General features: G+C 42.2%; 1 protein-coding gene across 1 annotated transcript; it reads left to right on the top strand.

Annotated features, from left to right (window-relative positions):
* The first annotated feature begins 15,126 nt into the window (after positions 1-15,126).
* Positions 15,127-53,202, top strand: PHR1 (photolyase 1). The gene is made up of 9 exons (XM_086816298.1): positions 15,127-15,677; positions 36,013-36,356; positions 36,446-36,686; positions 51,506-51,663; positions 51,760-51,796; positions 51,894-51,952; positions 52,208-52,289; positions 52,395-52,466; positions 52,547-53,202. The coding sequence occupies exons 1-9, from the start codon at positions 15,207-15,209 to the stop codon at positions 52,730-52,732; spliced, it is 1,650 nt and encodes a 549-aa protein (XP_086672424.1). The 5' UTR covers positions 15,127-15,206; the 3' UTR covers positions 52,733-53,202.
* Positions 53,203-72,089: the final 18,887 nt, after the last annotated feature.

The following is a 72,089-nucleotide window of genomic DNA, read 5'->3' as shown; positions in this document are numbered from 1 at the left end:
CAATGAAGAGAGAGAGAGAGAGAGAGAGAGAGAGAGAGAGAGAGAGAGAGAGAGAGAGAGAGAGAGAGAGAGAGAGCAAGTTGGAGAGAGAAACATGACATAATTATTTGAGAGGGAGAGTGTGCGATAGTGAGCCAGAGGGAGTGAACACAGAAAAACACGTCAACAACACATACTCTACATTGAGGTTATTGGTTCAAACTGAAAATAAAACCAAATTCATTCACATACAACTTCCAAATACAAAAACGTGAAAACCCCCTCCATGAAGAGAGAGAGGGACAAAGCAAGTTGGAGAGAGCAACATGACATAATTACTTGAGAGGGAGACGACGATAGTGAGCCAGGGGGAGTGAACACAGAAAAACATGTCAACATCACATCCCCTACATTGAGGTTATTGGTTCAAACTAAAAATAAAACCAAGTTCATTCACGTACAACTTCCAAATACAGAAATGTGAAAGCCCCCTCCATGAAGAGAGAGAGCGGTGAAGCAATTTGGAGAGAGCAACATAACATAATTACTTGAGAGGGAGATGATGATAGTGAGCCAAGGCGAGTGAACACAGAAAAACATGTCTCCCCTACATTGAGGTTGTTGGTTCAAACTGAAAATAAAACCAAGTTCATTCACGTACAACTTCCAAATACAGAAATGTGAAAGCCCCCTCCATGAAGAGAGAGAGGGGTGAAGCAAGTTGGAGAGAGCAACATGACATAATTACTTGAGAGGGAGACGATGATAGTGAGCCAGGGGGAGTGAACACAGAAAAACATGTCAACATCACATCCCCTACATTGAGGTTGTTGGTTCAAAATTGAAAATAAAACCAAGTTCATTCATGTACACCTTCTAAATACAGAAATGTGAAAACCATCATCTTTACTACTATGGGCCTCTCTTGTTCTTCGGGGTATAGGCACAAAGTAAGCGAACGATGTTCATACCCTTTCGTACTTCCTTTAGCAAGACATGCTCATACAATTAAATAATAAAACCATGGGCTTGCCATATTGCAATTAAGCCCAGCAGTTTGTCATATGTTACCATTACGATTCCTTTGGCCACACACATTTGTACCTTCCTTTTGCCCCAGCATTGCGATCCACCCCTAGCACCCTGGACACCATTTGCCTTGTCCTATTAATTAGTGCCTTTGATGTTCCTGCATGTACATTATGTTAATGGAGGCCGATGTGTATCATTAATCTACTTATCATCACGTCAGAGGGCATCAGATAATAGATGTAGCAATTGCATGTAGCAATGCACATCGCCGGAACTGAGCAATAATGTCAAAGGAGATTTCTAGACACATTGTTGCACTCCTCTCCAGTGGTTGGTACCTTTAGCATGCTTCCAATAAATGTGATGTATTTGACACCCCGTGGTTCTTTAAACGCGGGCAAAGTTCATTAACACACTTCAAACTACCTAGGCAATGGCTTCTCTGACATACTCCAGGGAAGGCAATGTTATAGGTTTGTGGCTTTGACCACCAGTAAACGATCATACTTACGCTCCATGGAGTCCATTCCTAAGCGTGTTCCCATGGTCGGTGGAAAATCAAATGCAATATCACCATTATATTGTCTAGGAATCTCCACGGCCTTAATAACCTCTTTGACATTCAATAAAATCTTTGTTAATGTGTTTCCCTTCTTCATGCTCCAAAGGTATTCCAAAATGCTCTTACCATCTCCTCTTTCAACAATGGATGACCCTAATGCATCAGTTTTATTGTTATCTTGAAAGGGGCTGCATAAATCTATCGCATTCTTCTGAGTTGGAAGACCTCTGGGCGACGGGCTATCTAAGATGGCTATCAGTTGTGGGTTTGAGTTCAATGAAGAATCAAATATTTGCCAAGTAATTTGTTGAAAGAGAGTCCTCACCTATATAGAACTTCATGAGATTAGAGGGGTTGCCTCGAGAGGAATATGTAACTCTTGGGACCCAATATTTACTATGACTTGCAATCCATAAAATGAGTGGGGAGCTACTTGTTCATGTAAAAACTATACACTCACCACAACTCGTCCATTGTTGAAACTTAGATTCTTCTTAAAAGATGGGAATGTGATTGTACAACTCATTGTAAAGAGAAACAAAAATGAAGTACACAACAAGAACAAGAAAGAATGGCACAACAGGTAGGGAGTACACAAGTATTGAATGGTGATTAACACCCTTAAAAAAGTTGGCCATTTTTAATTCAAACATTTTAAATTAATTATAATTTTTAAAAATTTTATTTAAAAAATTAATTCCAAAAAAGTAATTATATATATACATACATACATACATACATACATACATACATATATATATATGTATATATATATATATATATATATATATATATATATATATATATATATATATATATATATATATATATTAGAATCCCTACATTCTCTCCTCTCTTCTCTCTCCATCACTCCTCTATCTCTCTCCCTCATCTCTCTCCTCTCTCTCCTTCATCATGGTTTACAAGATGAACATCAAAAAACGTAATCATCATTAAGCTATAAAAACAAATACATTAAAGAAATTGGCACTATGAAGTAATGCCAACATTATTACTACATCAAAGAAGTTAGCATTATGAAGTAGTGCCAGCATTATTACTGAGCCCACACTCATTAGGCTCTACGACGCGCAACCGTTAATTGGACTCAATTCCTAATTAGCTGCTCATTCTCATGATTTTGATGACTATGTATGTACTCTAGTAAGCAATTGCGCTTGATATTCTAAGCTTAAACATATCTATCGTTGCAAGGTCGTTCTCCTTTGCTTCGATTATTTGCTTTAATTCCCATAATAAACTCCATGAAATCTCTCTAGCTTTGTACAAGTCTGGATTGTTTGAGTCCTTGTACATCTCATCAAGTACCATGTATCCTTGCAAGATGATGTTAAGGCTCACCCTAACCCTCCTTGAAACACATCCAAAAAGAGATTACCTGGTGAACCGCAATTGTTGTGAGGGTCTTTTCAATGGCCGAGCTTGTAACCCCCTTGAGGTCTCCAAGCTCTACAACTCCTTGAGAAACAATTCCACCGTGCCTCCTATGAGCACCGCATTGCACTATGGGTACTCATCCCTCATCTCACCTCACTTTACTCATACACACTCACTAGCATGCATTAGGGAGAGAGATTAGCAAGAGCAAGACTCAATTGCACAATGGGAGAGTATGTTGTATTATGAGGGAAATTCACTTATATACATGGCCATAACTGTTCACACTCACTTAAACTGTGGCCGACCGAGCACTTTTAGGCTTATAAGAGGCCTAATGCTATTACAATGACTACTTTCATAATATATTCATGAAGTATATCACTTAGGACTTCATCCTAACTTGCTACCACATGCTCTTGAAGCGAGAATCGTCATAAATACTCCGTCACACCATTATGAGCGCCCATCCAAGTTGTAGCTTTGGATACTATTGCTTCATATCTTGAATGTATGACCCTTTGGTGTATCTATCGTGACTCCTTGATGTCAGATAATGGTGGTAGCTCTTTTTAACCCTAGAATTGGGTTTACATCCCCCCCTTCCTGATGGCGATCGCGTTGAAGACCTTTGTGTGGGGAGAATGGACAAATGTTGTCGATGGCTTTGATGTTGATTGATGCTCAATGGTCTTTGTCCCTCCGGAAGGAATAAGAAAAGCTAGTTAATGAATGAAGGGGTTAGTGGTTTATTGAGAATTCTAAACGGGGTGGGGTTTTTTGCGGAATGATTGCATTTTTATATTTGTGTGAGCATGTTTTTTTTGGGTTGTTTGCTCACTTTGTTTTTGGCAATCATAAGCAATGTTACATTGGATTTGTGTTAGTGGGGTTACTAAGAGATGTTAATAATGGGAGAGAAGAGAGGCAAGGATCTGGAGGAACGTAGACTTAATCATCAAAACGAGATGGTGATTCTCAGTTTCTCATTTGATTCATTGAAGTGACATTCATCATTTGAGGAAATTGGCCTTCGATGATGTCCCTTTGTGTGGCAGGATTCTTGTCAAATGTTGTTAAGTAGGACCTGTTCCTGCTTTCTTCTACCTATGTGCTTTTTATTTTCTATGTATATTTAAGTGCTCTTATGAAGCACATATACATGGAGTACAAGAATTGAGTCATATAGACTCTTATTGAACTGCTCTGTGTTGAAGTAGCCACTTGTTGGTGAAGATTGAAAGAATTACGTCAACTTGCGAGGCTAATAAAGATATCTTCACTAAGGATTGAAGATCATTGATTTGTGAAGATGGTGGCGTCGTTTGGAGAGGTTTGTAATTTGAAGAAAAATTCCAAGCGATGGATTGTACCATTAACTAGGCTTTTGCCCACCATGGCCCCCCATCCAGAGATATACCTGGAAGTTGTCGATGGTGAGGCTTTGGTGCAAATGTTCTCCGATGCATGAGTATGGATATATACTCATGGAGCAGCTGCTACATTAATTTAGCCAAAAGAATAGTAAGCAATAAGCTTAACAAATGTACAATGGCTATTGAAGATCGTTGGAAAAAGGTTAATGCATGAGATGGCTTAATCCATGAGTGATGAGGCTTAAATTGTGAGAGTGCAGGTTCTTAAGCTGTGAGACTATAATTCGTGAGAAACTTGAACTCGTGACATTGGAGGTTTTTTGGCCGTGAAGGGATATTCCATGAGATGGCCTAATCCCGTGAAAGTGCAGGCCGTGAGATGGAATTCCGTGAAGTGTAATTCCCTGAGATGGAATTCCATGAAAGTGCAAGCCGTGAGCTGGAATTCCGTGAAATGTAATTCCGTAAGATGGAATTCTGTGAAAGTGTAGGCCATAAATTGGAATTCCGTGAAAGGGAATTCCAATGAGATTGTAGGTTTTGACCCCGTGAAGTTGCAGGTTTTTACCTCGATAGTTTTTTTATTTTAATTGATTTTATGGGTCAGCTAGGTCATGACTTGCGACAGAGCAACAGCTTCTTGTGCACTTATTTCTCACATCCAAAGGGGTGACAAAGAGCATTGTTATTTTGTCCTTGATGCGCTCATAAGTCTCCGTTTGTAGACGTGGGTATTGATTCTTGAATTTGTTGCTCAAATGTTGTCGAGGTAGTAGGTAAGACTGTTGATTGTTTGCTTGAACGTACAAGCTCTTGTGTTAGTGTGCAGAATGCACAAGAGTGGTTGAATGATTTGCTTGTTGTTTCTTGGGCCTCCATTCTTGTCTGAAGCTGTTGGAGTTGAAGTCAGTGGTGGTGAGGCTTTCTTTACATTGTTTGATTTTGGCAACCATATGATGGAATTACCATCATAGTATCCTTGTTGTTGAAGCAGATGCACAGGCACCCATATTTGATAAACATTATAAACTGGTGGCCGATGTGCTTGGTGCTGAGACTTCTTTCTTTGTGCAAGCTTAGGGGATTTTATGATGCGCTTGGGGACCTAAGCTTTAATATTTCTTTGGTAGTATCCTTGTGCCTACAGTAGTGTTTTTGGTGGACTGTGTTGTGGAGTACTTTTCTTTTTCCTTGGCCTATGAGTGTTGCATTGGGGAAGAGGCTTTGACTGTCGAGGCACCCAAATTTGATTGCACCTTCATGATAGCCTTGAGCTGCAAGTAGCTGCTTCTTCACCCACATCTTGATACTATTAAGATACCTTCATTGTGGTTGTCTTGGTGGAATTTTCTTGTGGGTTGATGTGGAAGGTTTGGCGCCCTCCTTGACTTTGGTTGGCACTGAGGCTACATGTTTGAGACGCATGGGCATTTTTTACGATGATAAGGCTACAATCTCTTGTGGAGTGGATGTCGATGATGAGGCTTTCAAGCATGTGGTTGTCTCTTTTGGTGAGGTTTGTTGATGAAGATGCATATGCTCCGGGGCTTTTCCTTTAAGTTCCTTGTTAGAGATAGAAGGTTGAGCAACACACACGGTGCACGCACATATATACACTCTCTTAAAAAACAAACAAACACACACACACACACACACACACGGCCTGCATACATTTAAAAATTTATTTAAAAACAAACACACACATAGGGCCTGTGCACGCATATACACTCTCTGTAATATTAAAAAACAAAAACACTTACCCGTACACACACACACACACATGGCCAACATACATTTTAAAAAATATTTAAAAACAAACAAACACGCACACACACACACACGACTCGTGCACACATATACACTCTTTAATATTAAAAAACAAAAACAAACACACACACACACACGCCCCCGCGCACATAAAAAATAAAAACTCTTTCAAGCTTGAAGCGACGATGGAAAAGGAGGCTGATTTTAGGAGACGACAATGATCGGAAGATGACAAAGGGGACCCCAGAGAGAAATAGCCAGAGACACCGCATATACACAGAGTGTTAAGGAGAGAGAGAGAGAGAGAGAGAGAGAGAGAGAGAGAGAGAGAGAGAGAGAGAGAGAGCGAACCTCAAACGCAAGTATCGGAGAGCAAACCTAGTGGAGCAAACGGCGATGACTAAAAGATGACGAAGGTGACCCCAGATAGAAACAGTCGGAGACACCTGCACATACACAGCGTCAAGGAGAGAGAGAGAGAGAGAGAGAGAGAGAGAGAGAGAGAGAGAGAGAGAGAGAACCTCAAACGCAGGTATCGGAGAGAAAATGCAACGAAGAGGAAGAAAACAGGAACGCGGAGAGGAAGCAAACAGGAACGCGGAGAGGAAGCAAACAGGGTGGCCTGCATGGTTAAATGTCGGCAGTGGGTGCACGGCATCCTACACCGGTTGCATGCTAAATGTTGGTGGCTAGAAGATGGCGCAGCACCAAGCGGGATGGTAAATTGCAGCGGGTGAATAGTAGAAGAGTCAGTGGGCAAGCCTTATAGCTATGATTGCCAAACTACATTGTCGATTACTAGTTCTACTCATCATCATCAGCTAGTCTCTAACACCAACAATTGACAAATGTACAAAGCTCTGGAACGCCTTCAAACCTTCAGTAGTAGTGTGCTCGTCCACCTAAGTTGTGCTCTTGGTAAAATATGTTATTAGCTCATCCTACAAATAGTGGGTTGTTGCAATTACTTGGATCATGAAGGCTAGTGTGTAAATTATGCAAAACCCCAAAAAAACAAAAAAAAAACATTTTTTTCTTCAATCGGTATGTTGCTCTAGGTATTCCTACATGAATGCCAATGCATGACAATCCACAAGGGGAACACTTGAAACCACTAAGGTAGGCATAGAGAGAGCCCATGTTAGAGAACTCTACTAGTTTTAGGGTTAGGGTTCTCCCTATAGATATGAAGTTGTACGCTCACATCCCTTTCTTAGCAAAGCAGGTAAGTAAGCTCTTCATAAAGGGAGGACATGAGCTCCTCTCGATGGTAGTTTCAAGGCCATAGTAAGAAAAAAGATTATGTCTCGAGGGACTCACTCATGGCCTCATATCACAATGTCCTAGCAGTTGGCTATCCTGTTAGGTCCTCTCACTTTAAAAAGGACCACAGTTCAGGCAAGAATTGTACCAACCAAATCAACTAATGGCTTTGGATAACTAAGCAACATACGAGTCCTACCCAAGGGAGGGCAAAACCCAACCCTAGCATAATGAAGAGGGAGGAGATTTAGAACCAGCCCTCATCTCTTTCCCACAACCTCAGAGGTATATACAAGAGAACCTTCAACAAAGCAGATATTGAGGGTAGAAGAACTATTAACTATTGGGAGGACAAGAAGGAGAAGGTAGAATCGACAAGCTTCTTTTTGTTGCTCTACCTAACTCTTTGGTTATGGAATGGAAATCAGCTTACCAAGCTAAGGACTTGGTAGAATTATTAAGAGCTCAAAGTACTTAACTTGATCGTTTTATCGTGCATTTGCCCGAGTGGCTCAGCTCATCACAACCCACCCAACCAAGAGGTCATGGGTTTGAGCCTTGACATTGTAGGGTTGTGTGTGTGAGAGGCGTAGCTTCTAGCTTGGCTACATCCCTCAAAAGAGGGCTTTAAAAAAAAGTACTTAGCTTTATTTAATATTTCTTAGACTAAACATGTAGTTCTTTTTTTTTTAAGTTTTTCTTATCCAATTTGACAAGGCCAATGCTTGACATCTTTAGTGGTTTGTCTAAGTATTTATCTATAAGTAAATGTTATGTCTGTGAACTTTACTTAATTCATTTTTAAGAGAAATGCTCTTGATTACAAGGGATATATATTAATGAAATTGAATTCATGCATTTCTCTCTGTAATGGTAAGGAAAGAAAGAAGCTAGTTGTGCATTGCTCTATGTATTTATAAGGAAAGAACTATGCGTTTTAGAAATCTATAATATGTATTTCAATTTTCTTCCATACATTTCTAATGCACTTTGCATCTAGAAATGTATTGTGTACTTTTCTTAGTCTTCTTCCATATACATTGTTGAATATTTTTTTTGAAGAAGTGCCATTATTGATATATCTTTTTTATAATATGAGATGTGTTGTTTTTTATAATATGAGAGGTATGATAATATGTTGTTGCATAGGAATCCTTTATGTATTAGATATCCATATGGCATGCCATAAGCAACTCATTTTGGGTTGAAATTGTTTGTAAATATATATAATCAAATTAAACATTCCCAAAGTTTTCAAGAGCAAGAAAGACAAAGAAACATGGTTGACACATCATTGCAAACACATTTCTAGTTTGTAATTTGGAGATGGTAAATTTTTTATCTTGAAAATATTTATATTTTTCATTAGAATTCAATATGTTTTTCAAATTAAGTATCAATTACAACAGATATGCAGCACACCTTTTCATTAGAATTCAATATGTTTTTCAAATTAAGTATCAATTACAACAGATATGCAGCACACCTTTTCATAATCTAGCCCATATTGAGTCGCCTATTTCCCATCATGGGTTATCCATTTTTCATATCGTGGTTCTCTATAAAATAGCATGGGAAATTGCATTTCCTCATTATGCAAGTGTTGAAAAAAGCTTAATGGATTGTTAAGGAGCCACTATTATACATTATATTTTCATAGTCATAAACAGCTTGTTAACAAATGACAAACTATGCACAAATGTATATGTTCGTAGATACCCTTTATCACTTGGCTCTTCTATTTGATTTTTTGATTTGCCTCTTCATTTTGATTTTTTTGCAAGTGTTTTTCTCACTTTAAATTTATTACTACCCCTATAGCTCTATATATTTTAGTTGAGAGTAAATCTTGAAGAATAGCCATAGCTAATGTTGGTCTCACATGTCCAAGAATATATGTGGTTATATTCTAGTTCCCTTTTTATCCCAACTAGTAAAGTTGAAAATTTTAAAACTACGTTGAACTTTAGATGTATCTCCCATGACATTATTAACGAAGCCATGTATACCATACTCTCTAGCAGAGTTCAACTCTTGTAATTTCACAAACTGAATCCTTGAAGAAATTAGACGCTCTTCTAAGTTGTTTGAAATTTGAACTTATTGAGATACCTAGCACAAAAATTACATATTTTAAATGCATTAATAGAGTTATTGAGATCCCTAGCACAAAACTTACATATTTTAGATGCATTAATAGAGTTATACATTTTTTGTGGATCTATTATTGTGAGATGATTTAATATTTTTTCATTAAGCTTTTGAATTTGATAAAAAAAAAGCCATATCACATGAAGTGCATGGGTTAGTTGGAGTATCACCACTTACTTTTTTAATTGTAGGTTTAGTGAGCGAAAACAAATTTTGTTTTGGACTTCATTGTTATCGTTTTTCACAAAGCATCATTTTGTTTGCTTTCTTGTTTTTTAAATCGATTTCAATTGATTATAATTGATTGCTTTATTTAATTATTTTTTTAATTAATGATATAAGACATACTATAATCACATTATATATTATTTTGAATTTGTTGCAAGGCAGTTCTTTGATTATTTATAATACGAGCCATGTTATAATTACAATTTAGATTGAATTTAAAGTAAGGTAACCATATTCTTTTCTTTGATTAGATTTAATATTATAAGCTTTACTTTTTCCATCTATTGAATTTATATTCTATAATAATTGTAATACTGAAATCTTTATATTTATTTTTAATCAAATTCTTATGGTCATTATGTGAATGTAATTATACCTAAATAAAAACTATATGAATGATATTTTTAATCAAATTCTTATGGTCATTATGTGAATGTAATTATACCTAAATAAAAACTATATGAATGATATTTTTCAATCACTCAATTACTTTCACGCTTATGTGTGAATGTAACTACACCTAAATAAAAGCTATATGAATGATATTCTTCAATCACTCAATTACTTTAACACTTATATTAGAAGATAAATTAAAATAATACAAATGAAGACAGTGAAAGTACAATATTTTTTTATTTCTCAGTGTATAATTTTAGCAGGTTTTGTTAATGTGTAATGTGTTTGAATGGACAACTTGTAGGTTGGTGAGATTGACGAGCCATCATCCTTTCTTTTGTTATCCCTCAAACTTTCATGCAAATTTTTTAGATCCATGCATGTGTGCACACATTCAGTTAATGGAGTTTAATTGACCACACACACATGTGCACACATACAAATAAATGCCACTTCAACAATGTTTACATAAAATCGACATGAGAATCAATTATGTTTTTACTTATATTTTTTATTTTCACAAATTTGGTGGTATAATAATTAAGGCATCTTAATTATATTTTGGCTAAAAAATCTACAAATTTTCAATAAAAGCCTACAAATATTTAAGGCTTTAAGTTTATATATATAAAAAAAACAGATCCTTGGAGGAGTTTTAAAACCTTGGGTTAGAGTATTGAACTTGTACGTCCCACTTCAGAAACCACGAGTCATCCAGACCCACCTACGGGCGCGGGTCGAATATCGAATGGTCTAAATCATTGTTCACATGTGTTAGTGTCTATGACACATGCACATGCACATAAGACATGGGTCTGGCCTGGGAAATGTATGAATATAATTATTTTCTCCATTTTCATCACATCATGTTATATAAACACAATAACACAATTGTCATAATTCATCACACCAAACTCTCTCTATCGTCGTCAAACTTTATTTATGTCATAGTATGTATGCATGTTAAACCCATATGCATGCTTAACCTTCTACGACGAGCTTCAAGGTTTCTTTTTCTCTTGTGGTATGTCAACCTATTTGAAAACTTGAAAAAAATAAACAAAGAAAAAAGTACTATTTTTCTCCACTGATTAGTCTCGACCTACTCTTGGAGGTGCCGAGCCTTTATATATATATAACATACATACATACGCACACACGCACATACATTCTTTTTGTATTTTTTATATAATAAATATAAATGTACATATTTATGATATGTTTATAGTATAAATTTATATTTACTATATAAATATTCATATATTTATATAATAAACACGTATATTAATTCTCTCTCTCTCTCTCTCTCTCTCACACACACACACACACACACACACACACATATTAGATTTATTGTAATTTAAACGCATTATGCTCCTTCTATGCTATATATATATATATATATATATATATATATATATATATATATATATATTTATTTATTTATTTATTTATTTATTTATTAATTAATTATATAATAACTATATAAACATATACATATTTATTATATAATACACACACACACTCCTTATTAAATACCTCTCTTATTTCATGAATAAATATTTTTTTTAAAAGTACCACCCTAAAAATCAAACAGCATATATTTAATAGCTTGGCCCCTCTTTAATGCTTTATTAATTGCAAGGGCTTGAGGCCCCTCTTTAATGCTTTATTAATTGCAAGGGCTTGAGGCCCCTTTGCCCTAAGGTTAATAACGTAGCTTCGCTTATTGTACCTTTTCAATCCAAACACATTATACATTTTTTTTTAATGCTTGGTCATTTTGTCTCCCTCTCCTCGCACAAGAGGGTGGTAGGAGGCCTGATTAGGCTATGTCGGCTGGCTGGGCTAGTCGCTCAAGCCCAAAGAGAAAGAGAAAGAGAGAGAAGTTAAGACGGACTCTGCATGCGAGAGAGAGAGAGAGAGAGAGAGAGAGAGAGAGAGAGAGAGAGAGAGAGAGAGAGAGGAGTTGTACGCTATATTTGTTGTATGCGTGTGTGTGTGAGAGAGATAGAAAGAGAGAGAGGAGTTAGACTGACTTGCATTTTCTTTGAGCACATGAGGAGTACTCTTTCCTTTGAGGAAAGAGTGAACTTGGCTTTAGAGTTTGAGTGTTGCTTTTTTCAAATTCCAAGCAGGTTTGGGCCATGGGTGGTTCATGCTGTTGGATGGAACGATGTTTTTAAAATTATTATACGTTTAGATTTAGAAAAATTAGATGAAAATATTACCCTAATGAATATTAAAGAAAGTCTAGGTTTGCTTGATCTTTTTGAAATAGACTATAATGTCATTGGCCCAAGAGATCAAGTACGTCAAGTATTTGACAAAGTTATTAAACGTATCCCAAAGCATAAGTTCATTGAATGCAGTTGAGTACTTGAATGGTTTGAGTCTAGGTGGTGGTTACCCTCCTCACTGCTTGCTTTTAAAGATGAATGCTCCTCCGTGATTTGGATCCTCCGACGAACGGGGACTTTGTAACGGTACCAGATTGATATGTAAGCAATTTCACTCAAAGGTGATAGAAGGAGAAATTATTACAGGTACAGGGTCTTTACTATGAGGATAACATTCATTCCATCAATGCCTTTTGACATGAGAAGGAGATAATTTCCTGTGAGGCTAGCTTTTGGTATGTCAATAAATAAGTCCCAAGGTCAAACATTGAGTGTGATGGGACTTTATTTGGCCATACAAGTATTCACGCATGGACAATTGTATGTTGCTATATCACGTGTTAGATCATCAAATGCAGTGAAAGTGCGTGTAAAAGATATCGTGGACCATGAAAGCAGCAATGAAGGTACAAATGAAGTCTACACAACTAATGTTGTCTACAAAGAGGTACTGCAAATGGCATCTAGAAGAATGTAAATGTAATGTATGCCCATAAGGCAGCTTACAAATGAAGTCTACACAGCTAATGTTGTCTATAAAGGGGTACTACAAAGGGCATCTAGAAGAATGTAAATGTAATGTATGTCCATAAGGTAGCTTACAAATGCTAGAGCCTACATTCGTAGCTATCGTTGTATTAATCAAGCAAACATTTGGAAGGAGAATGTTCGCAAAGATGTGGCATGTGCAATCTATGTTGTCTTTCAGTAAGTGTGCATGCTTTCAAGTTAATTGATGTTTCTTTTAGATTGACATTTTTATTTTTGTCATGCGAAGACATGAAGATAAATAGGAGTTGGATGGTAAAATTCCTACAATTTCTCTCCCACACAAATATACTTACATTGTCATAATAAATGGTTGACATTGAGGTAAAGCCACCATGCAGATCTAGAGTATGAAGTACCCTATTTATTTGCTGAAGGGGTGGTTCAAAATTTTGAGATGGCTATAGGGGCATGGTGAGTTCTTCTTTGTTTTTATAACATTTGAAGAAAATGTTTTGCTTTTGACTTGCTTTCCTTTACTGTGGCATTATTAATTTTTCTTGCTTAGTTTGAAATACTCAACGTCCATAGAGAGAGAGAGAGAGAGAGAGAGAGAGAGAGAGAGAGAGAGAGACCTCATAATCATGCATAAATGATTAGTGAAGGTATTATTTTGATATGACAGGTAATACTTCATAGGATGGATTTAGTAATGAGATCATTTTCATTTATTTATGGCGATGGACAAGATATTGAAGGTATATAACCCGATGTTTGCTATAACATAGTCATCATTGTTTATTATAATCTATTTAATTTTCATGGCTTAATTGTAGACCCTCCGTCTTGGGAAGGATAAGCTACAACATCTCTAATGATTAAACTATTAGAGTGTACATGTGTATTACGGTATAAAAATCTGATTTTTTTTTTGGCATATAAAAAATGGTATTGATACATTTTCTTGAAACAGGGAATATCTTTATATTTTAGAACCTAGATTATTGCTAGGTTTATATGGTCCAAACGCTTATAAATGAGAGCTTTGGGCTGCTTGGAATTTACAATCTAAGATTGCAAAAGATTGTGGATCAGCTTCATGTATATGTAATGTTTGTAGGCTATGAAAAGCCTAACAGGATATATTTTTGGTGCATAGATACTGGAGAGTACATAATTTTCCGATTTGGCATTTACAATCTTGTTCAAACGCCATTCGGTTGAAATGGTGATCCACTGAATGAGTTTTGTAAGGTTATATCTTTCAGATTTATTTTTCTTTAAAATTATATCTTGCCATAGCCAATGTTATTGTCTTATATATATAGTTTTTGGATAGATGGCGGTGAGAAGCATAGGCTTCCAAGGAGAGATAATCCAATCGCTCGAAGATTATTTTAATGGTTTACATACGTGTGTTTGGTTGTCATCACTTCCTTGGGTTGGAATGCTAGATACGAATGTATACCAATTTTGGTGCTTATTCAAAGAAAACTAAGTGTTTTGGGAGCTTTGATATTGTGGCAAGCATGGTGTGGATATATATATGTAGGTTATTAAGTCAATGACCATGAGACCCAAATTGGGCTTTAAATACAAGGCTAGAATACTCTTACCTGTCGGAGACGGGTCATGCCACTAGTTATGTGAAGGGCTCTCCTCCTCTTGCCAAGTGGGGCTCTCCTTTGCTATTTATAGAATATAGATATAGAAGGAGGTTTTCTAAAATTAAATTTTGGCGAGAAACACTGATTTATATGCACTACTCACACACCCAACTCCGGTTACAAGGACGTGCAACACCGTAGAGAGCACGGATCGAACCCACACCACTGGCTGGGACTTTGTCCGCTTTAACCACTCCACTATAGCCGTGTTTGAGGCTAGAATACTCTTGCCCACTAGTTATGTGAAGGGCTCTCCTCCTCTTGCCAAGTGGGACTCTCCTTTGTTTGCCAAGTGAAAGGTTACTAATAAATAATATATAGATATAGATATAGATATAGATATAGACATAGATATATAGAAGGAGGTTTTAAAACCTTGGGTTGTTAAACGTATGAACCTAAGGTTGGTTGAGAAAAATGTTTTGTGTGAACACTGGCACTGCTACGTCTCGCAACTACGTGGGTGCTACGTTCTAGGTTTAAGACAACATCTAAGAAAATGCATGACGCTGTTACGTTCGGTAACTCTTTTGCCTCTGTTCCCGCCATGGCTCCGACAGTGAAGCTTTCTTCGAAACGCCCCAAAGACAGCGCTTCCTCTGCAGCCTCCAAGAAAGCCAAGTCCTCCTCCGCCGAGAAAGACAATGGGGCTTTCCTGGAAGGCGAGGTTGGGGTCAGCACAGAGACGAATACAGGCAGGGTGCGGCTGGTGAAGCAGGCCACGACAGAAGCAGAAGAAGGGGGCCCGGTGGTGTATTGGATGTCGAGGGACCAGCGCTCGCGGGATAACTGGGCGCTGCTTTACGCAGCCGAGCAGGCCAAGAAGAGGGGCGCCCCGCTCGCCGTGGCCTTCAACCTGGTGGACAACTTCCTCAACGCCCAGGCCCGCCACTTCGCCTTCATGCTCAGAGGCCTCCGAGTCGTGGAGCGCAACCTCGCCACGCTCCGCATCCCTTTTTTCCTCCTCAAGGTTAAGTACATTGCTTCCTTACTGCGAGCTTGAAAACCTAGGCATGTCGTTGGACTTGCACTTACCTGCATTTTGTAGTCCATGTAGAAGCTAAGAAGCCCACTCTCACCACGTTTGCTTTCCTATGCTCCACGGTGAATCACTTCAATTAGCAAGAAGAGTCTCTTTCTTATATCCTGTCTTGAGGCACAATGTTTGAAGTGCCGTCTTGACACCCCTTTTATCCCATGCTTTTATAATAATCAATCTGTGAAGGCTTCCTCTTTTGCCATCTTTTTTGATGGTAAACAGAAGTTGTTTCTCTGCAGTTTCTAACACCTTTTCCCATTTAAATGTTTTTTTGGGTATGGCGTCATCATATCTAGAACGTCAGTCACCCAATATAAAAGTCTCACCTTACCTCTCTCCTTTTGCATCTCTTTCTAGCTGACCAGCAAAAGGGGACAGAATGTAGAACACTCCTGCCTGTGTGCCAGAAGAGATAGAGAATTGCGCAGCGGAATTAAACACACAACACACACACGAGTCCTAACCTACTGATCCATGTACAAGAAAGAGGTGTTGCGGTTGAAATTCAAGTACAAATGATGGTTGAGAATGAAGACATTAGTTCTTAGCCCACACATTGCTGTAAATCTCCTTGACCAGTTGTACAGTAGAGAGATGCTATATAGGCTCTAATCGTTTAGAGTTCACAGATGAAAATGACAAATTTGCTAGGTAGGTACATTTATGCACTATTAGTGTCGTTTGGCCAGTTAATTTTGTCAGCCTATTGTCCAATGAGCGACTGCCATGAGGCACGTGTGCTGGTGGACTCCTACCAGGTGTGCATATTGCTTGAATGCCATCCAAGGCTGGCCGACCGCTCCACAGGCTGTCCACCTGTACCATTGGTGAGAGGTGTCACATTCTCCCCCACTTGCATTGTAGCTGTTCTCAGCTGCATGGTGTCCAAGCCTCCTCCTTGGATTGCTTCTCCAATTGTAGAATACTCTCCTGTCCAAGATCTGGTAAGCTCTCCTATATAGAACACTCGATATTAACTCCAGCCACCTGTGAAACTCTGTATATGGACCACCATATTTGGCTTCGAAAAGCCCCACATATGCTTGCCGATGAAGGAATCAAATGGGAACCCAAAGCTTCCAAGAATTGCTTCATTAACACTGTAACTGCCAGTACCTCCGTGCACTAGTACGGGTAGACCAACTTTTTCCTGCTTGTTGAGCATCGATGCTTGTTCCTCCCTTTGGACGCCCCCTTGTGGTGGAACATACTCTAGGTAACACACCTTGCGATACAATGAAGGAAACACTCTGTCCTGTGTTTGACGAGCCATTGACAAAGCTGATTCCGAGAAAACCTCAACTTTTGGCACGACCTCCAGTGGTGAGGCACATCCATTCGTGTCCTCGTGTGTGCCACTTGTGTAGAAATCACCTGTCCCTAAAGAAAGGGAAGACTCTTTGGTGAACTCTCCGGAAAGAATCCTCTGGATGTGCTCGTTGTTGTATGTTGGGATAACACTCGTGGGTAACCATGGTTGTCATACTAGAAAGTACTTCCATAAGTGCTTGTGAATCCATGGTGCAGATGCTGAACTAGCAACGAGAGATGGCGAGGGCTGACACTCTTACACCGAGGAGGGATGTGGAGAAGAATGCGGGGAAGTGGATCCATGGTGAAGAGCCTGGAGACGGTGAGGGCTGCCGCCCTTGCATTGAGGAGAGGTGGGTGAGAAGAATGCAGGAAAGTGGGTGAGCTCGAGCTCCTTGCAAGCTTTCTTCTTCACACACAAGAATAGACAGGCACACAGGAGAGATGGATGGCTGAATTTTATCTTCTTCACTTCTCTATAACCATAACATCATAACTTAAGTAACGAGAGTGGTTATCATATACCATAGCGTGAACCTTACTATACAAGTTGGTGCTATAACTATGTCATAACTCTAGTAACGAGAGTGGCTGTCATATACATCGTATAAATCCACACTAGTTGAACTGGATATCTCAACACTCCTCGAGCTCAACTCCATACCTTGCACTTTAGGTAAGCTTCTAAACTTGCGAAGCTTTTCTATACCCAATGCCTTCATGAAGATGTTAGCCATTTGATTTTCTGTGTAGACATAAACCAAATCCACTTTTTTTGCTAGAACCTTCTCCCTCCCAAGATGATAATGCATGTCAATGTGCTTCGTCCTAGCATGATATAGTAGGTTACTGTCCAATTGTATGCTGCTCATGTTGTGACAATAAATGACAACTGTCCTATCCATGGGCTTACCTATATTTGCAAGTAGCTTCAGCAACCAAGCTACCTCATATGTCGCTATGGCAATGTTCTTGTACTTAACCTTTGTACTTGACAAAGCATCTGTCGGCTCCTTCTTGTTACTCCTGGTAGCACTTCCAAAAGCGAATATAAAGCCGCTAGTAGATCTCTTGTTGGAGACATTAGCAACTACGCTGAATATACTGAAGCAATACAGTCCCAAGCAAGAGACACAAGCAGTCTCATAAGTGAGGGAGCAAAAGATATACAGGGCAAGATGAAAAAGTGAGAGGCCAGCCCACCTATTTATAGGTGGGGAGTGCTGGCCAACTTGAGCTACATATGCTGGCCGACTGGACATCAGTAGCTGGCCGACTAGGAAAAAACCATATGGGTTGGGAAAAATCCCAGAAAAATATGTAAAATAGGGGTGGCCAGTCCACAATCAAGGGCCATGCAAAAGGGACCAAAAGGACACTAGAAATGGGCAGAAACTGGGGATGAATGTGCTAACAAAGAAGGGACTGCAACTAATATGCAAGGTGGCTGTCCAACGATGATGGCCGCCTTCTACCCAATCTCCAAGTTCCAAGCAACCCACAAGATCTCTAATTAGCACCAAAAAACCAGCAGTCTCGCAAGCTCTCCAGGGTCTTCAAGAAACAATCCTGCAAGCTCTCCAATGTCTCCAACCTTCAAGCCACTTGGGGCTCTGATACCATGTCAGAATACGCAGTGGATATGAGACAAACAACTGAGAGCACATGCAACAAGACTCCACGATGAAGATGAGCAAACGTAAAAGAGAACCACCAACCTGAAAATGCAGACCTGAGTGTGGAAGAGCAAATGCAGAAGAGAGAGAGAGAGAGAGAGAGAGAGAGAGAGAGAGAGAGAGAGAGAGAGAGAAGTTGTATAAACTCTGCTATATACAATAGATTTGGTACACAATACTGAAGTGGGAGTAGGGGTGGTATTTATACCCACCCCCTATGCTGGTCGGTCAACCATAAGACAGTCGATTGGCTGTTGGGGATCTCCATGACTGCATACAGGCAGTCAACCAGGTACAAAATAGGTGGCTTGAACTGATAGCCCCCCACGACCAGTAAAATAAGAAAAATATATGGAAAAATGGAAAAAATTGAGTAAAGCTCATGGGCGGGCACACCCACAACAAAGGCTCTTTGTGAGCACTATGGTACAGCCAGGAGATGACTGCTAACATAGAGCTAGGAGTCAAGCAAGTTTCCGGATGACCTACTCCACCTTGGATCACATTTTTACATTGGGAGCCGTCATTGAGGAGGGATGATTGAAGAGGCCGAAGATCTATTGCTGCTTTGTGACTTCTGCAAGGCCTTTGATGATGTACCCTAAGTGTATCTTCTTAGACACCTTGAAGAGTTGGCACAAGTGGCACTGCCATGTGGCAACGGAAATGTGGCATTGGTGATGAGGCAATCGGGTGCAGGTGGTTGATAGCGATACTATTGGCTGACTAGGAGCATTGGTGCAATATACATACATACATACATACATACATACATACATACATACATATATATATATATATATATATATATATATATATATATATATATATATATATATATATATATATATATATGGGTAGCCAAATCATCATATTCATCTACTTTCCTTAATGTTGGACCCCACAAAGCGTTTCTTTGAAGGTGAGTGCTAGCCACAAGTATACAGTAGGTCACACGACTCTGATTTGACATCTCCATTCTCAGCCACATCTTATACTTGAATTTTAGTTGTATTACTTCTTTCTTGTACATAATACAGTGCAGCAGTTTAGGACTTGTGTGTTGTATGTGTGATTCTGCCACACTTCTTTCTAACTCTGGAAAACCCTAGCACATAGGCACAAGTATTCTACAAATACTAAGATACATAAAGTCCATAGTACATTACAGAATTCTCTATGAGACTGGGATACAAGCATATATACATGAGCACAAATGCAGATTGAGCTCGTCCATATCTCTCTCTCTCTTGCACTCTCTATTCAGCACACTCTAGTGCTCTATTGCTTCAGTATATTCAGCATAGTTGCTCCATATCTCTCTCTCTCTCTCTCTCTCTTCCACTCTCTATTTAGCACACTCTAGTGCTCTATTGCTTCCGCTTTGTGCACTCTTTCATGGTATCATCGCTCCCGGTTCAGCGATTCCCTCTGCTGCCCCAGATTTAGCCCTATTTACAGCCCCTTATCCTCTGCGTTTTTCTCAGATCTACAGCCCTCTAGTTGCTGCGTTTTCTAGACAGCTTTTGGTGATTGTTTTCCCTTCAGTTTGGCTTCATCGCTTGCAGCCAGAAGGTAATATTCTCATCAGCGTTTTACTTCTACTTGGAATTTGGATCTAGGCTGCCTGTTTTTTCAGGCCAGCAGCCCCTCTTTGGCTGCCTTTTGCAGAGGGGGATTGTGGTGGTTCGGGCTTTGGTGGCACCCTTGGTACCTGTGGAGGACACTTCTTCTTCTGAGATTGTGCATATTTTTGAGATTGAGCCCAAGCTTTTGTGATGCTGCTCCGACTACTCTTCATATGTTCTCTGAGTCTGCAAAGTTGGACGGTTTCAACTACACCTTGTGGAAGGTGAAGGTGAAATCAACCTTGCGTGGCGTGGATCTTTGGGATTGGCTTGTTACACCTGCCAATGCCACCCCTCCCACCCTTGCTTCTGGTGGTGTGACTCAGGCACAGATTGATATTTGGCAGGCAAGTGATCGTCGTGTTTTCTCCTTTCTGATGTTGAACTGTCAGGATTCTGTTCTCTCTCATGTGCGTACAGCAGATGCTGCACATGAAGTTTGGAAGGCTTTTGTAGATCTCTACGAGATTAAGTGTCCGGGTTGGATTTTGGCGTTGGAAAAGCAGCTTATGAACTTATCAGTTTCCGCCTTTCCATCTTTATCTGCTTTCATCTCGAAGATGAAAGATCTCTGGGACGAGCTTGTTGTTTGTGGCAAGGACATCTCTACAGAGGATAGGGCTATTCGGCTTCTCTCCAAGCTTCCAGAGAGGTTTGATGCTTATTTTCAGTCTCTTGTTTCTTCTCCTCGTCCTGTTCCAGTTACTTGGGAGGAGGTTCTCCCCTCCATTATGCAGATTGAGTCTCGCTTTGAGGAGCGGACTGGCACCTTTGGTGGTCCTGATGAAGCTTTGGTTGCGCGAGATAAAGGGAAGAATCAACAAAAGAAAGGGAAAGGGGGTTCTGACAAGAACTTCAAGGATAACGACAAGGATAAAGACAAAAGCAAATCTTCTAAAAACAAGGACATTGAATGTCATTATTGTGGCAAGAAGGGTCATAAGTCGCCCCAATGTCACAAGAAGAAACGGGATGAAGAAGCAAAGAACTCTTCCTCTACAGCGGTGTCTCAGACCAAGAAGGATGATGGCATTCTTCTATTAGCAAGTACTCGTCGTATACTTGCTCTTGTGACTTCTCAGTTGCGGTCGTGGATTGTGGATAGCGGTGCTACTGCTCACATGACACCCCATCGAGATTGGTTCGAGGACTTCACTGCCAGGTCAGGCGAGATCACTTTGGGTGATTCTTCTTCCGTGCTAGTGCATGGACATGGCACCATCCCAATCTTCCGCTCTTCCGAGGACAAGAGGTACTTCTCTGATGTTCTGTACATTCTAGATTTGGCTTTTAATCTTTTGTCAGTGAGTGCTCTTATAGCTCAGGGTACGGAGGTGATCTTCTCTCGTTATGAGATTACCATTCGTGATAAGGAGACTGGTAGCATCTTGGCTTAGGGAGTCCAAGATAGTGGTCTGTACAAGTTTTCCTCTTTGGCATGCTCGGTTTGGCCATTTGAGCTATCAGCTTCTATAGCGAGTTTCGAAGGATGGGTTGGTTGAGGGTTTATCGACCATCCTGGCTCCATCTTCTGCTTGTTCCTCTTGTTTACAAGGGAAGCAACACCGAGCCGCCTTTCCGAAGGAGGCGACACATAGATCTTCGACATCACTTACTCTTGTTCATGCAGACTTATATGGTCCTATGAGTACCGCGTCTTTGAGTAAGGCGTTGTACATGCTCGTGAGATGGTGGATGACTTCTCCAGATATACTTGGGTTTTCTTTCTGAAGACCAAGGATGAGACTTTTCAGCACTTTTGTGATTGGAGAGTTGAGGTGGAAAAAGAGACCGGTCGCTCGGTCAAGGCTCTCAGGACCGACGGAGGGGGTGAGTTTACATCCCAGGAGTTTCAGCAATATTGCAAGACCCATGGCATTCGGAGATAGCTTACTACAGTATATACTCCATCGGAGAATGGAGTTGTAGAGAGGAAGAATAGGACCATTATGGAGATGGCCCGTGCTATGCTTGAGCATTCTTCATTACCTCGACGTTTTTGGGCTGAGGCGGCTTCCACTGCTGTCTACATTCAAAACAGGTCTCCTATTGCTGCTCTTCCAGATAAAACTCCATATGAGGCTTTCCATGGTGAGAAGCCCTCTGTTGTTCATTTCCAGATATTTGGTTGTTCGGCGTATGTTTATGTGCCTAAGGAGCATCGCTCCAAGTTGGGCTCGAAGTCTCAACGCATGACTTTTCTCGGATACAGCACATGTCCAAGGCATATCGTCTTTATGATCCTCAGGCCGGCAAAGTTGTGAGCCGTGATGTGGTGTTCGACAAGACTCCTACATCTTTAGAGGGGGGTGGTGAGCTTCTTCTTCACCTCTGTCTCCGCCGCCGCCGCCTCCTCCCTCTACTTCTGTTACACCTCCAACTGTGGATTCTCAGTCAGATGATGATGACTCTGCTGCACCTCCAACGAGTTCGAGCGGATTTGTGCCTGGGTGGTACTATCAGACAATTCGTGATTTTGGGTTACGTGAGCTTCCTTCTGCTCCTCCACCTGGTTCTCTCCGGCGATCTTCCAGAGTTACAGGGAAACAAAGTCATGAGGGCAACATGTTTGTTAACTATGCTCTTATGTCCTCTATCATTCATGGTCCTTCTGATCCCACTTCTGTGGACGAGGCTCTTTCACATGAGCCTTGGCGTCGTGCTATGCAGGCAGAGCTGGATGCTATCGAATGGAATGGCACTTGGATTTTGGTGCCTTGGCCACTGCAGCGTAAGGTGATTGGTGTGCGCTGGATCTTCAAATCGAAGTTTCTAGCTGATGGCAACTTGGACAAGCACAAGGCGAGGTTGGTTGCCAAGGGTTATGCTCAGCGCTTTGGAGTCGACTTCGATGAGACCTTCGCTGCAACGGCCCGGATGACTACCATTCGCACCGTTCTTGCTCTTGCAGGTCATCATAGATGGCCCATTTTCCATATGGACGTCAAGTCGGCTTTCCTGAATGGAGAGCTTACACAGAGGAGGTTTATGTTGATTAGCTGCCGGGATTCGTTGTTCCAGCAGGCAAACAGGATCAGGTGTACCGGGCTGAAGAAGGCTTTATATGGTCTGAAGGGGCTTGGTACTAGTGGATTGATGAGCTCTTTCAGAAGCTCGGCCTGCGCAGTTCTCATGCAGATTCGAACCTTTATATCCTCCTTGAGAGGGGGTTGATTGTTATCATTGTGGTCTATGTTGATGACCTCATCTTTACAGCTTCTTATTCTATGAGGATCCGTCCAGTCATGGATGCTTTGGAGACAGAGTTTGAGATGACGGATCTTGGCCTTTTGCATTATTTTCTTGGCTTTGAGATTTGGCAGACCTCGAAGGGCATTTTCTTCTCTCGACAGAAGTACACACGATAGATTCTTGACAGATTTCAGATGACTAGATCCAGACTAGTATCTTCTCCTATGGATACTAGTGAGAAGCTTTCTCTACTTGATGCTTCTCTAGGGATCGATCAGGGACAGGATCGGGTTCTCGTCGGTTGTTTGGTTTGGTTGACCTACTCCCGATTGGACATATGTTTCGCAGTCAGTTTATTGAGTTCTTTCTCATCCAAACCCTGTCAGCAGCATTGGCGGTGTGCTCTCAGAGTTCTTCGGTACTTGCGTGGTACTATGGACTTTGGCATCTTCTATGGCCAAGGATGCACTCTTGTCGGATGGTCTGATTTAGATTGGGCTGGAGATCCAGATACTCTACGTTCGACCATTGGTTGTGTTTTTTCACTCGGGTCTGGAGCCATTTCATGGAGCAGTAAAAAGCAACCTACTATGGCGCTTTCCTCTACAGAGGCGGAGTATCGTGCGGTTTGTTATGCTGCATGTGAGGTGATTTGGTTGCGGAGATTATTGGAGGAGCTTGGCTGTCCTCCTACCGGATCTACTCTTCTTTGGTGTGACAATCAGAGTTGCATCGCCATTGCCAAGAACCCTGTGTTTCATGCTCGTACGAAACACATTGAGATACAGTATCACTATATTCGTGATTGGGTTCTTGCTGGAGATTTCCGTTTGGAGTATTGTCCTTTAGCGGAGAATGCTGCAGATTTGTTCACCAAGCCGGTTTCTGAGGCTTCCTTGGTTCCTCATCTTCGGCTTCTCGGAGTTTGTTTAGCATTTGGTGCTGAGAGGGGGTGTTAGCACATTCATCCCTAGTTTTTGCCCATTTCTGGTGTCCTTTTGGTCCCTTTTGCATGGCCCTTGATTGTGGGATGGCCACCCCTATTTTATATATTTTTCTAGGATTTTTCCCAACCCGTATGGTTTTTTCCCAGTTAGCCAGCTACTGATGTCCAGTCGGCCAGCACTCCCCACCTATAAATAGGTGGGCTGGCCTCTCACTTTTTCATCTTGCCTTGTATATCTTTTGCTCCCTCACTTATGAGACTGCTTGTGTCTCTTGCTTGGGACTGTATTGATCAGTATATTCAGCATAGTTGCTCCATATCTCTCTCTCTCTTGCACTCTCTATTCAGCACACTCTAGTGCTCTATTGCTTCTGCTCTGTGCACTCTTTCATTCTTCACTTTTTTTCCCACCCAGCCTCCCTTCACAAGACCAAAGTAACCCCCCCGAGATGGTAGGCTTGCTTGAGATGGCTGAGAAGCACGTGAAGATCCCTACTCTCCCCATGTTCCTGGTGGATTGACAGTCGGACAGGACCAACTATGACATCTGGAAGGTTATGATGGAGTTTGTATTGGAGTCTTATGACTTGGCTAATTTCATTATTGTTGGTGTTCCACAACCAAAGTTGGAGGATGGGGAGCTTTTATCCTCTACTCGGAAAGAACGGGAGGCACAGACACAGTTGTGGGATCGTGTCAATGCCCGTGTGCGTTCTTTCATCTTCTTTAATGGCACACCACATGTGATTAATCATATAAAACATATGATGCTGGCTAGAGGGATTTGGCAGCATTTGGCTTTTCTGTATAACAGGGTATCACCCATGAAGTGGATCTTCTTGGAAGTGCAGATGCGGGTGATGGATTCTGCAGAGTCTTCGACGATGCACATCAACAAGTTGCAGGCTCTTCAGCGGGAGGTTCTTCAAGCTAGGAAGGAGATATCTTCAGAGGACATGGCCATCACTTTGCTGTCTCATCTGACCTCTCAATACTGAGCTTTCTACTTCTCTTTGATCAGTAGTGGCAGGCTCAACACCATCATGTGGGAGGAGCTTGTGCCTATAGTCTTGGACCAAGAAGAGCATTTTACGAACCCTCCACAGGGCGGAGGTTCTGAGGCCTTGACTGGTTAGCGGTCGCAAGGCCACAGTAAGGGCAAAGGGAAGTCTTCACAGGAGAAGTCTTTCGAGCAGGAGCCGACTTCGATTGTGACGCCTTGAAGGCAAAGAGGACCTGTAACAATTGTGGCGAGAAAGGCCATTATTGGAGAAAATGTCCTAAGCGGAGCATTGAGCAGGGTGCAGAGTCCTTAGTAGTAATTGTGAAGACTCCAGCTTTTGTGTACTTGGAGATTATGGACATAGGCGTTTCATCTTCTTCGAGCAGGGAGGCGGTTGGACTCACCGCTAGGGACACTCGGGAGTGGATTCTTGATAGTCGTGCTTCCAGGCACATGACTCCTTCCCGAGAGTTATTACAAGATCTTCGAAGGCACGCAGGTCACATCTTGATTGGTGAGGAGTCCACTATACCTATTCATAGTGAGGGCAGGTTAGAGATCGTTCCCAATGGCAGAGGGGGGAAGCATTCCTCCCAAGTTCTTTTTGTTCCATCTCTTGGTTTTCATCTGTAGTCAGTGCATGAGGTTTGCAAGACTGGCGTACGGGTGGAGTTTGATGAGAATTTTGTTGCTCTCCGGGACAAAGCGACAGGCCAGGTTGTATGGGAAGGCGGAGTGGACAATGGGATTTACAAACTCTGAGTACTCTCTCTTACAGGTTCTCAGTTAGGTGATGTGTGGCAGTTTCGTCATGACCACTTGAATGTGGATAAATGTGGATACGTTGCGGCGGCAGGCTTTCCGGGACCAGATGGTGGATGGCTTGCCAGATGATGGCAACAGGTAGGAACATTCCAGTTCTTGCGTTCGTCAGTTAGAGGAGCCTTTACAGGTAAACTATGCTTTGATGTCTCGTTATCATTCGGGACGAAGACCCTCTTGCAATTGAGGAAGCTCTTTCCAGGAGGACTTGTAGGAAAGCCATGTAAGTGGCAGACGGTGACTTGCAGCAGGAGGTGGATGTCGAGCAGCCTCGAGGCTTTGAGGTTCCGGGTTCAGAGGGAGTGGTTTATAGGTTCGAGAAGGCCTTGTATGGTCTTCAACAGGTTCCAGGACTTGGCATGCCAAAGTTACAATTGATGATCCTTGTGAGCAGGTTGATGCCTCTATGTATCGGGAGCGGTTTGGTTCATTGATTTGGTTGTTGAACATCAGATTGGACTTGAGCTTCTCGGTGGGACTGTTGAGCTCATTCATGTAGACGCCTTTGAAGACTCATTGGGACGCAGGATTGCAGATCTTGCGGTATCTGCAGGGTACGAAGGATCTTGGATTCTTCTATGACACTAAGGGGGAACGATGGATGGAGTCAGACTCCACGGTTGGAGTGACTCAGATTGGGGAGGAGATCCAGAGACGAGGAGATCTACATCAGGCTACAGTTTTACCCTTGGCTCAGGAGCGGTTTCATGGAGCAGCAAGAGGCAACCAACTATTGCCTTGTCGTCTACAGAGGTAGAGTACCGGGCTGCTTGTGCTGCTGCTTGCGAGGTGATGCGGTTGCAGAGGTTACTTGGTGAGATTGGGTTTCCACTGGTAGAACCCACGGTCATCGAGAGTCATTTTGTTCGTGAGAAGTTTTTTGCTGATGACATCTTTCTAGAGTTTTGTTCGACGGAGGACAATGCGGCAGACCTCTTCACGAAGTCTCTACCTTAGGCTATGCTCCGACAGCACTCCAGCTCACTAGGGTTGGTTTCACATCCAAGAGCTGTGTCATGTGCATCCCGCACTTGGATGCCACGTAGACATATCTGAACAGGAAGGTGCAGGACCTGGGGTGGAAAACTGGTCCCATGTGAGCCCAGTCCGGGACGAGTCAGCCAGGGTTCCACTCCATTCGTCCGAGGTCAGGTGTGTATTGTCCTGCACATGAAGCAGTGCCAGTCCGCGCTGTGTATCTCCCTTTGGAATGATGTTAGTTGCTCTGTATGGTTGGTCTGCGACCAGATGTCAAACGACTATGTAGATGTAGGAATGCATAAGGTATGGGCACGGGGAAGGCTATGGGCCACCCTAAGGGGGCTAGGAAGGCCCTAGGCCTTGCCCACCAGCCCTAGTGTGGGCTGGGCAGGCTGTCGGCCAGCCTAAGGGGCCTGGCCAGGCAGCCGACAAGGCCTTTGGGCCAGCCCAGTCAAGCGGCCAGGCCAAAGGGCTGCCCAGCAGCCAGTCGGCCATTGCCCAGGGGCTGTCCAGCAGCCTGCGCAGGCCTGGACAGCAGCCCACAAGGCGGCCAGGCCATTACAGCAGGTGCAGTGTGAACACGTGGGCTTAATTAGCATTAAATGCTATTTTTTGCAAGCCATGGAGGGAAAAAGAAGCCAGCCGACCAGGTCTAGGAAGGGGGTATAAATACCCAAGGCATAATTCAGTCCCACCCATCTCATAATTCACAAGGTGCTGAAGCTAACTCAAGGGCCAGGACAGCCAAGGGAGAAGCCAATGCAAGGGTGAAGGATTGAAGGTCAAGGGCAGGGATCTATCTCAGCTAAGAAGGTTCAGGATTCAGTCTTTTATTTCAGATTTTGCATCATTCTAATAAAAGAAAATACACCATCCGTGGTGGGGGCCCTATAGAGGGTATTCGGGACCCAATACTGTGTCCTCTTCTCCCTCTCCCTCGCTATTTTTTTGCACATCTATATTCAGTTTTGTGCATTATTTTCGTCGCGAAACGTGTGCTGATTTCTGAGCATTGAAGTTACCGATCTCCCCCGAAGCTTCTGCATGTTACAGTGGTAGTATCAGAGCCTACTTCAAGTGTAAAGATTCAGCAAGAAACCAGATTTTTTTTTTCGCTCGTGTGGTTGGTTTTCAAACTCTGGTCCACCCCTTTCGGAGTGACTCCTATCCCTCGAAGGACGGTTGGTTTTTAGCCTCCGGAAGTCTCCCACACATAGTGGATGGTCAGATTGCGCTCCGGAAAGGAGGTGCATCTTCCTGCTATGGCGAGCTGCGACGGCGAGAAAGACCAAGAACCTTGGGACCAAAGTGCACAAGGTAGTCCAGCTAGGGCATCAGGCATGAGTGTAAAAGAGATGTTCCAACAGATGATGCGAGCAATCACAGACCGAATTACCAAGTTGGAAGAGCAGAAGGCGCAGATAGATATTGGCTCTGGAAGTGCGCACCCGTTCTCTAGCTCCCGGTTTTCCGTCTCCTCCCTCTCCCTCTATATCCTAGATTCCAAATCCTCTACAGAGGGATCCTTTCGAAGGGTCACGATTCGATGCTTAAGTTGTAGATGCGTGCATTGGAGATCCGACAACGTGAAGACATCGCCATGCAACACGTGGAACATGAGCGATACCTTGTGGCTTTGGACGCAAGACTGATACCAACGGCTTCCTCAAATCATTTTCCCGAGAGATTGAATTTCAATAAGTATAATGGTAAACTCGACTCCACAACTCTTTATTCATGGTTGCATCAATTTGAAGCTTGCTTTGCCGCAGTTAGAAAAAATGATTTTGACAGGGTGATTTTAGCCCGTTGGTACTTGGAAGGTGAGGCCATTCCTTGGTGGACCCAATGGGCTCATGCCCACACCAGATTAGGTATGGCAGCTTATGTTTAGGACGAGTTTGTCTGCGACCTTAAGTAGTGGTTTCTAGTGTCCCATTACCTTGAGTGACTCGAAGACGAGTTTAGGAGAGCGCTTCAGAACGCGCAACCAATCCTTCAGTTTGGCAATAAAATTTCAAACTTATGTTTGTAGTTAGGCTTATCTGATACGGACAAGAAAGGGCAATTCCTGTATGGCCTTGACACGCAAATCCAGTGGGAGGTGCGTATGTTTAGGCCAGCCACCTTTGAAGACGCACTCTCGCCTGCGCAGAGTGTGGAAATGAAGCACAATGGCGGAAAGTTCCAAGACTTTCCAGTCGGCTACTCGCAAGGCTACCACCTCGGGGAGAAAAGGCCAGAACCAGACGGGATCTTCCCCAGGATAGAGCACGGGAGCCTCTGGCTCCAAGAACTTGACCAATGCGTCCAAGCTTACTCCAGACCAGAAAGTAGAGGCAGGCAAGACCGGTGGCAAGTTGAGTGTTGAGGAGATTGCTCAGTACAAGAAGGAGGGTAGGTGTTTCTTTTGTTATACAAAAGGACACACTTCTCGGGAGTGTCCTAAGAAGACTACTGCTCCAAAGACCGTCGCCTCAGTCTCCAGAGCTTCAATGGTGATCCCAGCTCCCAGACAGACCCTAGTGGCTGTTCCTAGTTCTTCGAATCCCAATGCTTCGGTTGGAGCAATCATTAGTCGGGAGCTTGAAGATAAGCAGAAGGGCGCCCATGACCAAGAGTATGAGCGCAACAAATTGGCGCAATGAATTGCTTAAGACCTTCGGCTACATTGGTGGCTAGAGAATCGTCTTGTTTGAGAGCGGTAGCATGGAGGACGTGGTCACGGAACAGGCCGCTCGGCGTGCCCGTTTCGTCCCGACTTCGGTGGACAAGCAAGTTGAGGGTTTTAGCACAGGCATGACAACGAGCGTCAAGTATGAAGCTCTTGGTGCTAAGTTAGTTATTCAGGGCATAGAGTTTGTGCATGATTTTATGGTTGCCCCTCTTGTAGGAGCAGACATAATATTGGTAGAAGCTCCTTCCTGATGGCAAGTGGGACAAGCACACTTTCCAGATCAGTCGGAATGTGTCCAATGTCCCAGTGACCATTAAGTGTGAGCCAGGAATGCCGAACTTTCCGCTCATCAGTCACTTGCAGGCTAAAAGAGCGATCAGGAAAGGCGCACATTGTGGGATGATTTACATCCAGACTGCCTAGACGGTAGCCAATGCTTTCGAGAAGTATTTGGCTCTCCATGAAAAGTTCCAGAAGATTTTTCTTCAGGATAATCTCACTCCCCAGCTCCCCCCGTCCAGACTGGAGAACTACAAGATCGATCTTCTCCTAGGCTCGGAACCCTCGAGCAAGTTTCCATATTGCCTTTCCAAGGCAATGGAATCGGAGTTGGATCACCAACTCCAAGAATTGTTGCAATCTGGCTTCATCCGCCCTAGCGTGTCACCATTTGCAGCATCGATCTTGTTTGTCAAGAAGAAAGATGGGTCTTCTCGTTTGTGTCGATTATCGTGCACCCAATAAGCTGACTGTCAAGAGTAGATTCCTGATGCCTCGAATAGATTATATTCTCGAGAGGCTGAATAGGGCTAAGGTGTTCTTGAAACTCGATTTGAAGAGTGGGTACCACCAAGTGAGGATTGTGGAGAAGATAGCCTTCCGTACAGAACGGGCCCACTATGAATTTGTGGTTATGGCTTTTGGCTTGACGAACGTCCCAGCCACATTCAACCGCATGATGATGCTGGTGTTTCGAGAATTGATTGGAAAGTGTGTGTTCATATTTCTGGACGACATACTGGTATTTTCAACTACGGTTGAGCAACATGACATTAATGTGGAGAAAGTCTTGAAGTTGCTGGAACGCAACGAGCTCTACGTCAATGAGAAGAAGTTGGAATTTTATTTGTTCGAGGTTCATTACCTTGGATATATAATTAGTGCAGAAGGCATTCGACTTGATCTGGCGGCCAAGGTGGCCAAGATTGTCAAATGGGAAGTACCTCGCATTGCTTATGACATCAGATCCTTTGTGAGTATATGCTAGGCATACTCCACCCACAGACAAGTTTTCTGACCTCTCGGCGGATCTCACCGATCTGCTAAAGGGTGCCAAGACTATGAGGCAACGGATTCGAATGACTCCACAAGCATTGGAGGCATTCAAGAACCTCAAGGTGGCTTTATTAGAAGCGCCTTGTTTAGCTCTTGCCTCGTGGGATGAGCCGTTTGAGGTAATCACCGATGCGAGTAACATCGCAATTGGAGATGTATAAAGTCTAGGAAGGGGGTATAAATACCCAAGGCATAATTCAGTCCCACCCATCTCATAATTCACAAGGTGCTGAAGCTAACTCAAGGGCCAGGACAACCAAGGGAGAAGCTAACGCAAGGGTGAAGGATTGAAGGTTAAGGGCAGGGATCTATCTCAGCCAAGAAGGTTCAGGTTCAGTCTTTTATTTCAGATTTTGCATCATTCTAATAAAAGCAAATAGCCCTACAGAGGGTATTCGGGACCCAAGACTGGGTCCTCTTCTCTCTCTCTCTCTCTCTCTCTCTCTCTCTCTCTCTATTTTTCCGCACATCTATATTTAGTTTTGTGCGTTATTTTCATTGTGAAACGTGTGCTGATTTCTGAGCATTGAAGTTATTGATCTCCCCCAAAGCTTCTGCATGTTACAAGCTGAGAGGGGGTGTTAGTAGTCATCTCCTGTCTGTACCGTAGTGCTCATAGAGGGCCTTTGTTGTGGGTGTGCCCATCCAGGAGTTTTGCTCAGTTTTCCCCATTTTTCCATATATTTTTCCTATTTTATTGGTCGGGGGGGGGTATAAATACCACCCTACCCCCACTTCAGTATTGTGTACCGTATCTATTGTATATAGCAGAGTTTATACAACTTCTCTCTCTCTCTCTCTCTCTCTCTCTCTTTTCTTCGTTTGCTCTTCCATACTCAGTTCTGCGTTTTCAGGCTGGTGGTTCTCTCTTGCGTTTGCTCATCTTCATCGTGGAGTCTTGCTGCGTGTGCTCTCAGTTGTTTGTCTCATATCCGCTGCATATTCTGACACTCTACGCCCATGTCTCTCTGCAAATGCATTGACCTCGAACTCCAACACTGACTTGTAAAGTTTGCCTGTCATGATGGTGTGGTAGTTATTTGGCTCTAATGGGTCCCCGGCTTGGATCAACACAATGGTCTTACTAGACCACAAGGGTGGAAAACCTTGGTAAAGGGCTATGTTGAACATATCAACTAGGAAGGGGGTTAGAGTGTCACATGCATAAGCAATATGCTGAGTTAGTAAGTCCTCGTGGTGCTTGGCCTTCGCATGCTGCAGTTTATTTATGGCTTTAGTAACATTATGTATGGAAAAGAGGGTGGTGGAAGTGGGTCAGGGGAGGTGTGTGTATCGTGATAGATTTGTGGGTGTGTGGTTAGGAATGTGGTAGAGCTTTTGTGCGTAGGTGTGCCAAACGACGAATCTGTGATGGGGGTGGGTGGGCTGTGCTCAAGAAGTTTCTGCCAAGCCTCACTACTATTGTCACTTGAAAAGGATTGGTAACAGTCACCCTCGCTCCTTACCAAAAACGCCGTGTGTTCTTACGACAAATGAGGCGTTCAAGCATCATTTTGTCACATGCTCGGAAGTTCTGTGTGCCTTCTTTCAGCCCTAAGTAGCTGAATAGGAACTGTGATGCAAATCACCAACAAAGACAGACAGAGGAGAGAGAGAGAGAGAGTTGTATTTTCAATATATTATAAAGTACATAAAATTGTACAAGATTTGTGGCCTTAAGCCTACCAAAAAGGTGACTCTTGACCTACCCTATGACCTGCCCGATCTAGGGGAAGATGAATGAAAGAATGCTTGGACTAGCCTTTATATAGGCCAAAACCTGCTAGTCGGTCAGCCCTTCAAGCTGTTGGCTTGCTCCATGACCTGCATATCCAGAAGCTCTGAAGCGACTTCACACGTGTGGTGTAGGCATATGCTCACTTATGGTAGTGCTATGTGTGAACAGGGCTTACGTCGCCTGCTGCAGCCCAGACCACTTCTGTCTAGCTGCGACGCGTCGTTTTCAGTCGCCGCCGTCGGCTCCGTCCAGTCGTGCCCGTCGCTCGTCCCACGATTGTACTTGCACCCCGCCGGCTCAGCTGCCCTCCCGTACCTGCATCTTGCCGGCTCATCTGCCCCCCGTACCTGCGCCGGCTAGTTCCTCGCCACGTCAACTGCACATTCAGTACCTGCACGTGCCTCTGCAGCTTCTGTACATGCACCCGTCGCCTGCCAGGGTTGTACTTGCTGCTTGCTGTCTTCAATACTTGCACGTGGCCATGTGTACCTCCTGCCACGTTTGACCCTGCCAGGCATCTCTGACTCTACACGCCATCTGCCAGCCTGCAAATCTGCCCCGTTGCTAGGTACTCTGATTTCTGGAATTTAAGAAGACAAAAAATGAAAAATAAAAATTTGCAACCATTTCAGGGCAGGTCAGGTTCAAAAATTTCTAGGGGTTTGCCAAAAATTCCCCTTTGCCAGAAAAATTGATTCTCCACTCCGCCTTCCCAAACAACCTAGCCAGTCTCGCGGTCCCGTAGAGCAACAGAATGCTCCTCAAACTCCACCCAGAAGCCAGTCTTGCAAACCTCATGCACTGACAACAGATGAAAACGAAGTGCGGGGACATAAAGAACACGAGAGGAATGCTTCCCTCCTCTACCATCGGGAATGATCTCCATCCGGCCCTCACTGTGAATCGGTATGGTGGAATTGTCGCCAATGAAAATGCGACCTGACTGCTGTTTCAGATCTTGAAAGAAGTCACGGGAAGGAGTCATGTGCCTGGAAGCACCACTAGCAAGAATCCATTCCCGAGTATCCTTGGCGGTGAAGCCAACTGCCTCTTTGCTAGAAGAAGATGAAGCATCGGTGTCCAACATCTCCAAGTGCACAAAGGCTGGAGTCTTTGCAGCTGAAGCTGAAGCTGAAGCTGAAGAATCAACACTCTTCCCAGTCCGCTTGGGACACTTCCTCCAATAGCGGCCTTTCTTGCCACAATCATTACAGGTCCTCTCGGTCTTCAGTTTCTCACGGTCTGAATCGGGCTTCTTCTCAGAAGACTTCTCCGATGAAGACTTCCCTTTGCCCTTGTTGTTTGTTGTTACAGCCTTCCGACCGCTGGCCAGTCAAGGCCTTAGAACCTCCTCCTTGTGGAGGGTTCGTAAATCGCTCTTCTTGGTCCAAGACCATTCCACTAGAGAACTCTGGGCATACAGAATGGAAACCCAAGCAATACCAAGCAAGTCACTCAACCACTCTCGTGCATTCAGCACCTACACAAGAGCTTGTGTGTTGAAGCAACCCCAATAGTAACCAACTAGCAGTCTTAGCTACCGCCTCGACAACATTTGAGCCAAAAATTCAAGAATCAATTCCCACGTTTGCAACTAATTAGATGTATCTAGCAGAATTTAGAAAATAGCATACGGCTATGTGTACCACTTGATCCTCTCGCAAGCATAGGCACATCCACATATATTGGGCCTCTTCTTCCTTCTGGACAACTGCAAGTATGGTACGTACTACGGAGGTGCGGTTTGAAGAGGACTGCGACGCCCCCCCCCCCCCAATTGATTTGAACTCCTATTCACTAGAAATGGGAAGTCAAATTGTGAACTTGCTCTTAAATCTTGCGGGTCAGAGTGTGACACACCTATGTGTATGTGCACACAGGCAGGGCGCAATACAGCTAGCCTGCTAGGAGATGGGTGCAGGCTTCTGAGGTAGCTGGGCAGGGATTCTGGCCAGCACAGATGCCATGTGACAGTCTTGTGTCAGTCACGGCTTGCAGACTTGCGGTCGGCTAGGTCTAGGCTAATTGTGGGGCCTGTCTTCTACAGACTGACAACAGTAGAGGTTGCCGACCAGCACACATAGGTGGCACCCGCGCTGGCCAGAATCACTGCCTGGCTGCCACAGACACTTGCACCCATCTCCTGGCTGTGCTGCCCGCCTGTGCTGCCTGCCTGTGTCCCCCCTACAGACGTAGGTGTGTCACATAGAGAGGACCCTTCACAAACATGATTGTGAAGTGTTACATTCCGTGGTCTCATGAATTCTATACTTATGCAGACCTAATTGGGCCCGCCATAGAGTATCCTCCATAATAGTACGAACTTGGTTGTATGGTTTTTTTATACATAATAGAAGTCTCTGGTTTAAGAAAAGAAAGAAAGAAAGAAAGTTACATTGAGAAAGTATGAAGGAGAAGCACATTGGCCATGAGACCAAAGGTAATACACTATAAGTAGTAGTATTGTGATAGAAGATGCATAAGGCATCTCCAAAATCCTTCTAAATAACATTGAAAAGAAGGAATGTGCTGCATCACGCGAGCGTTGGTCATCACCATGTTTCTTTGCAGGTCTTTCTGCTGATCCGGCGAGGATGGAATGTGAGCCCTCGCACAGGACTCAAAGTGGCCTTGCAAGTTGCAGTGTTAGGACTTGGATACCTTCCTTGGATCTAATCCTTTCAAGGCCTGCATTTTTACAGGGCATATGAGTGGTGTTGGAGGTCAAGCTAGCCAATCGGGCTTAAATTTTTCTAGTTTTACGAAAATGAAGGCATTGAAGGTTCTTACATAGGGTTTATGGAGCTTAAGATAACTAAATGGTTTCAGATTCTTTGGTATTTATTATAATGTGCACTGTCTAAATATATGTAGACGTCAAAATATACGTAGACCTAATTTTTTTGGGGGATCCAGAACTGCAACTTCTGACTACATTATGCCACTGTTTAATGCAGGGAAAAGCCGAGGAAAATATTCCTGCATTTCTTGAAAGGTGTGGTGCATCAGCTCTTGTCATGGATTTTTCTCCTTTAAGAATAGGTAGAGCCTGGCGGGAGGGTATTTCTGGAAGAGTCGCCACTTCAATTACTGTGTATGAGGTTGATGCCCACAATGTGGTGCCAGCATGGGTTTCTTCTAACAAACTAGAGTATAGTGCTCGGACAATCCGTGGTAAAATTCAGAAACAATTGCCAGAATATCTTCTTGAGTACCCATCACTCGAGTCTCCAAGCAAAACATGGACATTTGAACAGCCTGAAGTTATCGATTGGGACTCCCTCATAGATGAAGTCACAAGGTAAATCTAAGCCCATATGCCTGCAATTTTTGGGATATGAGAGGAATTGCTTCATCTTCATTTTGCATTAAAGATGTTTGTCCTGCTAGGAAGGGCGCAGAAGTGCGTGAAATCAAATGGTGTGAACCAGGAGAAGATGCTGCAATGGAGTTGCTTTTAGGAAAAAAGAATGGGTTCCTGACGACGCGAATAAGAAATTATGCAGACGACCGCAATGATCCTTCCAAGCCTTCAGCACTCTCAGGCCTATCACCTTACCTGCACTATGGACAAATATCAGCTCAGCGCTGTGCATTGGAGGGCCGCAAATTGAGAAGATCCCATACAAAGGTGTGTGCACAAAGTCTTGTTGTAGTTTACTTCACACGCACCCACCCTCCCCCCCCCACCTTTGCGCGCCTTCCTCCTCTCTCCCTTCTCTCAACACACTTATAAGAGTGTGTTCACACACTACTAGAACAATTTAGGGACTGTTCACACACACACGGACATACAATTAAGGGTTGATATACGAGGGGACGTTCACGCATGAGGCTCCGAATCCCAACAAACCCCCCTTCGGAGCGAAGGTGGAGATGCTTGAGAAGACGTTCATTAGTCATAATGAGTTGGCCTTCAGATTGTACCATGTACTCCACTAATGCAAGAACAGGGCATGTTTTGGGCTTCAGATTTAGAGGCTCGGGTATGAGCATGGCTCCGAGGTTCACATATGAGCATGGCTCAAGGGCTCACCAAAGCATGGTCTTTGTGAAAGAATTAGAGATCAAGGTTTGCTTTTTGTGAGAGATAATGGCACCAACACCCATACTCTCATGTTAGGCCTGATATAGGAACTTGACCAACAAATGACAGCCTACATCAACTCACCAAGATAGCCTACATCAACTCACCGATTTCAGGTTTTCAATTCCATAAGGAGTTGGAGGATTGAAGAATGGTTATGTTCTTCAAGGACCTTAGAAGATTTTGTTTTTTTTTTCTTGTTCCCACGGTCATATGTTGGAGGAACAATAGCTTTGACTGAGCTGGTTCCTTGATATGTGGCTATTTGGATTTGATATACATGTATAAACCTGATTTCAGAGACAATTGATGCAAGTAGTTGGATTCTTTCCAAGAGTGGAAATGTTCTAAGGAGGAATGTTATGTACCTAGTACTAACCTTTTGAGCAAGGGACTAATCTAGCAGGGTTAGGGGAGCCTTGGGATTAGAAAAAGAAGATGAATTTAGGTGGCCAAGGTTTAGATTTAATAAATCCAAGGTTATTGGCTATTTATGATTGGATTGTTATTTATTGCAGCAATAAGCACTATATAAGTGAGTCTTGGGTTATTATTGATTCATTGTGGAGGACTGGACTTGGACCAAGAGGCATCTTGCCGAGTCCCCCTGTGGGCAGGCATTGGTGGTATGGGACGCCAGGATTGATTGACATGGACTTGTGGGAGTGGAACCTTAGCCCTTGGCTCGGGGGAGGTTTGCGACGCGAACGTACGGTTGGGTGGTGAGCTTGCCTGCACGCCTTTTATTTGGTTTCTCTAATCTTGTTTATGCCTATGTATTAGGTGATCCTTGAGAGGAGTTCCTTACACCTTGTTGGCAGTACAAGGCACCTGATTGGTTGAGATTTTTCCTTCGTTTGGTTTGAAATCTCCCTTTTGTATATTTTTTTTTACTCATAGTAGTCTAAAAAGTCCAAGAAATTAGGGATTTATGACAGTATGATGTAGTAGGTCATGGTCATCAGCTCCACCATGTTGGTTGATGTGTGTTCACATGGATGTTCATCAGTTTAGAGCATCTAGTCATCATCAATTTGCATGGGTCATTTTGCATGCATGAATTATGTCCACACTTTGAGGGCTATTCTACATGACCAAAATGACATATGACACAGACATATGTGATAATTTTGATAGTTCTGGACATGGGCAACTTCCTTGATATGTGTGGGAGTGTCAGTAGTAAGTACACATGTTTGGGCATCCTGCAGCTCGCTAGAACTTGGTCACTTTATTTGGACGGACCATCACTTTGGGGGATCACAACTAGTATTGCAGAACAATTTGCACATGCTTATGTCTATCAATTCTTGAGGATAGTATTGCTAGAATTTATGTATCTCAATGTAATTGGGTTGTACCATTTATTGGACATTTATTGTATTTTCTCCTTCATTTATGGGTCGTGGACAGTCGGCTTGTGCCTAGAGGCAGTCGGCCAGTTCACTCATGCACTATATAAAGGAGGCCTCCCATTTCTCACTAATCCATCCAATCCCTTGCACAAGTTCAACGTTCTCTTGCTGGCCAATTGCCATTGTAAAGCTTCAAGCTAATATAAAAGGTGATCTTGTCCACAAGCTCTCTCTACTCTCTCTCGTCTTGTTTATGCTTCCGCCTGTGCATTCTCCAACATGGTATCACTCGCTTAGGTTCAGGCTACTCCATCTATTGCAAATCTGCCTGCCATCTTGTCCTCGCCTTGCGTTTTTTGCTCTAGCTCCTCCTAGCTGTAGATCAGTCCCAAACAGTGGTTGTGTTTTCCTAATTTGTTGTGTTTTCTGGTCCAGCCAGCCCTTTTCTTGCTGCCGGCCAGTTTCTTGGCTGCGTTGTCTCCTACAGAGGCAAGCCGGCTAGGTTCTTGGCTGCGTTTTCTTCTACAGAGGCAAGCATTGGAGTTTTGGCTGTGTTTTCTGCTCCAGCATCAATTGTTGGTGAGTTTCTTGCATGTGGAGTTGCCAGACAAGTGGTTGTACATCTCCTTCTTCCTCCATGAGTCCTTGCCCTTCTGGTAGGAGGTTCCCTGTCACGCGCACACGTTAATCCGGTGCCATGTAGACATGTATAAAGGCAAGTCATGGATCATTCATAATCATTCCGTGTTTTCCATTAATGCACAGTGGAGAACAGTAAGCATAAGTTCATTCATAGCATTCATAGTCTAGATCTACATTGGATCTATGACAATCATTGTAATTACTCATTCATTCAGTAATATATAGTAGGAGTAGGTTAGGTAAAGAGTCTCTCTCTTCTCCTTCTCTCTACTCTATGTCATGAGCATGTGATTAGCGTTAATCTTTATCGTTTTGCGTTAATCATCATTTAAGCACGCTTCCACATAGTAGTCATGTTACATTGGTATCAGAGCATCTAGGTCTATCCTAGGTAGGAGTTGTGTATGTTGAATTAGGGTTTCTAAAATTAGAGTTTGCGTTTTAGGGTTTGCATGCAAAATTAGGGTTTGCGTTTTTGCGGTAAATCAGCATTTTTGCATCAGTTTTTTGCCCAATTTCAGCATAGCATAGTGCTAGAAAGTCTAGATTTCAGCCTAGTATGATTCTAGGGAGTCTAGCATGCATGTAGAAGCCTAGAATTAGGGTTTTTGGGCTGATTTCTGCATAAAAACAGCAAGCAGCTCTTCATGGATTCCTATCAATACGACGACCTTAGCAAAGTGAGCATGGAGTATCTCCAGTCTAAGGTGGAGTATTGCAAGAATGAAATTTCTTGTTTGCACGAAGTGGAAAAGAAGTACAGAATCGAATTCAAAGATCATTATTTGGAGAAACAGTTGATAGAATGCCAACATGAGATTCAAGCAAGAAAGGCAGCAAGTACCACGGTGAGTCCACCCATGGAGGAAGCTCAAATAGAGGAAGCAGGTGTGGTGAAGTACAAGGACCAAAGACAAAGGGATACCATAGAGACACAAGACACAGTGTTGGATCCACAGGTCGAGGTCAACTAAGAACCACAATTGTCTAGTTATGCAGAGCCACCAACAGTCCCCGAGCCAATCTCCGAAGTCATCACAGTTTCCCAGCCTCAAGCATGTGACATGTCTCTCCAAATCCATTGAGGAGAAGGATGAGATTTCAGCAGTTCTCTCCGAATGCATTGAGAAAGAGGAAGTTCCAACAATTCTCTCCAAATCCATTGAGGAGGAGGATGAGTTAAGTGTTTCAGTAGTTCCAGAGGAGGTAAGTCTCTCTAAATCCTATTCGGAGGAGGATGAGGTCAACCCCACAATTTCCATGGAGTCTACCGTGCCAGCAGAGCATCCTAAGTTAGAGGGGCCAGTTCCAGCGCGTGCAGTTTCCAAGGAGGTAATGGCAAAGACATCCAAGAAGCAAGCAGATTCGGTAGTCGTGCTACCTAAGTCAGTTTCGAAGATTGTGTGGGTGCCTCCACAACAACAAAGTTCCTGCATTTTCGAGGACCCATATAGGAGTAGAGCAAAGGTGCATCATGTGCCCCAGTGCTCCAAGTTCAGTAGGAGGGAATGTCACGTGCACATGTTAATCCGGTGCCATGTAGACACGACTATTCCTTACAGCCACCTTAAGGGCAAAGTTAGAGGTCGTATATGGGCAGTTTGGAGCCAATTTGGTGGCCCTGTAGGTGCCCGGAGGTGCCCAGGACATGTACCAATGGTTGGGACATATTATGGACACAATATGAAGACATTTTATGACATTTTTGATGACTTTTTATGGCCTAAAAAGTGAAAACCGACCTGATTACGACTTGCTATCACTTTCCTATATAAAGGCAAGTCATGGATCATTCATAATCATTCAGAGACAGAGATTGCAGAGCCAAGACCAAGGACATGCAGTCTTACAGTTTGGATCAGCCAAGTACATCTCCAAATCAGCGTTTTCCATTAACGCACAGTGGAGAACAGTAAGCATAAGTTCATTCATAGCATTCATAGTCTAGATCTACAGTGGATCTATGACAATCATTGTAATTACTCATTCATTCAGTAATATATAGTAGGAGTAGGTTAGGTAAAGAGTCTCGCTTCTCCTTCTCTCTACTCTATGTCATGAGCATGTGATTAGCGTTAATCTTTATTGCTTTGCATTAATCATCATTTAAGCATCCTTCCGCATAGTAGTCATGTTACATTCCCGTTGGTTTCTTGGACTGTTTTGTTGCTGTCCAGCCTCCTCTCTCAGGTTTGAGAGGGGGCTGATTGGTTTTGGAGCCTCGTTTCGTTGGAAAGCACTTGAGAGAAGTCTTTGAGAGTTGAGATCTGTGTCTCTTGTTGCTGTGCATATGGCTCCCCCCTTGTTACGAATAAGGATGACAAGTTGAAAGGACCCAACTATGCCCATTGGAAGCTTCATATACGGATTTGGTTCATCCACAAGGGTTTGTGGGATATTGTTCAGGGCATTGAAAGGAAGCCCGAGCGTCCTCAGAACTCTAGGAGGTGGACTTAGGATCAAGAGGATGAATTCGTTGCGGAATTACAAGACTCGGAGAATTGGGACTCCATGCATTTAGTGCTTGTGCGGACCATCACAGAGGAGGTTTCACTGGCCGTGCAAACTCTCACCAGTGCTCATCAAGTATGGTCTAAATTGGAGGATCACTTTGCTCGAGATTCGTCGATGAGGGTAGTTACCTTGCAAAGTTACCTTGCAAGGGTAGCTCTACGGTTTGTTATTTCCTGAAGGCAGTTCTATGCAGTCGTTCCTCATGAAGGCCAAGGTTATCCATGACCAGTGACTGGCTATGGGTGCTGCTTTGTCCTCTTCTCAGTTGGCTGCACTTATCCTCACCAAGCTTTCCCCAGACTATGATGTGATTTCTCAATCTTTGCGGTGCCAGGTCACATCCACTCAGTTGGATTTTGATGATCTTAGCTCCCTAGTATTGGAGCAAGAGTCTCACAGGGTAAGTTGAAGGAGTTGGTCAAGAGTTCTGACGAGGCACTTTTCTTAGTTCAGAAGAAAGGTTGGAGTTGCTGCTTCTCTTGCGGAAAAAGAGGACATCTGTCCAAGGATTGTTTGTCCAAGAAGAAGGACAAGACCGAGGGCAAGGCTTCATCTCAGAGAAAAGGCAAAGACACGACACAGGATAGTGATACAGATTCTAGTACCACTTCTAGGACTCCTAGGGTGCTTCCGGCTCAGGAGAACCCAGATGGTGTACTTCTCTAGTACACATGTAGTTTTCTCCCATGTGCTTCCAGCCAGAGGAGGCTTGTGGGCGGGAGAGAGGGCTGATTACAGCTCCACTTGCTGGTGCATGGGAACCATGATTTGGAGTTCCAAGCATTAGACATCTGGCAGGACATGGTTATCTTCTTTTGTATAGTAGAGATTATGAACTGGATTTGTTCCAAGTTCATTGTTTGAGGCTTTTGGGACGTGATGTGTTTTTCGTCCACTGTTGGGCGTGGTGTGTCCAACAGCTCATCATCTATTCTTGGAGTTTACTGCACACTTGTGTGGGAATTCGTGGCCAAGCAAAGTTCCTTGCTGTGCGTGGTGGCATTTTGTTTTGAGTAAACAGGTTGGCGGGTGCTCTCTCCGAGGTGATTTTAGTATTCGCGGTGTTGGAGGGTCCATGGTTCCATCTTCATTGGCTTATCTTCTTCTGACTCTTGCACACTATGAGCTGTAGAGGGGGTGTTAGAATTTATGCATCTCAGTGTAATTGGGTTGTACCATTTATTGGGCATTTATTGTATTTTCTCTTTCATTTATGGGTCGTGGACAGTCAGCCTGTCCCTAGAGGCAATCGGCCAGCTCACTCATGCACTATATAAAGGAGGCCTCCCATTTCTCACTAATCGATCCGATCCCTTGCACAAGTTCAACATTCTCTTGCTGGCCAATTGCCATTGTAAAGCTTCAAGCTAATATAAAAGGTGATCTTGTCCACAAGCTCTCTCTACTCTCTCTCGTCTTGTTTATGCTTCCGCTTGTGCATTCTCCAACAAGTACATGGTGCATTTGGATTTAAGGGTGTAATGGAAGCAGTCTATTGGTTGGATCACTTTTGCCGTGGCTTACTATCATAAAAGTGACCGTGGCACCATAACACTGAATGGGAGAGATAATTAGGTTTAGAGTATTCATGTGTGGGAGACATACACAGAGAAGCAAGGGAGAGAGAGAGAGAGAGAGAGTTGTGGGGATAAGTCAACTCATGGGAATGAGTGTGTGACTCCCCTATCACACATGTATATTGCACTAGTACACATATTGCACTTAGTACATTAAAAGTACTAAGTGTATACTATGTACTATAACTTATGGGCTTGTACACACTATAAGGGTGGGCATAGTGCCTTTACCCCAACAACCTCCCACTTAAAGGCAAAGTGCCCTTAAATGAAGGAAAAGAAAAAATCAGCATGTACATGATAATATACAAGGCCATATCAAGGCTGAAACTGGCCTCATCCAATGCCCATCAAGTGTCTGCAATGAGCAAACCGCTCCGGAGGCAAACTCTTTGTCAACAGATCAGCCGGGTTGTCATCCGTATGAATCTTAACAAGCTGAATTTGCTTGTTCTCTATCACCTCTCTGATGAAGTGATACTTCACATCCACATGCTTCGTCTTTGCATGAAAGACAGGGTTCTTTGCCAACTGGATGGCACTCTGACTGTCACAATGCAACAATGGAATATCCCTTGTATAACCCAAATCAACCACTAACCGAGATAGCCATAATGCCTCCTTGCAAGCCTCTGTGGCTGCAATATACTCGGCCTCTGTAGTAGATAAGGCAGTGCACTTCTGCATCCTGGATATCCATGACACAGCACCTCCTGTGAATGTAAACACATAACCGGTAGTAGACTTCCGGTTATCTGGATGACCGGCATAATCCGAATCCGTGTAACCATGCACTAATGCATCCTGTTTGCCAAAACAAATGCACATATCCTGTGTGCCCTTCAGGTATCTCATGACACCTTTCACTGCTTCCCAATGCTTCTTGCCAGGGTTGGCCATGTATCTAGGAACCACTCCCACTGCAAATGCAATGTCCGGTCTAGTAGCAACCATGGCATACATGAGACTGCCACAAGCTGAAGCATACGGAATCTTGGCCATATTAGCCCTGCCACTATCTGACTGTGGGCTGTCCATAGCACTGAGTTTCACATATGGAGGCAAAGGAGTACTAGTCTTCTTCCCCCCGTCCATATTGAACCTCTGCAAAACTTTGCCAATGTATTCTTTCTGAGACAAATACAACACATGCTGATTTCTGTCCCGAAGTATCCACATATCCAAAATGTGATTTGCATCACCCAAATCCTTCATATCAAAGGTTTCATGCAGCCTCTTCTTCAAGGCATCCATCTCTTTACGAGATTTCCCGGCAATCAACATATCATCAACATACAAGATGAGGATCAATAGACTGCCATCCAAAGCTTTCTTGGTGTACAAGCAGTGATCTATGTCACTTCTCCTGAATTTCTGGGATTTCATGAATGTATCAAATTTATGATACCATTCCCTTGGTGCCTGTTTGAGCCCATAAAGACTCTTTTCCAGCTTGCATACAAGCTTCTCCTTTCCACTCACTGCATAACCCTCTGGCTGTTGCATATATATCTCCTCATGGAGATCACCGTGAAGAAAAGCAGTCTTCACATCCATCTGAATCAAGTCCAAATCATCATGCGCAACCAAAGCTAACACAGCTCTAAGTGTGGTCATTTTGACCACTGGAGAGAAGATCTCTTCAAAGTCCACACCATATTCCTGCTTGAAGCCCTTAGCCACTAACCTGGCTTTGTATCTTGGCTTTGCATCAGGTGCAACTTTGAGCCTGTATACCCACTTGCATGGCAAAACCTTCTTGCCTGCAGGCAAATGCACCAACTTCCATGTACCAATTTTTTGCAGAGAATCCATCTCTGACTTCATGGCACGCTCCCAAAGAGCCTTGTCTGCCCTCTGTAAAGCCTCCTTATAACATGAGGGCTCCTCACAGTCAGTGAGCATCAAGTAGTCAACCCCTGGAACAAACCTGTCAGGGGCTCTGGAGGGTCTTGTGGACCTCCGTACCCAATGACCATCATTTGCAGGTTGCTGTCCAGCCTGCATATCACCCATTGGTGGCTCCTGTTCCATGCCATAAGGCTGAAAAATCATGCCCGGTATCTCCTCTAACTGTGGTATATCCATAGGGATATCTTCTGCCATCTCTGGCTGTCCATTTGGACCATTTTCAGCACCATTTAAGGGCTGGTTTTGCTGCTGTAATGGCTGATTTACAGCCCTTGGTTGTTGTCCATGATGTCCATCATCATCAAAGATGACTCTGCCAGGCTCCTGTTGCCTTGCAGGCTCCTTATACATGCATGTTTCATAAAAAATGACATCATTGCTGCGTATGATCTTTCTATTCACGGGATCCCAAAGTCTATATCCCATTTCACCTCTGTCACCATATACTAGGAATATGCATTTGTGAGACTTAGGATCAAGTTTGGTGCGCATTTCCCTGCGTATGTGCACGTACGCAACGCAACCAAACACTCTCAAGTGCTTGTATGACGGAGGCTTCCCTGTCCATACTTCCTCTGGCACTTTCCCACCAAGCCTCGTGTTAGGTGACCTGTTTATAAGGTGAACGGCTGTCATAACAGCTTCAGCTCAAAAACCATGAGGTAACGCAGCATGTGACAACATAGAACGGACCTTCTCGTGAATGGTCTTGTTCATCCTCTCTGCTGTCCCGTTTTGTGGAGGATCATAAGGAGTAGAGAGCTCACTCTTGATGCCTTTAGCATCACAAAAGTCCTGAAACTGTTTGGACATATACTCTCCACCATTGTCGGAACGCAAAGCCTTCAGCTTTTTGCCAGTTTGATTCTCAACATGAGCAACAAACTTCTGAAACACTGAGAATGTATCACTCTTCAAACGAAGAGGATAGACCCACACCTTACGTGTGGCATCATCAATAAAAGACACAAAGTATTTTGCCCCTCCCAAAGAAAGCTGAGGCATCTCACATACATCTGTATGCACAAGCTCTAACTGAGCATCTTTCTGTCCAAGAGCTTTCTTGTGGGGGCACTGCAGTTGCCTGCCATATATACAATGCTCACAAAACTGAAAACTTGAAAACTTTAGAGAAGGCAAGTAACCCAAACGAGACAACTGCTCCATTCCCTTGACACTCATGTGTCCCAACCGGCTATGCCACATAGAAATTTCCGGCAGCTCAGTTGCATTTACATTAGCATGGTGACAAACACCTGCATGCATGAAATAAAGAGTGTCCACCTTAGAGCCTCTGGCAACAACCAGTGAGCCCTTACTAATTTTCCACTTTCCACGACCAAATGTGGTAACATAATCAGCATCATCAAGCTGTCCAGTAGAAAGCAGATTCTTCTTGATCTCAGGCACATGCCTGACATCATGGAGCATAAGCTGTGAGCCATCTGAAAACACAAGCCTCACATCACCTCTGCCAAGAATCTTGCATGCATGGTTATCACCCAAATAAACCACTCCTTCATTGCCAGCAGTATACCTGACAAACAAGTCTCTGCAACCTGTGACATGAAAGGAGGCACCTAAATCAATGATCCATGAGTGCATACCATGACCACCTGTAAGAAGTGAATGGGCATCAAGTGAAGACGTAAATAGGACCTCATCCTCACTGTCACCTGCATGTGACACATTGATTTCTTCAATCTTGACTCCACTTTTGCCCTTTGGCTTTACATCCTTGGCTTCATCTTTGTCTTTGTCTTTGCCTTTTCCCTTTTCCTTTTGATCATTTTTCCATTTGTAGCATTGCTTTTTGATGTGTCCCTTCTTGCCACAATAATGGCATTCCAAGTCCTTTTTGGAGCGAGACTTGCTCCTTCCCCGTTCTTGGCTTTTCCCCCTTTGCTGGGATCTCCCACGTGCATTAATTGCATTGGACTTTCCAACAGAGTTGTTTTTCCTGTTCATCTCCTCTTGAAGGAGAGCACCCTCAACATCTGCATATGACAGCATAGCATTCGAATTGCTAGTGGCTGTCCTGAATGTATCCCAACTCTCTGGCAAAGTGCATAAGAGAAAAGTGGCTTTGAACTCATCGTCCATTGCCAACTTTTGATTTATAACTTGGCTGACAATACCATTAAACTCATTTAGATGGGCTGCCATAGACGCCCCTTCCTTCATCTGAAGACCTATGAGTTTCTTCAACCAATACACTTTGCTTGAGGCACTTTGCTGGGCATACAAGTCCTGCAATCTCTGCCACATTCCCCAAGCTGTCTTCTCTTCACGAATGCTGAAAAGTAAAGAGTCTGACACAGACAACATGATAGTAGATCTTGCCAGCTCATCCATATCTTCCCACTCTTCAGCAGTAAGAGAAGCGGGCATTACACCCCTTTCTTTGATAGGCTTGTGCTGCTTCTTCTGGAGCAACACATTATAGCACTGGGTTTGCCAAATATCATAGTTATGTGAGCCTTCAAGCTTCTTGATGTGAAGCAATGAAGAGCTCTCACCTGTGGTTGCCATAGCAATATGCAACCTGTCAATGCCTGACTCCCTGCAAGTGTGCAAACACTGCACCAAAAGCACACAAAGTGCTCACAATTGTTCTCCCAAGCTTTATCTCCCACTGCGGAAGCAAGAATGCAACTTTTCTCCCACTTTATGTGATGAAATCACCAAAATCTGGTTGCTGCAGATTTAGGACAGCACCTTAAATGTGCTCTGTTCCCCTTCCAAAGTACTGTACAGCAGTACTTAGTGCTCACCTGTGATGTACCAAACCTGTACCGACAAGTACAGCAGCTGAAATTGAACCTTTTCCTCACTCAAATCAGTGTACAGCCATGCCAAAACTTGTACAAAGCTGTACCAAATCTGTACCGGTAGGTACAGTAGCAATAAATGCTCTCCTGGCTGTCCAAATGAGTGAAAATCAGACTTTTACAGTCCCGAACACTGCATACAACAGTTCCGAACAGAAATTGGGCAAAAGCCCCTTGACTGCAAGCTGATTTCTGAGGATTCAAGGCATAAATGTCTTGCCTGCTGCTTTGCCAAGCTCAACAAGCATACGATCTTGAAAAGCCCCTTGATTTAAGATCAATTGCTGATCATACATGGTACATTGACGCACATGAAGGCATCCAGAGTCTGCGCGATGCTTCCCCCAGGCCACATATACATCCAATACATGAAAGCCCCTTGATTTACAGGCACATTGAGTGCTTGACAGGCATCAACACGTTGCCCAAAGCATCAAATGCGAGTGCCTGCATGCAAATCAACTTAATCGGCACAAAAGCCCCTTGATTTGCACTGCAATTTGCTGCAATTTTGCCCGAATGTGCGATTTCTCACATCATACAGCATGTATGAGTGCTTAATTGCACAATTACATCAAAAGCCCCAAATTTCGACATCCAATTTCCTGCAAATTGATCCTGATTGTGACCAATGTCACCCAATTTTGCCAATTTTGCTCAGAAATTGAGCAATTCGGCACCTGTACCTGCTCAATTGATTGAATTGATAAGAAATTCCCAAAATTGAAGGCAAATACCTCTTAATTTTTGAATTTCTCTGAGATTTGCAGGCTGAATTTCTTTGTGTTGATGCTGTTGCAGAAAATCTGATGCTGTTGCAGAAAGGGGGGGGGGTTCTTGCTGATGTTGCTACACGCTCACGCTGATCCAAACGCTGCGGAGCTCTGTGGGCAGCAGCACGGAGGACGCTTCGAGAGGGCAGTCGTAGGCACAAGGTGGACAAGTGGTAGAACTTGCACCTTCCACGAAGCGCTACTGCAAGCATCAGGACCAGCAGCAGTTTTTGAAGATGCCCTCTGCGTGTGGACCTCCGGCGCTGAAGGCCTGTTGAATGCACGGCGTTCTTCTTCGCTCGCCTGCCTACCAGCTGCCGCCGACTCAAGTAGCGTAACCAAGGGACACGTAAGCGTTGTTACGCTTAGGAGAAGGTGACGAGGAGCGAAACCCACACGCGATGAGGTCCGCCCGCCAGCCTGTCCGCCCAACGCGAGCGCAGATGCGCGCAAGAAGGCCTACAAGATCGCAGTGGATGCAGATGAGGCCCGCCGCAAGCGAGAGGACAACCTGGTGGAGATCCGCAAGAGCAAGCGCGAGGAGAGTCTGCTTAAGAAACGCAAGGAGGGCATGCCGCCCCAGCAGCTGTCCAGCACCACTGCCGCCCAGTCCAGCTCAGTTCCGAAAGATCTTGTCCATTGAGCGCAGTCCTCCAATTCAAGAAGTCATTGCGGCAGGGGTTGTTCCTCGCTTTGTTGAGTTTCTTCTGTGTAGTGACTTTCCTCAGTTGCAGTTCGAGGCAGCCTGGGCTCTGTGGGAGAGTTAATTAGGGTTAGAGTTTCATGTGTGGGAGACATACACAGAGAAGCAAGGGAGAGAGAGAGAGAGAGAGAGTTTTGTGGGGATAAGTCAACTCATGGGAATGAGTGTGTGACTCCCGTATCACACATGTATATTGCACTAGTACACATAGTGCACTTAGTACATTAAAAGTACTAAGTGTACTATGTACTATAACTTATGGGCTTGTACACACTATAAGGGTGGGCATAGTGCCTTTACCCCAACAAACACTCGGTTGACTGTAGAGTCAGCCATGCTTCATTGCACATGGAGTATGTACGTACACCATGAGTAATCAAGTACCTTAGCCTTCTACCATGGACCATGGTGGAGACTTTGTGAGGAGCGAGCCTCCTCATCACAATTATTTTTATGAGGTATTTAATGGTCTACGATCAGACATGCATGGATTCTCTTGGGGTTGAACTCTTGTAATCTGGATTTGAGGTCAGTTTTGCACGGTGCACATTCCAGAAATACAGGCAGTTGTGGAAGTTGGTTTTGGGAGGTGAATGATGTCATTCACTAATGATCGATACTAACTTAATATTGCTCTCGGATCAGGGCTGCTTAGGATTCTACTCGTTGGATTGGCACTAGCTCAAGAGACCTCTATTGAGAGATCCGGACCCAGGATCCGGATGCTTCAGAGCCCCCCATCACCAGTTTTTTTTTTCCGACCTAGGATGAAAGCGCCGGGTGGCAATTGCAAGGAGTCTCAAACTTTGATGCCTCTACCAAGTGGACCAAGGAGTGAGAGATTCTTGAGAGACATAGGGATGCTGCTCCACAAACACTGGATGTAGAGAGCATGTATGAAGTCATAGATGCAGCACCTACACATTGACTCCCTCCTCTGAAACAGGGACTTGTACTTGGGATATGTATCGTTTCCATCTCAAGGCTTACACGACTCCCATAGAATAGGCTGATATAACACTTAAATTAAAGGCACACAATTTTTTGGTCAACAGAATAGGCAGCCAAGAATGATTTCCATTACTCCCATAGAGTTATGTTGAGACTCGGGCAGCGGCGGCAAAGAGATAGTAGCCAAGAAGATTTCCACTAGTATGAAGCTAGTAGGAAAGCAAGAGTTAAACCAACCCAGCCGTAAGCCAAAGAGCCACGGCAGTAGTATGCAGGTGGTACGGTTACCCCGTCAGCGTATGGGATTCATACGGACTATGTACGAAAATCAGCATGGCATGTAGAGAAGTGGGTGCTATGATGGGGAGTATCGCTGTGTGCATGCTTTTGGGCCTCCACACTTTTGTTTCACAAGCTTTAATAAGGTCTAATAGTGTGTGCAATGTCCAAGCTTCCGGAGGTCCAAATAATAAATTAATGTGAAGGATTTTATTCAGGAGGGGCCCAAAGTGTAAAATGCTTACCTCATTATGAATGATGTGAACACTCTCCAATGGTCTATTTTGAACCTTATTTTCCACACAAATGACCTTCCAATCAATTTAATAACCCATCGGGCACACGGCTCGCGTAATCCAAAGCCTAGGAATGATGTCCAATGGCTGGAATAATGTCGAGGATGCCTAGAATGGAGTCCTGGATAACCTTCCATTCCCAAAGTTTGTCCAAGAGTCCATAAATCCTCAAAAATCAGTAAAATACTGAGAAATGCTGGTAAATTCCCATGAATTCTGGAAATGATGACAAAAAAGGATTGGAGTATTTACAGCTGTCTTGATGACTTGGTGCACACGGCATCCTTCATCACAAGAAACCTATGCAATTGTGAGTTGGTTTGCCAGTGTTGAGGTGCATTAGAAAAAAAATGCAACTCTTCTTCTAAGATATGACTCACCACAATAAGGTTGATGTGCCTGAGCTAGCCTAGGCACTTCTATATGTTTAGTTGACAAAAACTCCACAGCTGACTTAGTTTAATGTTATCATATCCTCTTTAGAGATGCATTATTGAAGGACTCCAACTTGTAGACTTGGAGGGTTTTCAGGCAGTTGATGCTTTTCTGGAGGAGTTAATCATCAGAAGAGAGCTGGCAGACAATTTCTGTTTATATCAGCCCCATTATGACAGTCTTCAAGGTGCTTATGAGTGGGCTCGTAATACGCTACTGGCGCATGCGTCTGATAAAAGGGAGCATATTTACACGTGAGTACCTTTTCAGGTTTCGTTTGTGGTTCTTTTTTGTGTTCTATTGAAGAGCATGCTTGACTTGTCACCTTTTTTCTCCTCAAATTTGTTTAGGCAAGAAGAACTGGAGAAGGCAAAAACCCATGATGAAGTAAGTTTTTGGCTTTGGGATTTTATCATGATCTATATGCTCACATAAATATCGGTCAGAATAACTGGGGAACATGTTGTTTGGGTGATTGTTTAAGCTATGGAACGCTTCCCAACTTGAGATGGTTCATCTAGGGAAAATGCATGGATTTATGAGGTAATCTCCTTGACGTTCTAAGATTTATATGAATGTTTGACAAGATTTGAGGCATGAACCCTCTAAAGATTTTCCCTTCTAAAGTTCTTACACTGTATCCCTTTGTGTCGGGCTTTCCTGTTAACCTTAGCTGTTCAAGATCCTCCGGGATGACCCCATGTTGGAGGCTCACAAGGAAATTTCACAGCTAAAATCGTAAAACTTGCAGCCATATTAACGTGTGATGGATTTACTCTATTGGTGCTTTTTGTTCAGGATGTATTGGGCAAAAAAAATCCTGGAGTGGACAACAGGGCCGGAGGAAGCACTTGCCGTGGCCATATATCTAAACGATAAGGTTTTGTGAATTTCTCGTTACATGTGTCTGCTTGTGGTTTGGGATGCTTTTAGTCGCATGGGTCCACTTAAACCTTGTTTGTTGGCATCTCTTCTTTTTCTACAGTATGAACTTGATGGAAGGGACCCTAATGGTTACGTAGGTTGCATGTGGTCAATCTGTGGCATACATGATCAGGTATATGCTAGTGGCTATCTGAATTTTCTTCCCTTTCCTCGCATTCCTTTTGGTTGGTTAACTTTGGTCCATGTGTTCAGGGCTGGCAGGAGCGCCCAGTGTTTGGGAAGATACGCTACATGAACTATAATGGATGTAAGAGAAAGTTCAATGTCGATGGGTACATTTTATATGTGAAGCGGGCAGTGGCTGATTTGAAGAAGGCAGCAAAGGAGGCGAGCAAAGTTCCTTCATCATCAACTCCATCAAAGAAAGATATGATGTAGAATGTGCAGCGGCATGGACGTCCATTGAACTTTATGGCAAAGAAATTTGCTCACAACATGCATCAGATGCAGTCACAGGAAATATGTGGCAGTTAGAAGCTTGCATGCTTTTCACATTACAAGGTTGCCTGTTTCATGTTTTATTGACTACCGTAAGCTTAACTCGCTTATGGCCGGAACACTATTTTTGGTGTTTTCACTGCATGCTGTCCACACGTAATTGCCAAGCCAGGGTCGCTAGCACACTTACAGCATAGTTTCTGGGGAACGCCGTTCCCCCTCTAGGGAACGGGGGAACGCCATTCCCCAGTCCTGGACGTTCTTGAACATTTTGGAACGTTCTGGAACGTTCCCCCTCAAGGAACGACCATGGGGAAACGTTCCGAAACGTCCCCCTTGGTAACAGGCCCAAAAACCCTTTAAAAAAGTTCAAAATGTAAAAAAAAAAACTTTTTTCCTTGATTTTTTCCACTCAACTATGCATACATAACATAAATTTTCAAAGTTTTAGCCTATCCTACTTACAATTCATAATTTAAAATGACATTTTTCAGAATTCCATTAGTTTTGTTTGCTGACGTGGCATCCCCCCCCCCCCCCCCCCATTCCCGTTCCCATTCCGGGGGTTCAAAACGGTCCCGTTCCCAAGGGCCAAAACGTTCCCCCGTTCCTGTTTCCTGGTAACTATGACTTGAAGGAACACTATCTGCTGGTCTAGACTAAGATCCTAAAAGGTGAATTTGGGCATGTTCCTGGATTCATCTAGGTATATATAAGATCCTTCTCTTGGACTCACTTGTGAGGTTAGCAGCCATGTATGGTTCACCTTGTTATCTCCCTTCTCTAGAGTGGAGCCAGGTGGAGAGTCTAAATCATGATGCTGTTTTGATGTCATTTGCAGTGAGCCCTCCAATCGCACGTTACATTACTCTATTTGAACTTCCACGTTACATTACAGTATTGAATTTGGAGCTTGCTTTCTCCGTACAGATGCTGCACGTCAGTTGATCACATATTTAGAGAGTAGACAATCAAAGGTTGACAGAGGCTACCATGACTGACCTTATTTTCGTCCATGCAACTTGCTACTCAAGGAGTGGAAGACTGTTGGTATGCATGTGTATGATATTGCATGGCCTCTTCTTAGACTCTGCCACCTTTTCAATACATGAATAAAGAAAACTACTTTTGACCAAGCCGGAGTTTTCGAAAATGACCTTCGGCAGCTGTATTTACTCAGAACATGGGTTCAAGCACCACATTCCCATCCAGGAAAAGCTTTCACAAACACCACTTCATGACATTTAAGGACACGGGTTGATAGAGACGCCCACTTTCCTAGGAATTTATGTGTTGCATGCATTGAGAATATCTTTGGGGCAGATGCAAGTCTCATTGCAACGGCTGCATATAGGGTCAGGCTGTGAGAGGGGAACACAGGGAGCACCAGAAAAGTGAAGTATGTGACATGGGTAATAGAAAGAGGAGCAATTATCCGATCTAAGGTCGCTTCCAATGCCTCTTCAGGGTCATCGAGTATGATGACCAGAGACGTGTGGCCCTTGTCTTGTATAGGAATTCACAGGTATACTGAGAGAGATTACTGTCTACATACTGGCAGAGTGGTAATTACCCGACACACTGCTGACCTCTTTATTCCAGAGGAGACTCACTTCAAAACATCTCCGAGACTTACAGCAGCAAGGAGACCAAGAAAACAGTGCTCTACATCCCACCACTTCAGAGACTTGCACATACAGTACATAGGATGTTATGTACATCCAACCTATGGTCACCATCAGTTGGCTCACGGGGAAGCTTCAAAAGGCAGGTGACCCCCCGTTGCCAAGGGCAGGCTGCCCACAAGTGCATTAGTATGTGGCAGCCATGTGCCGAAGGTCTTGGTCGTCAGACAACTGGATCTGGGCAGGTTGATAACTCCGATTGGTTGTGGCCAAACAAAACCATGTGAAAAAGCATCCAAAGAATTGACTGTTGGGCAGGGATTGATTAATTTATGTTTCTTATAATTGACAATTGGTCTATTGACACGAGTGGATATCTTATAGCACGTAGTCTATGCTATGCATGATTTGGTTGATGATTTGACACTTTAGTTTGTATCGAGTTGGTTTTTTGTCCCTACAACCGGGTGTGGCACATGACTCCTGGAGTTTATGGCTTTATGGTTGGTTCTCACCATCAATATCATTGTCAAAGTTATGAGATTACTTGGCTATTGAGAAGAAGTTTTGGCATAAACATCAGCTCTCTTACATAAGGCGGCATATTGTCCTTTCTTTGGGTTCTTGCAGGGTTGCTTTTCAGTTAGCCATCGGAGATAAGTACATGGTGCAGACTCATCTTGGCCTAGATGCTGTGTTGCTATTTCGTGCAACATTGCATTCGGAGTTGAGAGATCTGCTGTTCAGTTGCACGACTCATTGGCAATTTTAAAGACAGTCTTGTCCATATTTTCTTTATGAGGGAAGGGATTCAGGCCTTGCATTTAAGGTTTGTAGGGGTGATTTGTAGATGCCCTTTGGGGCAAGTCCCAATCTCACAGCAGGTACCATTCGTGGCACATTGGACTCTCATTGGGGAATCATCGCTAGTATCACAGCTTGGCATTTTGAGGGCGAGATTCATAGGGCTATGGATGACACTAAGACCATTTAAACACATGAACACATTATACCTACTCTAATGGCCATATGGGAACGCATCCAAGGACTTTCCAGGTCTACACAAGCTAGGTGCACTGCCTTTGTTTAGGGAATGGGGGTGTGGATTTTTTGTTTGTTCCACTCCCTGAGGTCTCTTGGAACCATTGAATCCCAGAGTGGTTGCACAGACCTTGCCTTTCGAGATGTTTGAGCAAAGTCTTTGGCCGTTTCTTTGACTATTTTTGTTTATACTAACTAGAAGTCTTTCTGAGTTTCTTTTCTTGAAATAAAGAACTAGAGTTTGGTTGCAAAGGAGATGTGTGGATTAATGTGTCATCTCCTCACTTTGGGGAGTAGTCACAATACTGCAACTGGAGGATTACATGCATTGAATGGGATGCTTTGAGGTGTGAGCTCAAGAGCTGAGTAAAGTAGTTCACATATGATCGGTTATGCAGCTGATGAAAGTTTATGCTGCATTCTGTTTTGAAGGAGAATTCACAAGGAGGGCTGTTATTGAGGTGGAGTTTTTTTCAAAGATTTTTGATGCAATAACCTTCAGCTCAGATGCTTTGGTAGGGGAAAGATACTCTCTAGCAAGGGACAATATTCTTCAACACCTGCAGATGTACTGAAATCAAGCAACAATAGAGAGCTTGCAACCTCAATTCATTATCTTTTTCGAAGAAAGAGGTGTCACTGTAATCTTGGGAAAACCATGGTCATGGTCTTTAACACGAGTCGTGGGAGATTGTATCAAGATTCTTAGCATGTGTATATAGAAACTATGTTGGTTATTAAGGACCATAGTTCTCCATTAAACTTGCAGCTACATGTAGCCCCTAGCTAGAGGATATGCATGTCACACTCCTAGATCAATAGTTCTTGTAGGCACACTTCTAGTAGGTCTACAAAAACCCCTCTTTTTGGGTTGCTCGTCTATTAGCCAGGTGTTTGAAGAGAATCTCCCACCTCTAGAATAGGTCCTACCATTTTGGCTACCCAAAGCCCTTGAGTTTTGAGCTTGGTGAAATTGCTAGTGCTCCAAAATGACATTTTTTCTAAAAAGTAATGCCTGGCAAAGTTTTCTAAAATGACACTTATTCACAAATCTTTGTCACTGAACACCTTTTCTCAAAGTATTCTACGGTACAAAGTATTACAAGGAACACAACACATCATGGTGAGAGCATTCACGAGCTTGGACTTGGTATGGTCATGGATGTCAAAGTTACTTGGGGTACAATCATGACGACGTCTCATAAATAGAAGCTTGAATAATGTTTATAACCCTAGAGTCTGTATCTTGCTAAAGTAAGTGCCTTTGAATATATGCACCTTGGAAGCTTGAGTTGGTGAAAGAGTTAAAGGTATTAGCTTTTTTTTTTTTTGGGTATGGTTACATGAGACCCTCTTAGAGATGAGGATACTTTGCATTTCTTTCAAGGAGTCTTTTGATGACAAAGGGTTTTTGGGGAGAACTACAAGAGCGAGCCTTTTGAAGCAATATTACGATTTAGATGCCTTGAGAGGTTTGAGGAGTCATGGTGACCGAATGCATTCAATAAAGAGAGGGTCTCTAGTCACCAAACTATGCATACACTTGGTTGACTTGCACCCTTGTTGAGAGGGTGTCTAGAGCATGCCTTTCATGGACCTTTTTGGAATATGAAATCTCTCTCTCTCTCTCTCTCTAAAAGTTGAAAACCCTACCTTGATTGCATAGTTGGACGATGCTCCAAAACCAAATCTTTTTCTTCTCACATGATTTGTCAATGTGAGGTACGGTTTGAAATTTATGGCCATCTTTTGGGGCATCATCACGTCTCCAAGCAGCGTCTAGCCCCACAAAAGGGTCTCAAAAGAAAATAACCATAATTTCACATCCAAAATCATGAAAACCGTAAGCTCATGAATGATAACTATGCTCATCACCATGAAAGTCTTTTGGAACGCTTTCATTGGTAAATGGATTTCTAGTGACTCACTTTCTTCATGATCATGGACATGGTGGTGATGATGAATGTGCATTAGCTTTGGGTTGCGCATAGTTTTGGATGTGAAAGCTGGACATGATAATGGTCAAAAAGGCAGCTGTAACATTTAAACCATAGCTTAGATAAATGAGTTATAAAACACATAAATGTAATGCTCTATCTAACCATGCAATCAAAATAAGGCATTAATTATTTTAAAACTTCAAAAAATAATGAGAGAAATAGAGATGGTTATTATCTTCTTCATTAGCATGGTGATAATGATAGTTAAGTTGTTGACTCAACATGTTGTGAGAAGGTGCTTATGATTATCTTTTTTGAAATATATTAATTAAGATTATTGTTTTTTCATTATTGTTTTTTCATGATTAAGGAAAGAAGAAGAAGATGCTCATGTGTTTGATACTTCACATTTAAATAAGGTGAAGAAGATGCTTTTTTGTCTCCACCACTAGCATGCTACAAAGAAGCAAAAGCATTGCTATGAGCATTATAAACTCAAAAGATGTGAAAATTCAAGGTTGGGTTTACCCTTCAAATGAGAGAGGATGTGGGCAATCCTAGGATCAATGGGTGATATTTAAATTTTCTCGACTCATTGACAAGAATCCCTTCCTATATCATTATTCCCACTAGATTTGTAGTTGACCCTCTCCACATTGACGTTGCATTTAGTTGATTATATATCTCTAGAGAGAGATATAATAGAACACCAAAATCGAGGCTACCGTTGTTGGCGTTTTTCTCTTTCATGGAATCTAATCTTTAGGACTAGAAGATTGTTGAAATGCATGTTTAGAATGGATGAAATCACAATTTGCATGGATACTCCATAGACTACGCATGAACAAAGACACTAACTGTTATTATATAGAAGTGGAAAATGGAGTGAGGCACCCACTTTGACTAGGTAGGAATAAAACATAATGATCAAAAGTGGACTTTGGTTACTATATATCCATAAAATGTAAGTCCAATTGAGCACATTGCAATGTCCAAGATGAGTTTAAAACAATGATCAACTTTTTATGTTAATAGTGAAGGTTTTTGTGGATGCCAAAATACCCAAGAACTCACTTGTCACATGCACTTTGGAATAAATGCGACTCTTACAAGATTTGGTGAATATAAAAACAAGGCTTGAGAGATACTATACAATCTTGGCATTACTGCCAAAGTTAGTTAACAATATATGTCACTATGCAATGTATTCGGTGCCATATGCCTCCATGCACATTGCAAGAGCCGGTTAGCAACATAAATAACTATAAATGTAATCGGTCCTATATGTCAGATTTGGTCTCCATGAACATATACATATATGTGTATGTGAGAGAGAGAGAGAGAGAGAGAGAGAGAGAGAGAGAGAGGGTATGTAGTGAGAGCAAGGTTCTTTAGTGAAAAGATGTAGATGCATTTATGAGCCACACGGGCTAGTCACATACATTGTATGGGTGGTCACATGGTTTGTATTGGTGGATAGAACCATGTATGAGCTTGAAGTTTTTATTCAAGGCTATGAAATGATTTACTTGTTGGCTCTTGGATCAAGAAGATTATTATAATTTCATATCTTTGATTTCATCTTGTAAAGATTTTTCTAATTTCTAATTATAAGTATGTGCATTTTCTTTGATCCACCCTAGATTAGGTAGGTTAGTAGATTGGCATCACGATTTTCACAAGCACGAAGGGTGGATTAACATGAATTGAAGTTAATTTTCAGATTACCTTGATTAGCATATGAGAGAGAGAGAGAGAGAGAGAGAGAGAGAGAGAGAGAGAGAGAGAGAGAGAGAGAGAACACTACATAACCACCCATTCATTTCCTTGCATTATCGACCAAGGGCAACGCTTGCTCTTCTGCATCTTCGCTCTATAACTCGACTTGTATAAATCTTCATCAGAGCCACATACCTATAGTTGCCTCAATTCGTCGTCCTCCAAGAAAAGAGATAATTAGTGCACCAAATATGCTAATTTGCTTAAAAGAGCTAATGGCTCCGTGGGTCCCATTGGGAGGACCTAGGTTCGATGCCATGAAGCTGCGCGATTGGGGTGTGTGTTGTGAGGAGCCGATAATCCACCTTCCCACTAACACAAAAGCCAATGGCTCCTCTATCCTTGCACACACATGAAATTATTATATCATTTTTTTGTAACAAAAGCCCTCATTTGTGATATGCACAAGGTCCTAGTGGGATTATTATTTGGTTTGATGATTATGCATGGACTATCCGGGCCCAAGTGATAGTTTCATGGAAATGCCACCCACAAGAAAGTGGGTTTGCTAACATGGGCATTGTCGAGCTTTGCATTATTGACATATGCTTTGACTTTAGTATGGGCTCCATCGATGACAGCTTCATCGACGGTATCGTCATAGATTTGTATATTGACATTTTGACTTGGTTATAAACAACCAAGTTGAGCTGTATGAGATGAGTTGGTTTTCTATCTATGATGTGTGTGAAGAATAAGTCATATAAGATGAATTGGTTTTGATGTTTGTGGAGAGTAAGCTTGTGCTCTTGGACTTCTCAAGGGTGAGTAAGTTGTAAAAAGGACATGGCTTCAATCTTCAGTGTGACTCGTATCTCCTATCTAGCACTCCTATCTAGGATGTAAGGATGTCCCATGTGAAGGTAGCAAGGTCTAAAACCTGAGGCACTTGGGTGGCCCCTTCAAATTAAGAGATCGAAACATAGGCCCTATTAACATGCACTAAGTATTAGGGAATCTCGTCGACGTTAAGGGGGACATCAAGGGGGAGTGTTAATGTGTATCATGATGGCAAATCATGTGTTTGAGAGGAAGCATGGTCCTTTGTTTTAGTTTTGAATGTTGAATGGTTCATTTGGGATAAACATTGATCTATTATGGTCAATTGCAGAAAAAAGGTAGAACAAAGATTGATCTATTATGGTCAATTGCAGAAAAAGGTGATGTAGATGTATCTATGGGTCACATTGTAGAAAAATGTGATGTTGAACAAAGATTGATTTACTATGGTTAATTGTTAAAAAAGGTGATGTAGATGTATCTATGGGCCACATGGGCTAGTTAGTCACATGTTTAGTACTAGTTACTTGCATTGTATGGGTGACCACATTAGCAAGTAAATCCATGTGGAATCTAGAAGCCTCTATTCAAGGCTATAAAATGATGTACTTCTTGACTCTTAGACCAAGTAGATTATTATGAATAGAATGCTTTAATTTGAGTGTTTTTCATCTTGTTAGAATTTTCCTAATTAAATATTATTTAGTTCAATTATCTAATCATGAGTTTATGTATGTTTTCAAATAAATAAATAAATTCATGTATGTATGTAGGTATTTATATATGCACGTATTTATTCTCACTTTTTCAGCTCAAATATATGCATGTATCTATGTATGTATTTATATATGCATGTATTTGTTCTCGCTTTTTCAGCTCAAATGTTTTAGCTTTGAAAACATATTGCACACATTGAGATTTAAGTATTGATGTGGGTGTGATAGAGCTAGCATTAGCCCTAATCTTTTTTGTATGATCTTGACTTGGATGCCATATCTTAACTAGCATATAAGCACCAAAACTTGAAATAGATAGGGCCATAAAGGAGATCGCAATGATAATGGGAATAAAAGAGTTATGGAGGGCAAAGTCATTGATGTGTGGGTATGAAGATTACAAAAGAAAGGTAAATTAAAGGAAAATTGAACGTTGTGATCATAAAAGAGGATAAATTGACCACAATATACATTTTTGAGGATTTAACATCACAACAAGTGGAACATAGAAAGAATTAAGTGCAAGTAGCGTGTAAGTAGCATGCAAGAAACCAAAGAAGCTATGCATAGTGACATGGATTAATAATACAAGAGAAGTGATTGAAAGATACACATTGTGGGAGCATAATGACACCCTTTTTTGAAAGATACCCATTTAGTACATTGTGGAAGCATAATGGCACAATTTGATCAACATCAACAATATTAAAAGAGACATTTCAAGGATGTAACTTAGCATTTTACTTAAAAACACTTTATAGTTTCAAAAGGGATACACACATGGTTACAATTTCAAATAAAACTCATGTGGTAAGGTGAGCAAGAGGGTCAAGTAGCATGGTTATGCTACATAGATCACACTTGAGGAACTTGATATGGTTTTGAGTCTTTGCAGCATCAAGAGAATCAAAGGCATGCATACATAAAAGAAGGAAATTGACAAACTCACTAACTCGACATAGGCATGAGGGCCAAGCTTTTGCTATATGCATGTTAGCGAGATTTAAATTTAAATTTTGTTGGAAACATTTTACGTTCTTGCTTAGCCTCATGCAAAATATTGCTGAAAGACCTTTGAAAGTACAATCCAAATCTACTAGCTTCGTCAAGTTTAGAAAACGTAGTTGTTTTGCCCTTTGTCGAGTTTTTTTTTCTCCTTCAAGAATAGAAGCGTGTACTGTAAATCTTCCTATGTATAATGAAAGTGTAAAAATGTGACCATATCTTTAATTGACACCATACATTAAATTAGAATATATGAAAGGAAAGATCCTATTATCCTAATAAAAATGTAAAAGTGTAACCACAGATTTAATCTACACCATATATTGGATTGAAAGCTTTGAAAAAAAAATAAGTTTGTTTGTTTTTAAAAGAGTGGTGCTTTTCATATAAGAAAAAAATATTCTCTATGGGACTTTTTTTATTTTAAATTTTCAAAATTGGTTGCTTTTCCATTGGCCTTTCCACTAGTCTTGCAAAAGATATTCCATTTTATAGCCAAAAATTTTGATCTAGTACCTGCCCAAAAAATACCAGTGCTCATATGTATTGACTTGATTTTAGCTCTCCTATCCTCAAAACTAATTTTAAGTATTTTGGCCAATTGCTCAAACGATTCCATCAACGTCTTTTCTTGTGTTTATCATTCTTATGTTTGTGTGTTTTTGGTGCTTTGGTTAGTCTCGATTGGTTCACACAAAGATGTTACATATACTATAATGATCTTTACATTTTACAATAATGTGATTATAATATGCTTTGGTTAGTCTCGAGTGGTTTACACAAAGATGTTACATGTACTAGAATGATCTTTACAATTTACAATACCATGATTATAATATGATGTAGTTTATTTGATTTTTTACATCTTTGTTTTTCTTCTAACTAAATATAGTTTCTTACTAGCATAGTTGTACGCAAACTATCTTGGTTCTTGTACTTTCATATTGCCTTCTTTTTTAAGTATCTATTTTTTTTCCTAAATATTCAATTTTAGGGTCTCCTTCTAGAAATACTAAGTCTTTTAATATTTGGTATTTTTAAGGCCTCTAGAAATATTAAGTGTTTTAAGATTTGGTATAATTTTTAGGCTTCTTTATATGGAGTTAGGTTCCCAAATAGTTATCTTTTTTTAAAGGGGGAGAGAGAGAGAGAGAGAGAGAGAGAGAGAGAGAGAGAGAGAGAGAGAGAGAGAGAGAGAGAGAGAGAGAGAGAGTTTTAAAGAATTTAGAGTTTTTATATTATAGGTTTTTTGGTACTACTTCTAAAAGTGGTTTAAAAGGGATTTGGTGTTTTTTTTTTGGTGTTCGAAGAATTAGTTTTTGAAATTGTGGGTTTGGGGCTTTCTGAGTTCTAATTTTTGGTTCTTGGTTTATGCTTTAGTTCTTTTCTTGGGGGCTTTAAGGTTTTTAATGTCTATCTTTTGTCTTGTTAAGTTGTGTTATTAATCACTCCAAGGGCATTAATAAAAAAATGCATGATATCCCACAAGTGGCCACTTTTTAATTGAGTGTACAAGTAGTATGTTATTTATTAGCTCTTATAGTAGGGATGTTAAAGATTCATCTCTTGAGAGTGTACACATTTAGGAAAAAACCATGTGCGTAATCATAATTTCTATTCAACAAGTCTATATGGGTATTTTGATTAAAGTTAGGCACTCAAGTTAATTATTAGCTTGAGTGTGATTGTTTAATTTAAACCTTAAATAAAATACATTTTTGTTGCATGTAGATGCTAATCTCCCATTTGAAGATGGTTTTTGGTCTATCCCATTACATGAAATGTGGAACACACTTCATCATATTGCCAAGGTTTGCAAGGTGGGTCATCGAGCTTAGGTAGTCAGACAAGCACACTACATATTGGCATTGTATTTTTAGGTGGACTTGAATCTTGTAGCCTTGCATTTGATAGCTCTCGTGTTTATGGAGGTGGATAGGCTATCCCCCTAACCACATCTAGGAGTATTACATGCGTGTAGGAGGATGATGACCAATGTAGAAACGGGAAGGGCTTCCTAGTAAGATATTTTCAAGCGAAACACCTTTGGCAAGTGGCTAGGGAATGGTACGTGATGCACATAGTATCCCTATGACAATTTCATCCTCGTGTACTTCTTGGAGTGGAGTAGGTACTTTATTGAGGTATGTGATGAACATAGTATCCCTATGGCAATTTCATCCCCACGTACTTCTTGGAATAGCTACTTTATTGAGGTATGTGATGAACATAGTATCCCTATGGCAATTTCATCCCCACATACTTCTTGGAACAGCTACTTTATTGAGGTCATCAATGGGACTGAGATCAATTAGCTTTCCATGGCTTTGCACGAGTGAGCTGATCACACGGCTCTCAATTTGTATTTTTGGGAGTTAAAAGTCTCCCTCACTTTGTATTTTTTTGGGGGACAAATAATTCTCAATTTGTATGTGAGATCCTCATGTTGGCCTTTCACACACACACATGCACACACACACACACACACACACACACACACACACACACACAAACTCTCTCTCTCTCTCTCTCTCACACACACACACACACACACACACACACACACACACACACAAACTCTCTCTCTCTCTCTCTCTCTCTCTCTCTCTCACTCACACACACACACACACACACACACACACACACACACACACACACACACACACACACACATTTGTTCACATATTTTTAGCTAGACTTTGTCCTATGTCAAAGCTTTTTTGATTTTTTCTCTCTCATGCCCCAACTCTGGAGCGTTTGCATGCTTTTCTACCTTTTCCTTGATCTCTACCTTCATCTTTGCTAGCTCAACCTTGGAGGAGGTGAGGGTTGTATTAAGATCATCTAGAGAATCGTGTTCCTTAGCTCCTTTCTAGGTGTTCTCCTAGAAGTGTTAGTTGCCTACTTCTCAAGGGATTTTATTGTATGTTTGTCTTGTTTCTGTTGCTCTTTAAGTTCCTACACTAATCTTTGTTCAAGGGTGTTTCTTGCGGAAAACCATAAGCTAGATAATCAGATATCTCTTTGTTCCGTTCGGGTACCATGTCCAGTTTGAAAAAATAAGCATCCGGGAGGTCATCCATCAACACCAGTTGTTTGCTGATTCCTCATTTGGAATTCTTGACATATGATCGGCTAACACATGTTGTGTCCCTTTTCTTACGGTAAACTGTAAAGTCGAATTCCAATAGTAATAGCAACCAACGTGTGATTCTTCCCGTGGTGCAAGGCTTATTCACTAAGTATAATAAGGCTTGATGGTCCACGAAGAATAAGAAATTGTTGGCTAATAGGTAATGTCGATACTTCTTGATAGCATAAACCATGGCCAATTCTTCTCTCTCTGTGGTGGTGTAATTCACCTCTGCATCATTCACTTGCGGACTAGCGAAGCAGACTAGATAGTCCAATTTGAACTCACCGAGCCGAGCTAGTACGCATCCAATAGCAAAGTTTGATGCTCAATATGCACATGAAATATGAGGTCCCAATTGGGGGGTTGTAGAATTCGCGCACTAGCCAATTCCTGCTTCAATCGATCATATGCTTTTGGAATTCATCAGTCCATTCAAAGACAATGAGTAGCTTCTACAATGGCCTGAAGATTTCAGCATAGAAAATTATAAAGCGGTAGTAATACCCAATGTGGCCCATAAATCTTTGCACACCTTTGTAATTAGTGGGCGGTGGCAGCTCCAATATCAACTTGACCTTGCTATTATCCATGGATATACCGTTCTTTGAGACAATGTGTCCCAATATCACACCATGTTTGACCCAAAATTGGCACTTTAAAGAATGTAGGGATATACGATATAATTGACATCGCTTGAACACGTTCCTTAAGCAAGCCAGATGGTCTGCCCATTGAGAGTGTGCACACAGATCATCAATGAATACCTCCAACCACTTCTGCAAAAGTAGTCTTTGAAGGTTGTGCACATCAACCATTGGAATGTGCTGGGGCATTGGTGAGACCGAAGGGCACGACTTTGTATGCAAACGCCCCCCATATTGTATTGAAAGTTGTTTTATGCTGGTCTTCTTGTGCTATTGACACTTGATTGTATCTTGAAAATCCATCCAAGAAGCTGTAAGCTTCTTCACCAGCCACTCTATCTAAAACATGTTCCGTATAGGGTAATGGATAATGGTCTTTCCTAGTAGCTACGTTGACCTTTTAAGATCGACACATACCCTAAGTTTTCCATTCTTTTTTGGTACTATTATACGATTGGTGATAACCAATCCGTGTGTTCTATCTCATAGATGAAATCCGCAATAATGAGTTTATTTATTTCCTCCTTTACAATTGCCGCATACTTAGGATTCATCTGGTATGATTTTTGCTTGGTTGGTCTTGATCCTTCCATGATTGGAATCGTATGCTGCACTACCTCAAGTGGTACACCCTTCATCTCCTTGTAATTCCAGGCGAAACAGTCCTTAAATTCCTCAAGGAGGGCAACGAGCTCATGTTCTTCAGCTGAAGTCAAGTCCTTAGCAATATATATGGGTATGGCTTCCTCCCCTAGTCCCACAATATCAACTTCCTTGACTTCCGTCGGGCCATCGTATGATGTGGACAACCCATCCTCCTCAACCCTTGTTGCCATCAGTCGTCTCGGGACCACTTTTCGTTCGTCTCAACAGTGTAGGTTTTGAAGTGGTCTGGTGCTGAGAGCGAGTTTGGCTTATCCTCATTCTCACTTTTTGTTTTAGCCATAACTTTTCTAGCCTCACGCTCAGCTTTTGCCTAGGCTTTGTTCTGTTTTTAATGCCCAACTTTCGTAAGCTTAGGTGTTTCTGGCTCTTGAAGTGTGACTTTCTCCTTATGTTTTCCCTCCAGTGATATCTAGTACATCTGAACAACAAGAAGAAGAGACCAATTCTATAGAAGACTTTGAAACAGAGGAGGTCAATAAGAGAACGATGGAGAAGTAGTCCAGTTAATGGACCTGATTCTCACCTTATGTGTATATTTGTACATCTTTGTACAGAGGAAGGGGAGAAGCTGAAGCTTGAAGATGAAGTATAGTCAGGTGGGGAGGAAGTCTTACAAAAGATGCCAGTTAAGGATCTAACTGAGGCTGAGAGGAAGGAATATACAAATATGCTCAAATAGTTTCCAGACTTGTTCATATCCTTTCATACACAGGTTAGGGGAGTATCTATAGTGCAACATGAGATCCAGCTAAAGAGAGAGGCTAAGCCATGTGTGTACAGAGGTTGAGAAGATTGGGTGTAGCAGCAGCCGTTAAGCGAAGAAGTGGTATAAACTGCTAAAAGTTAGGTTTATATATCTAGATAATTCTGAATGGGCTTCTCCAGTTGTGATAACCCCAAAGAAGAATGGTAAATGGAGAGTCTATGTTGATTTTAAACCTCTAAATGCAATGACCAAAATAGATGACTATCCATTGACTTTTTAAGATGAGATTCTGGATAGAGTAGTAGGCCATGAAGATATAGTGTATGTGATGGATATTTAGGATACTTCTAGATCTGGATTACTCTCCAGAGGATCAGAGGAAAACCATGTTTATTACCCCTTGGGGGTGCTTTGCTTATAGGGTTATTCCCTTTGGGCTGACAAAGGGAATAACCTTTTAAAGGTTTATAAATTTGGTATTTGAGTCCTACATAGGGTTAGGGTCTTTTATCAGAGTATTCATTGATGATTTTTGTATATACAATGGCATATGGATTCACTGTGAAGAAGCTGAGATTGGCCTTGAAGAGATTGGATGATCTAGGTGGGCAGCCCAACCCTGATAAATGTCATTTAGCTCAAGCCAAAGTGTGTCTACTTGGTCATGTGGTTTCAGAGAATGGAATTGAAGCAGATCCTAAAAGAGTGAAAACTTTGCTCTTATTGGAAGCCCCTCAGAATGTAAAGCAATTGTGCTGACCTTTACCCACAAAGTAAGATATCTGGCTAGATTTATCTTTATTTTGTCTCAAGATTTATATCCACAATGGTAGGCATCCCAAAGGGATCCTTTCAGTTGGCAAGAAAAGGAAGAAGAAGCCTTTATGCAGGTGAAGGAGATCGGTGAAGGAGATCCTAGGTATTTTGCTAGTAGTCATGCCTCTCCTGACTAGAGTAGGGAATTCTTTGTGAACCCTAGTGTGGGTGAGGATGTTATGGGAGTAGTACTGGCAGCAGGGGAAAGAAAACTCATACATGAGGCCAGCATATTTTGTCAGCAAAACAAAGACTCAAGGGGAGAGGGCTTATTTTGAGGCAGAACAAGTGATGGTGGCTGTAGTGTTTGCTCTAAGAAAGTTTAGATCCTACTTACTCCCAAAGTCCTTAACTATTCGTTGCTTCGTCATCTGATCTAGTCTGACATTCCATTTAAAAGATTTTCCAAGTGGTTAATTGAACTAAAGGAATTCCAGTTTACTTACATGGTGGAGGACAACACTAGAGCTACATTAGCTGATATTCTAACATATAGGCAGAATCCAATAGTGTTGAAGGAAGAGACAGTGGCAAAGAAGAAGGTGCCCAAATGGAAGGACCCTAAGAAAGGGCTGTCAGATGTTTTCACACTAGTTTTGATGGGGCTTTCAGGAGAAGCTCATGAGTGGCCAGTGGAGGTATAGTCTTGTTGAACCTAGAAGGCAAGGAAGTATTTAAAGAAGGAATTAAATTGCAGGTGAAGACCAGTAATGAGGATGAGTATGCTACCTTAGAGTATGGGCTGCAACAATGTATTAAGAGGGGAATCAGAAGGCTTGTCCTCATCAAGGGAGATAGTTTGTTGGTTATTAGACAGCTGCAAACTATTTGGAGAGCAAAGAATCCTAAATTGAAGGACTAGAATTTTCAAATAAGGAGGATGTTACCCAGGTTTGAGGAAGTGTAGATACAGCATGTGAAGAGAGACCATAATCAAGCTAAAGATGTATTAGAAAAGGAGGGGTTCGGCAAGAACCTTGTAGTGTATACTATCACTATTGCCCATCCCACCTATGTTGGAAGAGAGAATTTGCAGAAAATTGAAATTTTTTTACACACACGTCTTGTACCTGCAGATGTGTCCAAGAAGCAAAAATATGGTTTTATAAGGAAAGCTTTACAATACACCCTTTTGAATGATCAACTATACATGAAAGTTAAGGAATTTATTTTGAGGAGAGTTCCAAACACGGAGGAGATATTTGCTATTATGGCCTCCTTCTATGAAGGGGTGTGTGGAGGGCATTTTGCCTTGAAGTTAACACTGAGAAAAGTCTTGATAGTTGGGTATGTATGGCCTAGTTTGAGAAGGGATGTGTATCATTGGTGTAGAAGCTATGAGCCTTGTTAGAAAACAAGGTAGGAAGGTTTTGCAATATGAATTGAGAAAAAGTATTATAATATCATATGGGGCTTTTGAGAAATGGGGGTTGGATGAAATTGGTCCTCTGCGCCCACTACTGCTAGGGGCAAGACCTACATATTGACTAGAGTAGATTATCCAACCAGATGGGCTAAAGTTGGATGTGTGAAGAAGAATGTAACTGCTAAAGAGGTGGCCAAATTTGTATTTGAAGACATTTGTACTAGATTTGGCATGCCATTAGAGCTGTTGATAGACCAGGGGCCTGGATTTAGAGGAGAGGTTGTATAGAAGCTCTTGCAAAAGTTACATATCACACATAGGTCTTCTACTCCTTACTATCACAATGCAATGGGCTAGTGGAAAGATTCACTGGAGAATTGTGTACTATGTTGATTAAGTGTTTGGACAAGCATCCCAAGTAGTGGGATTTACATGTTTCTTTAGCACTTTGGGCTTATAGGACAGCTGTTAAATCTACAGAGTTTTCACCATATCATCCATTTTTTGGGAAAGAGGCTATGATGCCCATTAAAGAGGCTATGATGCCCATTAAAGTTGAGATTTCCAGTTTATAGTTTCTTTTGAAGCATTATGATAGTGGCTTGGATGTGTATAAAGAGAGATTGCTAGACTTGCAAGAGTTACAGTTAGCCAAAGAAGAAACCTTGAACCATTGTATCTAGTTAAGCAATAAAAGAGCTGCGCATTTCAATGAGATAGTCAAGGACAAAGGTATTAAAGAAGGAGATTTGGTGCTCAGATACAACAACAAGATAGACACCACCTTCCAGACCAAGTTTCAGATTAAGTGAGAGGGTCATTTAAGGTTGTACATACGTATGAAAATGGTACTTATCAACTAGCTGATCTGGATAACTAGTGACATTCCAAGAGAGTCAATCGCTATAGGTTTAAGCCACATTGGTGTAGAATCATGACAATTCAGAAGGATTCAGAGATGACAGATACAAGCATGTTTGCTGCAGATGTGTTAGTTGATGCAGTAGATGTTTGTTGCGATTTGGATGTATTTTTCTTTGAGGACAGTCTTAGTGAGCCAGCAGTGTATGGTTGAGCATGAATGCTCTAACCATGGGGGTTGGGCAAAATATGATAGTTTTCTTTTGTGCCCAAAGAAAATACCCAAATGGTATGTCCACCCTACCCCAAGAAAACAAAATAAATCTTTGATATATGGTAGAAAACCTTAGGGAAAATAATTGCTGCGTGGCCACTTTCAAGAAATTGAAAATAACCATTATCGCCCTAGCTAACTGAAGAAAGTATACCTGTATTATGTAGTAGAGCTCAAGGGAGATTGGGAAAGAAGGGAAAAAGATGTAAAAGGCAGTGGAGAGACGCTTGGAAAGAGAAGCTTGTAGAAAGGAGGATATTAGATTGTGTGAGCTCGACGTTGAGAAGAGAGTACAGAAGAGAAATCGAGAAGAAGGTCAAAAGGCGGCGCAGATAAGAAATAGAATCACGAGGAGCGAAAGAGGTATGCTTTTGGGGAAAGAAGTTCAAGAGAAGTTTGATGCAACTGTAATGTGTGAGCAAAAGATGTAGCAGGCTTTGTTTGAATTGATTTGAGTTTTGCCCAAAGTAGAAGTTGCAAAGGTGAGAGGGTCTCATAGGAGGTGGGTCCCCTAAGACCTCTATGGTTGCAATTATGTTAGAACTTGGATATCTCAAAGCCTTCATCAATAATCCTCTGCAATGTATGTTGGTGGCTATTTACAGTGTGCTAATGCAGTCTTGTTAGTTATTTTTGGTTCTTTTTGAAGTTGGAATACAGGGCTTTGTTGAGATAATTGTGAAGAAGTTCCTTGGTTTCGTCATGTTTTCTTTTTCCACTTCTATCCCCAAATCTCAGGGATGTTGAGATTAAATTAGGTTTATATATACATAGGGTAGTATGGTTGTGTTGGTTTCATGAAATTTTATGTTTTGGTTAGTTATGTTGTTTTGATGGAGTTTGATGTGAGGAGAAATAATAGTGAATGAAAAGTTGACTTGTGTTGGATCAGTTTTGTGTCAATCAGTCACATGTTTGAGTCAGCAAGTTCTAAAGAAGGCAGCTTGATTAGCTGTGTGCTAGCATAGGTCAGCTGAGGTTGTTAAAGTTTTGGTTTGGTCTTGTTCAACACTTGTGAGGTCCGGGCTATCAATCAAAAGAAGTTAGAAGCCAGCCTGACAAGTTGAGCATAGTTAAGGGTCTAGGTGCGAGTTACTGACTGTGTCAGGTCGGAAGAGAGTTGGCTTGGATCAACTGAGGCCTAATAGGGGTTAATTGTAGGTGTTTAGAAGTGGTTTTGGTCTCTCTGGTACTGAAGAGGAAAGGTTTGAGTTAGGTTTGATTGTCAACTATCAGTAAACTGAAGGAGAAGGTATACTTGAGTCAGAAGATCAGTAGAGCAGCTGTTAGCTGTGAGTTTAGGGAGATGAGTCCTTGTGGGACTTGAGTGTTTTGAGGGATTTAGAGGGTCAGTGGACACAGAGGGGAGAAATTCTACTCTAGTTGGATCTGTGGGGTCAGATTGGTCAGAAGTCAGAATACAGTCTGTTGGAGTCAGCGGAGTGAGACTATGGTGTGGTATTGTTTTGAGACTTGTGCAACTAGAGAGTCAGGGAAGGTCAAGGAACCATTGAGCGAAGAGTTCTGCTTTAGTTTAGATAGTTGGGTTAGTCAATACTATTTTCGAATAGTTGACTTTGTCTCAGCTAATTCAAGCTTTGAGGACAACCAGATTGAAGGCAACTGTATTAGTTAGGTAGTAGAGATCTACTGAAGTGATATCTTAATTAGATAAGTATAGCCTAAGAGTCCGAGGATGCCTGAGGAGAAGATTTTGTTTTAGTTGAGGGCTTCTGAATGGGTCGGTTATGTGTCCCAGTAGGTGAAGGTCGAAGTAAGGTTGGAAGAGGGTTGACAAGGGGTCTAGGAAGGACCTGGGGTTGTAGGTTTAAGGTTTGTTGACATTGGAGGATAGTAGAGGATCCTGGAAGACTAGTTTTGGACTCGAGTTAGCATCAAAATTCAAAAGCAAGTATTCTATTAACATCTGATCTATGTGTGG

Source organism: Cibotium barometz, chromosome 2, assembly GCF_041138505.1.
Source record: "Cibotium barometz isolate CiBa-2024 chromosome 2, ASM4113850v1, whole genome shotgun sequence".
Taxonomy (NCBI): Eukaryota; Viridiplantae; Streptophyta; class Polypodiopsida; order Cyatheales; family Cibotiaceae; genus Cibotium; species Cibotium barometz.
This window is presented reverse-complemented; position numbering and strand designations above follow the sequence as displayed.

Coding starts and splice junctions, on each gene's coding strand:
- PHR1 (XM_086816298.1), top strand. CDS start 15,207: ATGCATGACGCTGTTACGTTCGGTAACTCTTTTGCCTCTGTTCCCGCC. Junction 51,664..51,759: donor AAAAGGGAGCATATTTACAC/GTGAGTACCTTT, acceptor AAATTTGTTTAG/GCAAGAAGAACTGGAGAAGG. Junction 52,467..52,546: donor TCTGTGGCATACATGATCAG/GTATATGCTAGT, acceptor CCATGTGTTCAG/GGCTGGCAGGAGCGCCCAGT.